The sequence below is a fragment of the Phocoena phocoena genome, chromosome 14 (genome assembly GCF_963924675.1).
Source record: "Phocoena phocoena chromosome 14, mPhoPho1.1, whole genome shotgun sequence".
In the NCBI taxonomy this organism is placed as follows: Eukaryota; Metazoa; Chordata; class Mammalia; order Artiodactyla; family Phocoenidae; genus Phocoena; species Phocoena phocoena.
In genome coordinates this window covers 59,225,649-59,297,737 of record NC_089232.1, presented here as the reverse complement: position 1 = coordinate 59,297,737, position 72,089 = coordinate 59,225,649, and the positions used below count along the sequence as shown (strand labels likewise).

Here is a 72,089-nt window from a genome sequence, read left to right as displayed (position 1 = left end):
CCAGCAGGACCAAGGTGAAGCCAGGAAAAGGAGATAGGGAGTGGCTGGCCTAGGGCTCTACTCTAGGCCAAGAGAAATAATGTGGTCGCTTTGCCAGGCCTTCTCACCAACCAAGTAAAAAGGTCAGATAAAGGGGGCCAAAGAGGTTTTTCACTTAGTTTGAGGGAAAAGGAGTGCTTGAAGCTCACCCAGCCGTGAGGGCTGGCCAAGACCCAGCCATCTCCGCCTCCTTTCAACAGAGGAATGGTGACAACCAGCAAAGAATAAGTATACTACAGTGAGATAGTTACATCCCTTGGCCCAGGTGCTGTGCTTGCTGTTAATGCAAACTTGGCATTTACCTTCTTAACCAGTTTCCCTGTTGGCTCATATCAGAACCATGGATGACAGGAAAAATGTTTTCCTAAATAAAACTAAACCTAGATCCTGCAAGGTTTAGCATCAGAAGGAGAAGTCAAAGAGGAAGGGATGGTTATCTAAGGAGCCCCGACTCCATCACTAACCTCTGGGTGCTCTCACTTCAGTTACCAAGTCAGTACTGCACTGGTACCCAGGGACTACAGGCTTCTGTCCCAGCTCTAGTCTAAGAGTAGAACCACACCTTCCCTCGTCTGTTGGTTTTCTCTTGACTCTGCTAAGAACAAGTGGTATTGCCAGTTTGGGGGTTGGTTCCAACATAGCTAATTTGTCCCCAGAATTCACAGCACTAAACCCCAATTCACTCAGTATCTGAGAGACCTACACATTTGCCCAAAGGGTCTGAAACAAGTCTTCACTAATCCCTCTTGGGTGCCTCATTTATACACCATTCTCCAGCCCTGCCCCCATTAGTCCCCTCATTGGCAATCTTGACATCCTCTATCTCTATACAAAGTGAGATCACTGGCTCTGCAGCCCACCCAAGTATGCCCTGCTCAGATCTCAGGATCAGATTTGAGAAATGTTCCTCCTCCTTAATAGAGTGACGTAATAAATGACTTCACCCTTCAGATAGGACCTTGCCTTTCATGGAGAGGGGTGCCCCTAAGCACAATAACACAGTATTCACAAAGTAAACTAGATGACCAGTCTAGTCTTGGGCCAGGAAAGGCTCCGTACACTTGGGCCTTCACTGAAGTATCTCTGGGCAGGTCTGGATGAGGGGCCACCTTGGAGGGGCTGCCTTCCCTCTGTGGCACCCAGGACCTGCTTCATGTAACAGGAGGTGCCGAGCAGCACGTGGCCTGTGGCCTGCAAGCTGAAGAGGACCCAAGAAAGAGCTTCCTTCAGGACGTGCGTAGCCCCAAGGCAGTGCAAACCATAGGAAAGGGAGCATGTGCCATAGAGGGTTGCCTTCAGGTTCAGGTAGCCAATGAAGTCCTGGGAATTCACCTTGTGCAGGTAGAAAGTTACACGGGTCTCACCGATCTTCTTGCCAGGCTAATGGAAGAGGGAGAATTGGTACCTAGGCCCCTGCTCTGATGGGGGCTGCACCTTCTGCACTGTGCCCTCTGCCAGGACCCTAAAGTACTCTTCTGCCTCTCCGGTTGTGTCATTTTTGTCCAGAGCCGGGGTGAAGGGCTGGTCTGCCAGTCAAGGAGGTGCTCAATTCTGCGGCCAGATGCCCTTCCACACACTCTGGTCGGCATTGCTTAGTCCATAGGTCAGGGCTCTGGGGGTCATCACACTTGCTCTTCACAAGCCTAAAATGACTGTTGTGAGGGGAAAAAATTGTAGGACATAATTCCAGCTTTAATACCCTTTCTGGAAAGAGGTGAGGATACAAATAAATGAGTATATGCCTATATGCAAAAATACATGAATTTTAAGTGCTTGGAAATGTTTAAGGGCTCATTTTCAGAGCCCTTAGGCAAAATCACCCCCTCTTAAATGAATTCCCACTTCTCGAAGGTGGAGCAGGTTCTGAGGGGAGCCCTGCCTCGGGCTGCGCAGGCGGCTTGGAGGGAGGGCTCACCCAGTTTCCCTGGCCGGGCCCAGCTGGCCCTCCGGAGGCCTGCTCCACTCAGACAGGAGTTGAAGGGCGGCCCATCTGCCCCGGGTTTGTAACCGCAAGGACACCCCTCAGCTTCGTCCCCCGGGAGGACCGCGCGCCCCGCCCCTCGCAGGCGCCGCTGCCGGGCTTCTGGCCACCAGGTGGCGCCACGCGGCGGCCCGCGCGCCGCTCCAGCAGCGGGGGCGGGTCCGGCAACGGAGGACCCGGGGTAACTGGCCTCCTGGGCCAACCCGCCCGACCGCACCTCGGGAGCTGGGTCCCGCCAAACCCGCGCTTGGGGCCAAGGGGCACAGGCGGCTTCAGCAGAATTGCTGAACAGTCTTGTAAAAAAAAATTTCCAGCCCATCCACCACTCCCAAATCAATTTAAAAATTAAAAATAAGTTGATACGGGAAGTTGCTGGCGAAAATGTACAGAACAGCTTGGATACAGGCAACAGCAGAGGTGCTGTTTAAGAAGGAGCGTGAGTTCTGGAGTCTTGACTGCGTTCAAATCTGCTTAACGACCTTGGGCACGTTATTTAACCTGCATATCACCTCACTGCCTCATCTGCAAATACCGGTAATTTACATAGAGCTTAACTCATGGGATTGTTGACAGGAAGTAAACGAATTGATACACTTACATACACGTGTGTGTATTTAATATATGTACAGATTAAATTATGTATACCAATTAAAATAACATGTATATCTATACATTACATAAAATACATAATTACATATGTACGTAATATAAAGTTATATGCCAAGCACACAGTGAGCACCGATAATGTTAGCTATATTCTATATTTCAGTAAGCAATTTCTATGAATTGTTTTTTTTTATTATTTTTAAAATTTATTTATTTTTGGCTGCGTTGGGTCTTCGTTGCTGCGTGTGGGCTTTTCTCTAGTTGCGGTGAGCGGGGCTACTCTTCGTGGCAGTGCGCGGGCTTCTCACTGTGGTGGCTTCTCTTGTTGCAGAGCACGGGCTCTAGAGCGCAGGCTCAGTACTTGTGGCGCAGGGGCTTAGTTGCTCCGCGGCATGTGGGATCTTCCCGGACCAGGGCTGGAACCCATGTCCCCTGCATTGGCAGGCGTATTCTTAACCACTGAGCCACCAGAGAAGTCCCAAATTATCTATTTTTAAAAACATCTTTCATTCAAACAAGACAAAGTCATACTTTCGGGGATTTTGTTAACTTTTTATATGGAAATTTTCAAATGTTTACAACAGTAGAGAAAATAGTATAATGAACCCCCATGGACCTATCACCTAGTTTCAATAATTATCAACACATGGCCAGTTCTGTTTCATCTGTACCCCACATCCTCTCCTCCAGTAAGTTGCAAATCCCAAATCTCATCTCATCACTTCATTTGTAAATACCTGACTATTCACAGCACTTTTAAAGCTCAACGTTTATTTAATATTGTCTCTGTGCACAGTCTGTTGTAGTCATCAGTCCAGAGCCTTCCCATAACACAAGAATCTTTTCCACACCAGCATTTGACACAGAAATTGGAACTGAATATTGAATCAGCAGCAGTTTCTTTGCTGGAAAAGTATTTCCACTTCTCAAGAGATGTGTTCTCTCTACGGAAGGAACATTGCTTTCAGGCCCTGGCTCCCTCCCAGTGAGAATCCAAAGACTGCTCTTTAATCCATGGTGACCCACCCCAGGCTGAATTATCGCAGTTGGGGAAGATTTCTCCTAATTAGTCAGATTCCTGCACTCAGAGCAGGATATGATCCATTTTAAGAAGGAAACCACTTTTCCAGATACTTGAAGATTTTAGGATATACACCCAATACTTCTGGGTGGCACGGGGTGGGGACCATTGGAACTACTGTCTCCTGGAGTGTTCTTTACACAATGCCAATGTCACTTTCACACTGAAAATTTAACCAAATTTTTCCCCTCAAGGCACCTTGGAAATGTGTTAACATTTTAAATTATTGACTTAAGACGCGCACACACACACACACACACACTCACACACACACACACTTTAATTTGTGGTTTAAACAGGCTAATTGGATTCCCTCACCGAATCAACAGTTATAAAAACCTTAGTGCTGGCAGGGGGCGGGGGGGTTGTTTTTGGTTTGGGGCATGCCACATGGCTTGTGGGATCTTGGGATCTTAGTTCCCCACCCAGGGATTGAACCTGGGCCCTCGGCAATGAAACCACGGAGTCCTAACCACTGGACCGCCAGGGAATTCCCTCTAGTGCTGTGTTTTTATATTTATAAAGTAGGCATCTGGGGCTTCCCTGGAGGCGCAGTGGTTGAGAGTCCGCCTGCCGATGCAGGGGACACGGGTTCGTGCCCCGGTCTGGGAAGATCCCACATGCCGCAGAGCGGCTGGGCCCGTGAGCCATGGCTGCTGAGCCTGCGCATCCGGAGCCTGTGCTCCGCAACAGGAGAGGCCACAACAGTGAGAGGCCCGCGTACCGCAAAAAAAAAATAATAAAAATAAAGTAGGCATCTGTCTTCCTCTCATTCTCAAAACAGGAAAAAATGTGACCATGTTAAATCAAGCAGGGAGACTGTCTAGGCGTAGGGGCATAATTCCCAATTCCTCCACTCTCTTTCAGCAAGCTGAATGAGTTATCATAATTACGCTTTTGACACTAGTGACCCCTTTTTCTGATTATTCTCCAGTCTCTGAGAGTCTCATAATGATCAGTTTCCAATTCCTACGGCCTCTGCACCTTGGGGATGAGACTCCTTAGGGATCAAGAGAGCTGAGCAGCAGTTGACTCTCTCCTGAGTCAGTCCTTCTATCAGGCTGCTGGCGCGCAAGGCAGAGACGTGGAGGGCCAGAGAGGATGTCTTAGGGACCAGGACCCTCACACGCTCCAGGAGAGGGGCAAGGAGGTGACCGTTATGTCCATGGCTGTTGGCCGATGAACTGAAGCCCAGATCAAGAACGCCTCACGATCATTTTCTGATTTTAAAATCCAAACTTGACAACCTCGATCCTTCCAGTAGATGTAATCATCCCCTTCTTCCCATTACCACGGTGATCTGTGTACATTTCCTATGCCTTTGCATTAGATTTTTTTTTGAATAGATTTATATTTATTTATTTATGTATTTATGGCTGCGCTGGGTCTTCGTTGCTGCGCGCGGGCTCTCTCCAGTTGTGGCGAGCGGGGGCCACTCCTCATTGCGGTGCGCGGGCGTCTCACCACAGTGGCCTCTCTTGTTGCGGAGCACGTGCTCCAGGCGCACGGGCTTCAGTAGTTGTGGCTTGCGGGCTCCAGAGAGCAGGCTCAGCAGCTGTGGCGCACGGTCCCAGCCGCTCCGCGGCATGTGGGATCTTCCCGGACCAGGGCACGAACCCGTGTCCCCTGCATCGGCAGGCGGACTCTCAACCACTGCGCCACCAGGGAAGCCCAGCTCAGTTATCTTTTAATTCCTCAGTGGCCAGCCTCGTAGAAAGTAGGTGCCCAATAAACATGAGTTAACTTGATGATTCAAATCACAGGGGCAACTTGCTATTGACTCGACTTTCCTCTCTTCAACACCATCTGCAGCATAGTACATGTTGGATTTTTTTTTTTTTTTTTTTTTTTTAATGCGTTACGCGGGCCTCTCACTGTCGTGGCCTCTCCCGTTGCGGAGGACAGGCTCCGGACGCGCAGGCTCAGCGGCCATGGCTCACGGGCCCAGCCGCTCCGCGGCATGTGGGATCTTCCCAGACCGGGGCACGAACCCGTGTCCCCTGCATCGGCAGGCGGACTCTCAACCACTGCGCCACCAGGGAAGCCCGGATTTTTTTTTTAATGTCATTCAAAATCACCCTGGGTTTTGTTGTTTTTAAATACAAATGCTCCAGATCCAAAAGTTCCTTGCTAAGGGAGGGATGTGCTAGCTTGAAGGTCTACTGGGGTACTATCAACTATAAAATCCAGGAACTACCAGAGGTAGCGCTGGTGAGAAAACACTGGTTGCAAAATGCAGCTCTTGACATCTGTCATCTATTTTCTCCTCCTTGGAGTCAGTTGCCCTCCGGCCAAAGTGGAATGGCCTGCCTTGGTCACTCAAGTACAGTAAAATGTGGAAGAAAGCCAGAACTGACCTTCAGAGCTCAGCAGCATCCTTCCAGTTAGAAGCAGCCCTTCTCTGTGTGATGGCAAAGCCCTGGCAACAATGCACAAGTGAAAGGTGTTATAGCCCATGGAGTTAAGGGTTAGAAGTAGGCATCCCTCCACTGATTGCTGCACTCTGAGGGGACCTGCTTCTCTTGCTGTCCCCACCAGCCCAGAGTTTGGCTGACTTTCTGGAAGTGTCCCTAACTATATCATTTCTTCTTCCACCCTAAGCCACTAAGGCTTGCTGCATGGGACACACTGCGTGGCATGCCCCCATCATTCATTTTCTCCAACTGCGACAATTGCACTTCTTTTGAGAAGACTGCATACCGTCAGTAAGACGGTGTTAAAAAAGGGCTTAGGATAGGGTTTGGGCTTGTGTTCAGTGATTCTGGGGAGGGTTCAAGGAGGCTCTGCTCTGGATTGGATGTTGTCAGGAAGCAGGGATGATCCTAGGATTAGTACCTTACTCATCTAGAAGGCAGGAGGAACAAGGCGAGCCCACAGCTGTAATTGCTAAAGAAGACAAAGTCACTCATGTTACCCAGGACAGAGGAATGTTTGGTGGCCATTTTTGTGGTCTGGACAATTTCTTGGCTTTGATTACGGTCAGACATGATTCCAGAGGGGTCCTGTTTTTGTCTCGATCCATCAGGGTCACAGAGTGGTCTTCTCTGATACAGATGTTCATTCAGTGAGACTGTTTGTGTTTAAGCAGAGTGCGCCCCAGACTGGCCAACAGTGGTGGGCCGGCTGCCTCTCCCTTTCTCACTCTCGCTCCACTCTCTCGCTACGGCCGGCGTTACGGTTCACAGTTTGATGTCTCCGATCTGCATCCCTCCTTCCAGCCCCAGCTGGACCCTGGGCCTTTCCCTTCACTGAATTTCTGCCTTCCCCACACAACTTAGCATTCATGGTGTGTGGGCCTGCCCCCGGAGGCGGATCCCACATAGAGGGCCCAGGCATTTCTGAAGAGTGGGACCAGCCTGGGAGGGCTGATGTGCTCGCGGAGCCCAGGCGGGCCCCCATGGTGACCACCCAGCAAAGGGTGATGGAGAAGGGGGAGGAAAGGCATTCCTCCTTCCCCAACAAAGGTGCTGCTGGGATTTCGGGAATCCGAGGGAACAGGGTGCCACCTTGCAGCTCTGGCAGAGGGCTGAGCATGGACAGCGCCCCCTCAGGGCAGGCATCTGCCTCGGAGCTGTGCTAAGGCCCCTTCCCAAATAGGAGACAGCTGGACTTGAAGTCACCCGGTGAGTTTTAGTGCAGAGCTGGGGTTACTGCAGAGTGAAAGATGGAGCCGTATGAGCCAACACACGTCCACACACTGGTGAGGCCTAAGGAAACAAAGGTTATGCTTTTTGTTTGTTTGTTTTACAAAAGCACTTTTAAAAATTATAATACACACTTATTGTAACAATTTAAACAAATTGAATTACAGAAAGATAAAAAAATAAAAGTAATTCCCTCTTCCACCTCTGTCCAACCCCACCCTCTTAAAGTAACTGGTGGCAGGGTGTATCTTTCCACACTTTTATTATACAAACACAGAATTGCCTATTTAGAGTCTCAGTTTTGCTTTTTAAAAAACATGATCATTCCCTTCATATTGTCCAACACTTGCTTATTTTCACTTGACAATATGTCTTCTACACCTTTCCAAGTCAATACATATAAATGTGATTCATTCTATTTGATGATTACATAGTTTTCCATAGAATGCATGCACCATGATTTACTAAATCAGCCCATTATCAATTCTGGCTCATGGTTATGTCTTATCAGCTTTGTTTGATGACTGTTTCCCCTGGGATAGTCTTATTTTAGTTGTAGTCTCCCAAATAACACAGAGCACATCTTAAATACAAATTTCCTTCCTAGAGCCTAACACATCACTGCCTACACCCATCTCACATTTGACGTGACATGAATATTTTATTAATTTTGGAAATGCTCGTAATGTCTTCTTCTCATTTGCTAAAAGAAAAACAGTTCTTAGGGTGAGAGGCTCATATTTGGCACATTTACTGAGCAGGAGGAGATAATTTTTAATTTCCTAATCCCATATGGTACAAATTTTCTCCATATGTCAACCTCCCTCCCGACACGTGCCTCCTATTTTCCCAGGGAAATATCCTTGTATCACTATAGAAAACATTTAACTTCTACTTGCATACCATAAAATTATTCAAGTTTCAGGATGAGGCTGCCTAATCCAACACCCTCATTTTAAAGATGAACAAAGTGAGGTTTGGAGGGATTCATAATTTGGCCAAAGTCACATACTTAGCAAAGCAGTTGGGGCTAGGAGTAGCCACTGGAGGGTTCTCTCCACTGCAGGAGACAACCCTTCCAGGGCTTGGGGTGGTTGAAGCACAGCACATAGGAAATGGTATTTTTATATGTGGAGGATTTAAAGGTAGATCACTAATTTTTCTCAAAGACTTTTAAACAAATAACTGATTAGTGCCACTTAACCACCCATCCCTCTGAAGAAAGAACCCTTTGCACCAGACCAGAGTCTATAACTTTTTTTTTCCTCAGGAGATATGCTCTTGCTTCAGCTTGCAGTTTTCTCTGCATTCCAGTAGCTAATTGAGTGATGAACACTCTTCTGTTCTTGCATTCCCCCTCCATCCTTGGCATTGCAGCATGTCCTGGCCTGCAACTGAAGCTGCTTACCATCTGGTTATGTAAAGGTGTGGCCAGAAAGGAAATCCTTGTCAGGAGTGGATCCAGATTCGTAGGGCCTAAAGCTTATAAAATTTCTGAGATCATCTTCAACAGAAAACAATACAAAATATCTTATTTTTGCTATTTATACACAAACATATGAACACATCACTAGGCCTCCTCCCAGGGCCTTAGAAAGAACAAGGCCCTGGCAAGTGAGGGGTGCAGAAGCTTAATTTCTTAAAGCTTAGGGGCAAAATTGCCTCTGGGCCTTATATGAAGTAAAGTAGGATATACCTGGGGCACCCTTTTTTTAAAAAAATTAATTAATTTATTTATTTTTGGCTGCATTGGGTCTTCACTGCTGTGCGCAGGCTTTCTCTACTTGCGGTAAGCAGGGGCTACTCTTTGTTACTGTGCGTGGGCTTCTCATTGCAGTGGCTTTTCTTGTTGCAGAGCACGGACTCTAGGAGCGCGGGCTCAGTAGTTGTGGCTCATGGGCTCTAGAGCGCAGGCTCAGTAGTTGTGGCGCACGGGCTTAGTTGCTCCGCGGCATGTGGGACCTTCGCAGACCAGGGCTCAAACCCGTGTCCCCTGCATTCGCAGGTGGATTCTTAACCACTGCGCCACCAGGGAAGCCCGGGGCACCCTTTCTAATCCCTCACATGGATCTGGACAGAGCTGCCCAGACCCCTCCAGGAGGAAGTACTCACAGCAACCAGAAGCCCCAGAGTTTTCAGGACAGTTCCAGTTTCAAATATTTTATCAGGCCATGTGTCAAAGGATGCATCTTGACTTTTCAAAAAATATAGGTGATAATGTTACAGGATGGAAGCGTAAAAGACAAAGAAAACAAAGCGAACCCCCCCTAAAAAAACCAGTGTCCCCACCCCCTCCCCCCCACCAGTAAGTACAAATAGGGACAGAACTACCAATTGTTTCCTCTGGATGTTTTGTTTCCTGTCTCAGAATGGAAAGAATGAGTCCAGGAAGGACAATAACAGCACACAGCCTCTGCAGCCACAGAAGTTTCCACCTGCTAAGAAAACAGCAGGAATCTTTCAGGAAATCATCTTCCCTTATTGGGTAGCAATCATTATGTTGCCACGAAAACCTTGCCTTCTTAGACTTACATTGGATAAGAAATAAAACATACCCAGAAAGGACAAGTTGAGTTCTAAAGGCTGGAGAATTTCCCTCTAGTTCCTGTGCTCAGCTTTTTATTCCACAGTAACCAGAACCGAGATTTCAGAACACAATATTGAAGCAGCTGTGCTGTGTAGGACTCCCATGCCAAAGACTCAGGAAACTGTTCCACAGACTTCTCAGAGGCTGTCAGGGAACAGATGTGCAGTGTAAAGCTGTTCACCAAGCATTCATGAATCATCTGTGCGGGTCAGGAAAGAGGAGTTCATTTTGTTTTCCAGGGGACACCCTACATTTGAGAGACAGTGACACACGTCATGCACTTCCAGGGTCAGCCTAGTGCAATGCCTGCCTGTTCAGTAATAGTAATAGTGATCATAATAACAGTCATAACTACTGTTTATTGAGACTTACTTTATGCTTTAAATGTATTATCTCATTTAATTCTCATAACTTTATCAATATTCCTATTTTACCTAAAAGAAAACAAACCTAGAGATGTTAAGAAACATACCCAGTGTCATACAGCTAACAAGTGCTAAAGCTGGTGCTCAAACCAGTTCTATCAGACTGCAGAGGCCATTCATTTAACCACTGTACTTGCCTGTCTCTTTTAATAGGCAACAGATGGATTGCTGAGTCATTAACTCAAGAAGGAAAAAAAAAGCAGAATTCAATTAAATATATCCACAAAGATTAGCCAATCCCTGCTTAGTGTTGACATCAGCAGAAAAACTGCTTTAGGCCAAGCTCCATTCTCTCACCGGTCCCAGCATGAGAATCACCTGGGCACTTGTGAAAAAGACCAATTCCTGGGCCACCCTGGAGCTACTGAGTCAGAATCTCTGGGAATGGGGCCTCAGAAACTTCATTTTACATACCCAACACCCACCCACACCCAGGCAACTCTACAGAACGATGAGGTTTGAGAACAGCTGCTTCTAGGATGGCCATCCTCCTGGCTCACCTGGAAGAACCAATTTATATCTGTTGTCCTGGCATATGTATCAATAGTGCCCCCCTTTATTCTCCTAAGTGTTTCAGTTTAGACAATCACTTTGCATATACAGTTGGCCCTCTGTATCCCTGGGTTCCACATTCATGGATTCAACCAACTGCAGATCGAAAATATTAGGGAAAAAAATTCCAGACAATTTCAAAAAGCAAAACTTGAATTTGCCATGCTGGCAACAATATATTAATACATAGCATTTACATTGTATTTGCAACTATTTACATAGCATTTACACTGAATTAGCCATTACAAGTAATCTAGAGACAATTTTTAAAATATTTACTTATTTTTGGCTGCGTTGGGTCTTCACTGCTGCGCGCGGACTTTCTCTAGTTGCAGCAAGTGGGGGCTACTGTTCGTTGCGATGCACTGGCTTCTCATTGCGGAGGCTTCTTTTGCTGCGGAGCACAGGCTCTAGGCACTTGGGCTTCAGTAGTTGTGGCACGTGGGCTCAGTAGTTGTGGGTCGCTCTAGAGTGCAGGCTCGGTAGTTGTGGCGCACGGGCTTAGTTGCTCCGCGGCATGTGGGATCTTCCCGTACCAGGGATCCAACCTGCATTGGCAGGCGGATTCTTAACCACTGCGCCACCAGGGAAGTCCCTAGAGACATTTTTTTCTTTTTTTCTTTGCGGTACCCGGGCCTCTCACTGCTGTGGCCTCTCCCGTTGCGGAACACAGGCTGCGGACGCGCAGGCTCAGCGGCCATGGCTCACGGGCCCAGCCACTCCGCAGCCTGTGGGATCTTCCCGGACTGGGGCACGAACCCGTGTCCCCTGCATCGGCAGGCGGACTCTCAACCACTGCGCCACCAGGGAAGCCCACCTAGAGACAATTTAAAGTATACAGAAGGAAGTGCATAGGTTACATGCAAACACTACATCACTTTATATGAGGGACTTGAGCATCCTTGGATTTTGGTATCCACAAGGGGTCCTGGAACCAATCCCTCTGGGATACCAAGAGACAACTATATATTTCTGTATTTTTTGTACCAAAGTCAGACCATATTATATATACTATTTTATAACCTGGATTTTTATTTAGTGATTACTACTGTTCCATATAAATAAAATTTAATCTTTTCTAATACCAATCCATATTCAGATTTCCTCAGTCATCCTAAAATGTCCTATATATCTGGCTTAAACAGTCCACACATTGCATCATAATAATTTTCTCTTCTGAAATAGTAACAGTTTCTCTCTTCATAACACTGATTTATTAAACAGACCAAGCCAGATGTGCTATGGTCTGTGCCATCTTTTGGATTTTTCTGGATACTTCTTTACAGTGTTGATTAGTTTCTCCTGTTTTCTGTATTGCTTATCAACTGGAGACTGAAGTTTGGTGGAGTCAAGTTTTGGCTGTACATCATAGGTAGTGTTGTTTACCTCATCTGTGTAGCACATCAGAAAACATGTAACATGTGGTTGACCTACCATTAGTGGTGCTAAGATCAACCACTGGATGAAGGTGATCCTATGATGGGACAGTTACATTTTTTCCCCTGCAACTGGGAAGTAATCTGTATGGTATCACTCTGGCTCTATATGAAAAGTTTCCCATCAACCTGATGCTTTCAACACCGTTGATAATTGTTGCTTGACTTTAAGGGTGTTATAGAATGTTGATTTGCTATCAACCCTACTACATTATTGGGAGATATTGTTTGGTAAAAAGAGATTTTTCCTTATCAACTGGGGCCATTTGGTTACCACAAAAAATTTTTTTTCAAATGAAGGAGCTAGTTTAATAGCTGCCTGGGTGAAATTTCTTTTTTTTTAATGTTTATTTATTTACTTATTTGGCTGTGTTGGGTCTTAGTTGCAGCATGTGGGATCTTCATTGCGGCATGCGGGATCTTTTTTTTTTAGTTGTGGCATGCGAACTCTTAGTTGCGGCACGTGGGATCTATTTCCTTGACCAGGGATCAAACCCCGGCCCCCTGCATTAGGAGGGAAGAGTCTTAACCACTGGGCCACCAGGGAAGTCCCTTGGGTCTAATTTCAAGAGAGTGAGCATCTTCTAGAAAAGTCTAGAGGTTGGAGAACTGAACAATGCCAAAAAGTTTGGCCACACCATGCACAGACATGATGGGCAACCAGAAATACTCCACTGAAAACAGCAGCCACGATAAGTGTTGACCTAAACTAATTACAATTTTCACATCTGACCCTCAAGCCACAATCCTGTACTGCATTTCTTTGAGCTCAGACAATTCTTGAAGAGCACTTAGTGTATGATAGGACACACCCTGTTGCCTCTCAGAAACAAGCTTTCATTAACCAGAGGCAGAGCTGTTCTGGTTAATGGGCTCTCGACAAACAGGGGCACTGTACTACGTTATGGGACAATGGCTCTTTTGTGTTCTGAGTTTGATATGTGATGAAGGGCTTTAAAAAGGGTTAGTATTTCGGGGACACTGTGGCATGTTCAACAATCTCTCTCATCCCACATGCTCTTCTTACACTGTGACTTTGACACTACTGCCAGTGAGAGGTGGAGTCTGTGTACCCTTCCCTTGAATCTGGCTGGTCTTGGGGCAGGGCAGAACTGACACTATATATGGACATACCACCATTTGTTTATTCATTCACTTGTGGATGGACATCTGGGGCTGTTTCCAATTTGGGGCTCTTATAAGTAAAGCTATTGATGCTATGAACATCTGTGTACAAGTCATTGTATGAACATATACTTTCTTTTCTCTAGGAGTGAATGGCTGGATCACATGACAGGTGCATGGTTTAACTTTTAGGAAACTGCTAAATTATTTTTGCAAAGTGTTGTACCATTTTACATTCCCACCAGAAATATATGATAGCTCCAGTTCCTCTACAAACCTCACCAACATTTAGTATGGTCAGACTTCTTAATTTTAGCCATTCTAATAGGTATGGAGTGGTATCTCACTAAAGTTTTAATTTCCATTACCCTATTGACTAATGATGTTAAGCATCTTTGTATGTGCTTATTGATCATTCACGTATCTTCTTTGATGAAACGTTTTAATAGGGTTGTTTTCTTATTGTTGATTTTTGAGAGTTCTTTATATTTTCCATATATAAGTCCTTTATCATATATACACATTACAAATATCTTCTCCTTGTCTTCTCATTCTCTAAGATCAGAGGTTTTAATTTGATGAAGTCCAATTTATGAGTTTGTTCTTTATAGACCATGCTTTTGGTGTCATAAGTAAGAAATATTTACCTAAATGAAGGTCGCAAAGATTTTTCTCCTGTTTTTGTCTACAAGATTTATGGTTTTAGTTCTTATATTTAGGTCTTTGACTTATCTTGAATTAATTTTGTATATGGTACAAGATATGAAGTTACGGGGTTTTTTGTTTGTTTTTGGGGGGGTTTGGCATATGTATATTTAATTGTTCCAGCAACATTTGTTGAAAAGACTATCATTTTGCCACTGAGTTATCTTTTCATCTTTGTCAGAAATCAGTCAGCAATGTGTGGATCTATTTCTACACTCTATTCTGTTCTACTGATCTACCTGTCTTACACCACCACCGTGTTGCTTACTATAGCTGTATCATAATATTTGAAACCAGGTCGTTTTAGTCCTCCAACTTCATACTTCTTCTTCCAAGTTGTTTTGACTATTCTGGGTCCTTCACAGTTCATGTGAATTTTTAGAATGAGGTTATTAAAAAAAAAAAAGGCTGCTGGGATTTTGATAGGGATTGCATTAAATCTATAGGTCAATTTTGGGAGAATTGACATTTAAAGTATTCAGTCTTCTAACCCATGAACAAAATACCCCTCTCTATTTATTTATCCTCTTCAATTTCTCTCAGCAACATTTCATAGTTTTCAGTGTACAGGTCTCGCACATCTTTTTTCAGGTTTATTCCCTAAACAGTTCATATTTTTTATGCTACTGTAAAGTGGTATTATAAATATTTTCAGTTTCTGATTATTCATTGCTAGTATTCATTGACTTTAATTTTGACTTTAATTTTTTAATTTCTTAGAGCTCTTTATGGTTTTGTTCTTCGGTGTTGTTTATAAGCATTCCATACTTGTTTCACTCATGCAAAACGTTCTCATTTCCCTAAGAATGTAAAAGATTTTGTTTTTAATTTTCTTCTGCTCCTTAGTAGTCTGTTTTCTCTGGACTTCTTTTTTTCTATTTGGGTCTCTGTCTTTCATGTTAAAGAACTATATTTTTGGCAGTCTATTCATGTTTAAGAGGGAGATACAAAAGAGCTGATTTTTAAAAAAATTTTAGGCATTTATTGAAAATTTGAACATGCCATATGGACTAGACTCCTTAAGCTGGTACAATGTTTCCACAAACTGCCTGCTATATAGAGAGGTCTGGCAGCCTCTGGACTGCCTGTAGCCTGACCACATTCTCTGCCATTGCCCATGAGGGATTGTTTAAGAGGGAGATACTAAAAAGCTCTGTATGCATGGGCAAGGATGGTTCAATAATAGCCATCTCTGTAGGGTAACTGCCCATTTCCCAAGAAACCCTAAATTGTCAGAAGCTGTGGTATTTTTGCCTTGGGCCAGACAGGTTCTCCAGAGAATTCTTCAATCTTTTGCCCAGAGAGCCTAGTTTGAAGAAGGAAAAGGAGTCAGGATGAGGACCAAGTGTAGGGAGTCGCATCCTTCCATGTGTAGATTTTCACTTAATTTTCATTTGCAGGATGGTGCCTCAACACTCATCTTCTCTGCCTTTGTTCCCAAGTCTGACGCTTCTCTATAGATCTTCCTCGACTTACTGAAAGGTTACATCCCAATAAACCCATTGTAAATTGAAAATACTATAAGTCAAAAATGCACTTAATACACCTAACCTACCAAACATTATAGCTTAGCCTAGCCTACCTTAAACGTGCTCAGAACACTTACATTAGCCTACAGTCAGGCAAAATCATCTAACACAAAGCCTATTTTATAATAAAGTGTTGAATATCTCATGTAATTTACTGAATACATTCAATAAATAACTGTATTCAATACAGTTACTGAAAGTGAAAAACAAAATGGCTGTATGGGAATAGAATCACTGCAAGTGTATCAGTTGTTTACCCTCTTGATGGAGTGGCTGACTGAGAGCTACTGCTCGCTGCCACTGCCCAGCATCAGGAGAAAGTATTGTAGGGTATATTGCTAGCCTGGAAAAAGACCAAAATTCAAAATTTGAAGTACAGTTTCTACTGAGTTTTGCTTTTGCACCACTGTAAAGTTGAAAAATTGTTAAGTCAAACCATCATAAGTGGGGCTTCTCTGGTGGCACAGTTGTTAAGAATCCGCCTGCCAATGCAGGGGACACAGGTTCGAACCCTGGTCCGGGAAGATCCCACATGTCGCGGAGCAACTAAGCTCGTGCGCCACAACTACTGAGCCTGTGCTCTAGAGCCAGCGAGCCACAACTACTGAACCCGCGTGCCACAACTACTGAAGCCCATGCACCTAGAGCCCATGCTCCACAACGAGAGAAGCCACTGCCATAAGAAGGCTGCACACCGCAGTGAAGAGTAGCCCCCTCTCACCACAACTAGAGAAAGCCCACGCGCAGCAACGAAGACCCAACGCAGCCAAAAATAAAGAAATTTTAAATAAATAAATAAAAGTATGAAAAATAAGATGAATGAGGGTAGCTTACTCTGCCAGGTACCTAAACAAAAGCACAGCACTGGCTCAGGAATAGATGACCAGTGGAACAGATTAGAGAATACAAAACCAGACACAAGCACTATGGGGATTTAGTATATGGTAAAGGTCACCACCTGGGTGGGATTATTCAGCAAATTCTGTTAAGACCATTAGTTATGCATACAGAAAAAATTTTAATTAGATCATTATATTACATAGTACACAAAAATAAATTCTCAAGTAGACCAAAAAATCTAAATTAAAAAAAAAAAGCCATTAAAGTGTAGGAAAATATTTGTAGAATCTTGGAAAAGGTTTTGTCTTTCAAGATTCATAATCTATAAACCTTGTGATGCTTTTTACTCAAAAATATAAACACATATATAGATAGGTTAATAGACATATAAATAAAAAGAGTAAGATCCTGCAAGGCTTTGAGAGTGGTGAGGAGTAGGGATTCGAGTGGACTTCTGTCACCTATTTTATATTTTGGAGATGTTTAAACTTTGTCTAATAATCTTTGAAATCAGAAAAAAAAACAGCAAAAAAATCTGTTATATACCTTGATGAAATACATCAATACTCCCAGAAGATACTGGAATAGGACAAAACTAGGTGTGTACAAAATGCATCCATTTCCAAAGTTTTAAAATTTTGTGACTCTTATGCTCATCACTCTTACGCTTGATTCACTTAAAATTTGCTGATGACTTTCAAAATATGGCTTTCAGAATTGACCCAATATTCCCGAAATAGTCTGGCCAATCTAGAAAATAGTAAGGCATGATCTGAAAACTAATGCTTCTCTATCCTTGTTAGTTTTGTTTTAGCCTCATCGTAGTGTGGTTTAATATTTAGACTGTGGTTTCTGTTGGGAAATGAATGCAACAGAATTAGTTTTCTATTCCTGCCATAACAAATTACCATTAACTTAACTGCCACAGCAGTTAAGTGTGTGTGCTTTAGAACTTCGTAGGTTGGAATCCTGGTTCTAACACTTAATGGCTGAGCTACCTTGGATAGGTTACATTAAATTTCCCCATCTTTATAATAATGATACCTACCTCATCTGACTGTCATAAGAATTACATAACACGTATATTTAAGAGGATGCCTAGCATACATAAATGCTCAATAAATATTAGCTATTATTATTAAATATTAAACTTAAATGAGGAACCTTTTCTTATCACAGTTTAATTTCACCTTGTTTCCAACCCAGGGCCACAGCCTGTCAAGACAGTTTTTAATCTTGACTCTGTGGTCTTCAGTATTATAACTTCCTTTTAGATTTCTGTTATCTTCCCCTTGATAAGCATGCTTGCTTTTTCCTCCCAGACACAAAGTTAGGCAAGGTCGAGCTGTGGCTTTGGCACCAATGGAGACAGTCCTCAACTGTGAAGATAATTTCACGTGGGAGACTGACTCTATGGGTGAGGTACTGATAGGAAGGGGAAAGAAAATACAAAGATTCCTGCCCTATGGAGTTCAAAGTCTAATGAACCCTTCACAAACAAAAGAAAAAAAAAATAGGGTCACTGTAACAGTACCCAACACCCACTCTATGACAATTTAATTTTAAATGGATAAATGAGACACACAGATGTTAACTTCTCGATTTTATAGATTAATAAACAACCGAGGCTCAGGACATTTTTAAAGGACTTTCTCAGGCTCATATAGCTAATAAATGACAGAGTGAGGCCATGAACCTAGGATGTCTGACTGCAAATCCTACACTCCTTCCGCCTCAGCACTCTTCCTTCTGAGGGTAAGGAAAACAAAATGGAAAACAGCCTCCTATGAACTGGAGTGATTACACAGCTGGTATAAAGTTCTGCTTGACGTATCTCAGAACCTGAGAAAAAGAACAACTAAATGATGGAAATTTGGGGACTTTGGTGAAAGCAGAGCTACTTCATTAGAATAAACTAAACTAGGGAAAGAGGAAGGAAGGAAGGAAGGAAGGAAGGAAGGAAGGAAGGAAGGGAGAGAGGGAGGGAGGGAGGGAGAAAGAAAGAAAAGTGACTCTTTAGCCTAGAAATATTAACAGCTGAGAAAAAAAAATCTATCAAATCCAGACAGACGGAACTAAAACCTACAGGTACTGTTTGCTATAATCTAGTTGGTACCTTTCAAAGTCCTGTAAAATTACTTCACAGAGTAGAAAAGAAATGTAACAACCTCTGTACTTTCATGAAGTAGCCAGAAATATTCAGGCAGGCAGTCTTCATACCACTGAGTTTCTGGAAAATATTATAAATTGGTCATTAGGAATTAAATTGTTTTTGCATTGTTTCCCATTTCCCAGAATGATGAAGGGTCTTGACCAAGGGAATATTTGTCAAATAAATCAGATATGGCCAACACAGTGTTAAAATCCAGCATTACGACTTCCAAACTTCCCATTCACTAAAAATAAAAGGGTCTATGTATACCACATCCTGGTTGTATAAGAGATCTCCATTTATTATAAGATAGGTATACAAATATACATAATTTGTATATATTCAATATTAAAGTAAAGTTCTATCACATACTTCTTTTAAACTAATAGTTAAATTTAACTTTGCCTGCCTCTAGAATTTAGGAGGACTTTTATTGATCTGGACATGGATTGTTCAACACAAGGGAGGGGACGGGGCGATGGAGAAGGCAGCTTCCACCTCTTGCTCTGGTGTCATGAGCAGGTCTCAGGAAAGATTTCCATGGGAGGCTTAGCTGTGTTTGAGGGTTCTCACCAGATTTCTGTCCCTCCTGTACTCTTTGTTAGTCAGTATATCATCAGGGCTGCCTGCACTTATGGGGAAAGTGCCCCATGATGCCCTTGGGTCTGTGCTAAACTCTTTCTCTCCCATTTAGAAGAGAAGCCAGATGTGAGCCAAGTCTTTTTTAAAACAAACACACAAAAAAACTGTCCAGATAGGTTGAAATAATTTGAATCATCAACTTGCTGGATCTTCTATTACCTGAGCTACACTACTTTTAATCTATAAAATTCATTTATATTGCTGAAAAATTCTCAAAGGAGCAGCTGAACACAGATTTAAAATGGCAGTGATTGAGTTGTGGCAGCCTATATTTCCTTCCCAAGTGTCAATCCCATGACAGTGTAGAGGCCCTCTCAAATGGAAGTGCCCCATCTCTCCTGAAGATTTATGAGCATCACCAAAAGTGCTTTTTTTTTTTTTTTTTTTTTTTTTTATGCGTTACGCGGGCCTCTCACTGCCGTGGCCTCTCCCGCTGCGGAGGACAGGCTCCGGACGCGCAGGCCCAGCGGCCACGGCCCACGGGCCCAGCCGCTCCGCGGCACGCGGGACCCTCCCAGACCGGGGCACGAACCCGCGTCCCCCGCATCGGCAGGCGGACTCCCAACCACTGCGCCACCAGGGAAGCCCCAAAAGTGCTTTTTTATATGTATTTTCTCATTGTCAGATAAGTAGGTCAGATATTATTGTTCTCATTTTACACAAAAGGAATCTAAGGTTTAAAAGTTCCTTTAAAAATGACTTGCTCAAGGTCACACAGCTTGTTAGTGGCACAGCTGGGATAAGTCAGTCCTTACAAGTTCTAACCCAGTGCTCTATTACACAATACTACCTTCAAAGTTATTAGGAATTATTTTTGACTCATCCAGAACCACCAGAATGTAATAAGAGTTCTGTTTCCGTCCCTTCTTAATTCCAATATATTATCTTGGCACGTGTGTAAACTGTGCCTTAATTGAAAAATACCACTTTTTCTTGCAGTTTATTCAGCCACCTGTCTGCCAGCACAGATATTTCTTTCAAGAAGCTTTGGGAGCTGGCAATATGTATACACAGTCAAAGCAGGATTTTTGGTTGATATGGTATGACTCTAGTCCAGACAGACTATAATCCAGGTTCTCCCAGTAAAGTCTCTCCCACTTAATGGAGATGTTTTTTAAATGCCTATGATCAATCCCTCTCACCTCTAGATAGCCAATGGCACAGTGAGATTTTCTTGTAACTACAAATGTCTAGATTTTTCTCAAAGCCACATAGAATTTTTTTTTTCCTTGAAGCTTAACTACCGTGCTTCTTTTCTCCAAGTCTCGAAAGTTAGGATCTGTGTACTCAAGATATTTCTTCAAGTTCAGACAGGCTCATCTTTGAAGAGCAGTTTTCAAGATATCCAAACCTAACACCTAGGTGTGCCAACACAGTCACTCCCTGCCCGCCATCATGGCAACCCTGGGCCCATCCACCTTACCCACAATCTAAGCAACAGGTGGTTGGCGGCATTTGGGAATCCCATGGAATGGAACCCCTATTGTTAGCAATCACCTCCTCAGCTAGCTTTATGTTGGGATGGGAAGTTCTTACCCTAATCCAAGCTATCTGACCTAAACCATTTTTAAGGTTCGTCACATGGGGGGCGAGGGAAGGGGAAATGGATTAAGGTAGTCAAAAGGTCAGGAAGGAAGTCAAACTTCCAACTATAAGATACATAAGTACTGGGGGTATAGGTACAACATGATAAATATAACACTGCTGTACATTATATATGGCGGTTAAGACAGTAAACCCTAAGAGTTCTCATCACAAGGAAAAAGGTTTTTTTTACATCTTATTTTCTATCTATATGAGATGACCAATGTTCATTCACTACACTTACTGTGGTAATCATTTCATGATGTATGTAAGTCAAATTATTATGCTGTACACCTTAAACTTATATAGTGCTGCATGTCAATTATATCTCAAAACTGGAAGAGAAAAAATGATAATTATGTGAAGTTACAGAGGTGTTAGCTAACACGATGGTGGTGATAATCATACTGCAATTTATAAATGTATCAAATCAACTCATTGTGTACCTTCTATATGTCAATTATAATTAAAAACTTTTAAAAAAGGATCATCACATGAGCATTCATGATGCAAGATACTGGGTAGCCTAATCCTTTCCTTTATTCACTAAGACTGCTACAAAAGCAAAATAACTAGAGAATAACTAACCTGATCAATTTAAGAAATCTGAATAATTCAGGCAAAAATAAAACTGTTACTCAATTAACAATTTTACCTATTGATCTTTTTTTTTTTTTTCTGAGGATGGGAATGGGGGGGTTTTGCCCTGAGAACATTGGATAGAACTGCTCGCTTCCCAAGTGAGGCTAAAGGATGGGCCTCACTGTTGTCTGGATTTTCTGGTCAGGCTTACTAGATGGTTGGGACTAGATACTATATTTGGTACTACATGGGGCTACGAATTAGCTTCCCTGTGCTGGCAGAGCAGCAGGATAGCAGCCAGGGCCTGCATGGCTTGTTGTTTGGGGACCTGAATCAGGCAAGCGTGCACTGAATTCCCTGGTCAGGTGAGGCCACAAGTTTTGCTCTGCAGATGGGGAAAGCCATGGGCTGTGCTCTCTGTTCAAGTCCCACAGTATGTAGAGCTACTGGATGGGCTACACAGCTTCCCATATCCTCTGGTTAGATTCCCTGGTCCGGCAGGTTGAAGGCTGTATTCGGCAATCAACAGGGCTATAAATTAGTTTCCCTGCCTGTGTGCAGTGGGAGAAGCAGCTCTAAAGCTAGTAAAGCTCTTTGTTATCTTTTTTTTTTTTAATTGAAGTATAGTTGATGTACAGTATTATGTCCCTACTGATTACAACAGCCCCTTTCCACAAGTGGTAACTGCTGGGTCAAAAAAGAATCAGAAAAAATATCACCGTTGAATAAAACTGTATTCTTTAGCAAACTATGTCATCTAGCCTAAACTCTACATTGTATCAATGTGGAATTAGACTAGGAACCATCACTGCAGTACAGGTCTCTCCTATCTCACAGTCTCTGCCCTTTCCCTTATACACAGTCACATGCTTACCTGCTCCTCACTGGAAGAGCATCATGGCCCATGATACAGCTCTAGGTTGCAGATCAATCCAGTATGTCACACCTGGTGGCGAGGAGGTTGAGGCTGAGGCTCCAAGATGTTATCCCTGTACATTCTCTAGAATTTATAAACCACGTGGTCCTCAGTCACACATGATGGAAATAACTCCCCAAAGCAGTCCCGCCTTCCTCAGAAACAAATAAACTAAGGAAAATAACAGGTTTTACTGACTCGGGGACTGGTGTTTTGAGCAGAAACTGTAGGGAGCAAAGATTACACAGCAGGAAGAAGTACAAGAGGTGGTAGAACTATTTTAGTCTCTCTGGTCAAGGGTGGAAATTTCAGCACAGATATCAGCACTTTGCTGATAGGTATCATGGCATATGAGGCCTTTGTAGGACAAGTCTGAATTTGTGCTAGCAACAGTACTGTGGATGTTACTTGTAACAGTCTAAATAAGAAAAGCTCTACCATGATTGCAGTCATTGACACTTGCATCAGTCCTATTATTTTGTATTAGGCAGAAAAGTTCAGGTTTTATCACGTATCACACAAGGGCCTAAAACAAACGCATTTGCATTCTCATTTTGTAACCAAGCAGGACCTTTCTAGAACAGAACCCCCAGCCCCCACCCCTCACCCCCGACCCGTCTTCTGCCTGCTTTTTTTTTTTTTGGCTGCATTGCTTGCCTCTTCGTTGCGGCGAGTGGGGCTACTCTCTGTTGCAGTGCGCTGGCTTCTCATTGCGGTGGCTTCTCTTTTTGCGGAGCACGGGCTCTAGGCACGCAGGCTTCAGTAGTTGTGGCTCACGGGCTCCACAGCGTAGGCTCAGTAGTTGTGGCGCACGGGCTTAGTTGCTCCACGGCATGTGGGATCTTCCCGGACCAGGGATCGAACCCATGCCCCCTTGCCTTGGCAGGTGGATTCTTAACCACTGCACCACTAGGGAAGTCCCCTGCCTGCCTTTGCAGAAAAACTTTAGCCTCCTAGGCCTTTCCCAAGTTCCAAAGAATAAATTTAATCAGAGAAGTGAGAAAACGTAGAAACAAAGGAAAACAGTCAAGCAAGACAAAATAATAATAGTTTAGCCATTAAACAAAGTCAAGGACCTTTAGTTCCTCCTCAAGGGCTATAGATAATATTCTGAGCCATAACCTTTGAGCTGTTTTGTGGATAATGAAAGCCTCACCAGGTGGAAAAAGTTAACTGTAGGCTGCCCACAAGCACGTAGACCCCAGATGGGTTGGAACCAGAAGGTTGATGATGTTGATGCCCGATTACCTAACCACCAACCAATCAGAAGAATGTCCATGAGCTGATCACACACACTGCAACCCTCTCCCTCACCTTGTCTTTAAAAACCTTTGCCTGAAAGCCATTGTGGAGTTTCGTTTTTTTGAGCATTAGCTGCCTGGACTCCTTGCTTGGCGTCCTGCAGTAAACACTGCACTTTCCTTCACCACAATCTGGCGTCAGCAGATTGGCTTTACAGTGTGCGGGCGAGTGGATCCAAATTTGGTCTGGTAACAATTTTAGATAAAAGGCTCCTAATGCCCTCTGAAGAACTTACATATATTATATAAGTGTTTTTGTTTCTATGTATTGTTTCCTATGTAAATCAATCTCTTACTGAATTCCTCTTCAAGACTTTGAAGCAGCTATACATGTTAGCACACAGGTGAAAGTCTAAATAAAACTGGGTAGAGTGGGTAAAATAGTTTCTTAATCTTCAAGGAAATTTTAGACATATTCACGAATATGTCTTCCTGCAGGCTGAGACTCATTAAGTCAGGGTAGCTCAAAACATAGTAGAGTCCCAGCAGAACCTGAACTGTGCAGCCAGTCCATTACTTTGGTTTAAGAACACAGAGAAATTCTAGTTTCTACTCATGGAATCATCCCCTCCCCATCTCAGATCCTTTCCTAACTGCTCACTGTGCACATGACCCCAGTCTCTCCTCTGGCCCCAGTTCCCCTGATAAACAGTCCAGGGTGACGAGCACAGAAGCTGTCAGCCACCACAGCAATATAACCACAAGCCAGACCTGGAATTATATCCCCACACCCCTCTCTCGATGTATCTAGCCAGCTTAAAGAGAAGCACTGTATTGGCCCTTGTTTGAATGGAAAGATTTCTAGGCCAGACTTTTTTTCATTGTAGTAAAATACACATAACATAAAATTACCATTTTAACAATTTTAAAGTGTACAATTCTGTGGCACTTAGTACATTTACAATGTGGTTAACAATTACCACTATCTAGTTCCAGAACAGTTTCATCACCCCAAAAGGAACTCCTACACCCATTAGCAGTCACTCCCTATTCTCCCCACTCCCAGCCTCTGGTAACCACTAACCATTTACCAGAGCAATTAGTTTGGGCTAATACAGCTAATACTGTATGATCAAAGTAACCTATGTTCACAGTGGTTTTCATATGCTGTCTAAATTACGGTGACTTTAGTTCTATCCTCCTCTGTGTATCATCTTTTCTCTTCCAGCTAGTTTCTCTCAAGAGAGCAAAATGGCTAGAGCAAAGCCAGGCTTACCTCACACATGCAAACCATGTCCCTTTGGGAGAGCATCTCCTCACTGACTCTACCACAAATCCTAGGCTTCACTGTTTTTGGATTAACCTAGATTCACTTCCTCAACCCAGAACAAGATTACTGTGGATTTTTTTTTTTTATGTGGACCATTTTTAAAGTCTTTATTGAACTTGTTACCATATTGCTTGTTTCCTGTTTTGGTTTTTTGGCCCCGAAGCATGTGGGATCTTCGCTCCCCAACCAGGGATCGAACCCGCACCCTGTGCATTGGAAGGCGAAGTCTTAACCACTGGACCACCAGGGAAGTCCCCAGATTACTCTGCTTAAAGCAACGGTTCCCAACCTAGACAATCTGACACCCTTTTATTATGCTGAAATAAAATTCTTGGATAATACCTACCTAACTACCTACACACGCACACACACACCATTTAATGACAAAACAAAACAAAACCCTAACTGTAATATAAGGGAGAAATAAAATTATAATAAAATGCATAGTGATACATAAATACTCAGGAATGGCTACAACAGAAGACAAAACGAGATGAATTTGACCACTACAGATGAAAACTGACCCTGATACGTTGCAATGTCAACTCAAATAGCACTTGGATGATGTAATTTTCCAAAGTGGTGAACAACTCTTGGAAATATTCCAAATAAAACAATCCTCTTTCCTTGATTTATTAGGTAGCTGCATTCCTAGAAAATTCAGTGTACTGTATACAAAAATATTTTGTGTTTACAAATATAAAAGAGAGTTACTTTCTAGGATAATATCTGACAGGATACTGGAAAATCATTGTAGGGCAAGGGACAATTTTTCCTGATCTCTGCCAATCAAATATTTATAGTATCCCCCATGCTGTGAAAAAGCACCCCTACAAACTGTCAAAATGTCCTCCAAGGGGCGGTACCTTTGTTATTAAGAACCACTGGGCTAGGGCTTCCCTGGTGGCGCAGTGGTTGAGAGCCCGCCTGCTGATGCAGGGGACACGGGTTCGTGCCCTGGTCCGGGAGGATCCCACGTGCCGCGGAGCGGCTGGATCCGTGAGCCATGGCCGCTGAGCCTGCACGTCCGGAGCCTGTGCTCCGCAGCAGGAGAGGCCACAACAGTGAGAGGCCCACGTACCACAAAAAAAAAAAAAAAAAGAACCACTGGGCTAGAGGGACAAGACTCAGTCAGGCTCACTCAAACCTTGATTACTCTATATAACAGGGAAGGGCCGAGGCACAGCAATACCTACCATTTCTAACTTCCTCATTCATAAATTAAACCCAAGAGAATTTCAAGTGTTCCCTCAGATAAGGGGCTTTATATTGAAGAAACTTTTACTAGTAAAGCAAAATCCACTGTATTTGTTCAAGTTCAAAGCATGTTAAAATTGAGGTGGCAAGGAAAATGATAAGCTTACTAAAATAAAATAGATCATTTTAATTAACACTTGAATCCATTTGGTGGAAATGCTAGGTTTTAGGAAAAAGCAATGACATCACAGATTAAACATTTAAAATCCCCAGCAACTTTTTTTTGGCTTAAACAAGAACCATGTCTGCACACTCACTTACTTTTTGGTTGATATTGGAAATCATTAGAGTAAAAAAAAAAAAACTCTGAATAAAACATGCTGAGAGACAGAACCTATGAACCTTACATTTTCATTTCATCAAATGGCATTGTTTTTTTAAGGCTTAACTCTATGAGCCCAACCAGCAGTACTATGAATAAGAAGGCTCTCTTTACATGGCCCCTCAAATGGACTGAAAGTCTCTTGAGCCAGACAGCCATATGGAGACAGGAAGGTTATTGTAAGTTACCTTTCATACAAGGACCTTTGTCACCTGAACTTTTTAAGTAAAGCAAATCTTGTGCTTTATATTCCTAACTATGGAAGAATGTTCTGCACTCAAAATTTCTTTATTCTAGAAAGAGAATATCACTGATTACTAAGAAGCATTTACCTAGCAACCTATCTATTCCTCCAGATAGCAATGTAAAGAAAACATGAAACATAACTGACCCCATTTAGTCATTCTTATCCTCATCTCTCAGTTCAGTCCTAGAAAACATACTGTTTAGATAAATCAAATCACTAAGGTGCTGTTAAGTCTCATGTCAGCTGCAACTGCAAATATTTTTTATTTGGTAGGGTAATACCCTCTGCAGGAAAGTAGGAATTTTAAAAGGCAGCTTATATTCCGTGAATCACTTCTGTAGATTTATTATCAAATATTTCATGGGATTTGGATATGGAATCGAATTGCAGTATTAAAAAAATAAATTCAAAACTACTATTTCTTTACAGCTATAAGACCTAATCTTTAATGTTCTCTTAAAAGCAGAAAGATAACAAAGGGAAAAATGTTGCTGGTGTTGTCAAAGCAAACTCCATTTAACAGTGGTGATACCCTTGGGCTTCCCTGGTGGCCCAGTGGTTAAGAATCTGCCTGCTACTGCAGGAGGGGACACAGGTTCGAGCTGTGGTACCGGAAGATCCCACGTGCCGCGGAGCAACTGAGCCCGTGCGCCACAACTACTGAGCCTACACTCTAGAGCCCACGAGCCACAACTACTGAGCCTGCGCTCTGGAGCCCACGAGCCACAACTATTGAAGCCCACACGCCTAGAGCCCGTGCTCCGCAAAAAGAGAAGCCACCACAATGAGAAGCCCGCACACTGCTCGCCATAACTAGAGAAAGCCCATGAGCAGCAACAGACACCCAATATGCAGCCAAAAAATAAAATTAATTTTTTTTAAAAAGTAAAAGATTAAAAACTGGTGATACCCAAGTAAACTGTCAAAGACATTACTGACAGCAACAGAGTAGGACTGACACACCAGTGCATAAATCAGCAAGGCCCAACCTACCAACTCAGTTACATCTGAAGAATTTACTTGTCACTTTGGTGGGGAGAAAGCATTAAGATAGAATTCATATCTAAAAGTCAATACTGGGCTTCCCTGGTGGCGCAGTGGTTGAGAGTCCGCCTGCCGATGCAGGGGACACGGGTTCGTGCCCCGGTCTGGGAAGATCCCACATGCCGCGGAGCGGCTGGGCCCGTGAGCCATGGCCGCTGAGCCTGCGCGTCCGGAGCCTGTCCTCCGCAACGGGAGAGGCCACAACAGTGAGAGGCCCGCGTAACGCATAAAAAAAAAAAAAAAAAAAAAAAAAAAAAAAAGTCAATACTACTTAAAGCAAATATAAATTAAATAAGCCCTGTCACCATCCACAGGTTTGTCTCCTAAAATTTTAGGCACAAAATAATCTATAACACTGACATCCATCTTCATTTTCAGAAGAGGGCAAGGGAAGGAGACAACTATTGCATAAACTCACAAGTTACCTTTTAAAATTAAGACATACCAATTTTGCAACAAATGTAGAAAAGTACTTATAGAAGAGGGAAAAAAGCTTCATTTATTGTAAAGTCAGGTAAACGTAGGTACACAGCCCAGTATCATACATTTATAGTTCATTCACAGGTTACCTTTGGCGTAACTTATTGGGTTCCATGATAAGGGTCTAAAATGCTTCTAGATTGAATTTAAGATTTTCTAGATCTAGAGGGCTAAAGGGACATTGATCCATTGCTGTCAAAATTCAATGAGAAATAAATGTTAACGTGTGTGTTTAATTTCCATCTAAACTTTCTATTCAATAGCTCTTAAAAAATTTTTAAACCCCTGCATCATTTCTAAAAGGATTAAGGCAAACTGCTTTTTTTTGAATTTTGTTAAAATTCAAAACAAAGCTTTTTCAAAAGATCTAAATGAAACTTCTGTACACAAATTTGTTTAAAACTCTCAGGATCACAAAACTGCTATTGCCAACTATAGACTTCAGTTACTCTAGGTAGATAAAACATATTCTCCCTTCTTTTAAAGACGAAAATAAAATGGCTAGATCAGTTTTCTATTATTAAAAAGCTGTGAACCTGGTAATGTGTGTTATAGTATAGTCTCTCAATACGATGATTAGTCCTTATATCTTACTTGCCTATGTATGCATTATGTTGTTTTCCCAAAAAAAGCAAAAAAAAAGAACAAAAAAAAAACAGATCCAGTGGGAGAAAGAATGTTTAATAAATGGTATTGAAAGAAATAGATATCTCTGTTTGGAATAAAAATAAAATTAGATCCTTATACCTTGTACCATGTAGAAAAATACATATATTACTGATGGATTTAAGAGTAAAAAATAAAAATGCAAGTACCCAAAATTCTACATACAATTTTAGGGAGTTCACAGACTCCCTAAAGCCCATCTGTGGATCTCAGATTACCTAGAAGAGGAACTGTTAATTATAACTTCTATTAAAATTTCAATGCCAAATACCAGGTGTGTTTTCAAGATCAAGTCACATGCAACAAATGAAGATGAACACATTAACTCATTGTTGTAACTTTATAAAATCTCCAAACTGGAACCAGAAACAGAGGCATGTCAATACAAATGGACAATGACTTAAAAAAAAAAAAAACCAGTTTAAATAAGTTTGAGTGCATATTGTACAAGTGTATCCATATGTCTGTTAGCCTTTCAGAAATATAAAATCAGCTAAATCTGTAGTACTTAAAATTTAATATATGCAATGTTATTCTCAAACTTGATTAAAATACTTAATAAATACAAGTTATGTTTAATACGAATAACTGCAACATACTTAAACATCTAAACATATAATAGGAATTCTATAATATTAAAATGCAATACTTTCACCTGCATTAATTTCATACACAATGGAAAAATACTTGCAGATAATTAGCATTAAGAATGCAAATATATTTTCACTGTGGAAGAAAAATAAGATTAGAAATGATATATTTATGTAATCTACAAGAAAGCTGTAGATAGTCTACATTATGATATTCTATTTAAAATGAAAGCAATTCAATATTTAAGTTTACAACAAATTTACTCAAGGCAAAATTTATTACAGGACAGGATATTGAATCAAAGTAAGCAAGGCAACATTAGATGAACCATTTTAGTTCTTTTTAAAAATGAAGTGTAGCTTTGAAGTTGTAATAAAGGTAAACATAAATTCTAACATGCTCTTCTCTTCTTATAAATGGGATGATGTAGAAAAGCAAAGCTTCAATGTATAGGGATTGGAACCATCTGTAAAAATTAAAAAACAAAGTTAATAGTTCCCTTAAACTTTCATGATTACCTTGAGTTAGCGGAATAAATTATTGGGTTGGCCAAAAAGTTCGTTCAGGTTTTTCCGTAACATCTTACAGAAAAACCCGAATGAACTTTTTAACCGACCCAATATTTCACCTTTTTATAGTACTGGAAGAAGGAAAATTTTTATGTAAGGTAAGGGCAAGATTTCTTTCGTTCATACCTACTAGCAGGTAAGCTCCATGAAGGCCGGAACTTTGTCCATTTTTACATTCCTATTGTTCTAAACATTATTTGACACATAGGAGGCTCCCACAATCTTTTTTTAGTGAATTAGACATTACAGATAAATAGTATCAGGATTAGGCTTATCTAAGTCCATCAGCAAAACTACTTTGCAGAAAATATTACCAATGGTAATTACTCTATAAAAGTTAATTCAAATATAGCTTGGGAAATGGGTTAAGACTGAAATGTTTAAGAAGATATCAATGAGCTGAAAAAGTTCCAGGAGAGGAAGCATTAAATCTCTGATCATCAACGGGGCATATGAATTTTAAAATTGCTAAAAAAAAAAAAAAAAAGGTATAATCCACAAAAGTACTTCCATTTTATACATTCCTCTTTAACTTTTCAGAACAGGCAGAAATAATTCTGGTATCTTAATGTACCAGAATTTTAGTTTTAAAAGTTATTGCTCCTGGGCTTCCCTGGTGGCGCAGTGGTTGAGAGTCCGCCTGCCGATGCAGGGGACCCAGGTTCGTGCCCTGGTCCGGGAAGATCCCACATGCCGTGGAGCGGCTGGGCCCATGAGCCATGGCCGCTGAGCCTGCACGTCTGGAGCCTGTGCTCCGCAACGGGAGAGGCCACAACAGTGAGAGGCCCGCGTACCGCAAAAAAAAAAGGTTATCACTCCTTAAGGAAAAAAATTCCTATAAAAGAAAAAGCATATACATCAAGAAATATTTGCAAGACACCGCAGAGGATAAAAAAGAAATAATTGTACCTGTCTCCAAGGAGTTTGCAAGTCATACACTGTTTTGAATATATCTCAAATATACATATAAAGTCTTTTAAAATTTTCCATCAAAAATTAAGCGTGACTCACTATTTAAAATTTACTTTTGTGACTAAAGGTAAAATGAAAAGAGGTATTCCTACTTATTTTTTAACTTTTTAGTAAGAAAATTTTCAAACATAAAAAAAATATATGGATCAGTATAATAAACATCCACATAGCTTCAATAATTGTCAACATTTGGCAGTCTTACTTCATCTACCTACTCTCCGCACACTCTTGGGGGGCTGGAATATTTTTTAATTTTTTTGTTGTTGTTGTTGTACGCGGGCCTCTCACTGTTGTGGCCTCTCCCGTTGCGGAGCACAGGCTCCAGATGTGCAGGCTCAGCAGCCATGGCTCACGGGCCCAGCCGCTCCGCGGCATGTGGGATCTTCCCGGACCGGGGCACAAACCTGTGTCGCCTGCATCGGCAGGTGGACTCCCAACCACTGCGCCACCAGGGAAGCCCGGGGCTAGAATATTTTAAAGCAAATCCTAGATATGTTATTCTACCCATAAATCCTTCAGTGTGTATTCATTTTTTTCCCCTTCCACAATCATTCATCATCACACCTAATAAAATTAATACTATTTTTTCTCCTATCATTTAGAAAAATAAAGTTTCAACACTCTTCAGATCCAAGATCGAAGTAAATTACACAGCACAAACTTCAAAAGTTAAATACTTGAGTGTTCTTTGCACTGTAAAAAAGAGGCCATTTACCATTATAGAGAGAATAAACAAAGAAAGTGACAGTTTCATTTGATACAAATTAAAATAATGTGGAATACCATTTTTCATCTATCATATTGCTAAAATTCAAAGTCTGACAACACTCGGTGTTGGTAAGAGTGTTGGGCAGTTGGCATTTTCATATACCACAGGTGGTAAAGTTGTGTAACCTTTGTAAAGGGCAATCTAGCAACATTTACCAAAATATAAACCTTTTTGCTCTCCACTATGAGGAAACTGCCCTACAAACACAAAACATGCAACTATAAGGATGTTTACTGCACTAATAGAAAAACACAATTGGGAACAACCAGTGTTCATCAGTGGGGAAGTGGATAAAATGAATAAACTGTGGTACATCTCTACTAAAAATAGCTACTCTGTGGGGGGAAAAAAAACAGGGTAGCTTTGCACCTGCTGATAGAGAAAACAGCTCCAAGATATATTAAGTGAAAACAGCAAGGCACACAATAGTATGTATAGAAGAACCATTTTGTATAAGTTTTTAAAATGTAGATATATACATTGGGGAGGAGGAATAAAAGGAAAAAGAAAGGTTAGAGGTTATAGAAAGCTTTAACTTTCATTTGTACCAGTATTTACTGTTTGAGTTTTTTAACCATATATATTTATCGCTTTCTTCTAAAAAGATCAACAGGAATTATGGAAGTCAGCCTCCAAGATGGCCCCAATGTTCCCTGCCTCCTACACCGGATCATGGTTGGTCAGTGGGACCACAAGATTACAGCATAAGTGATGGTATGTTACTTCCGGTATTAGGTTACGAAAGACACTGTGGCTTTTGTTTTTTTGGCCTTTTGCTCTCATCCTTCTTGAATCACTCATTCGGAAAGAAAAGAGCTACCATGAAATGGCCAATGTGGCTTACTGTCCCTACAAAGAGCCACATGAGTGAGCATGGAAGTGGATCTTCCAGCGCCAGTCATAAGACTTGAAATGACTGCAGATTATAGCTGACGGCAGGCAGCCTCATGAGAGGCTGAACTACCAGCCAGAACTACCCAGCAAAACTGTACACAGATTACTGATCCTCAGAAACAGTAAGATAATAAATGTTTTGCTGTTTTAAGCTGCTAAATACTGCAATAATTTGTTACACAGCAAGAGGTAACTAATATAAGAATTATGAGGGTTGTGGGATTTATATGCCTTTTTAAAATTCAAACTTCTCTGTATTAAAAAACAACCAATAAATATTACTTTTAAATTATCAACAATGTTTCTGATGGTAACTCCCACTGAATAATTATGACACGATTTTACTTACTTGGAACTCTTATCTGGTAGTGATTTAGTGCTGTGAGGGCTTCTACTGCATCAGTTTTGCATTCCCATTCTAACAGCCCAGAAAGTGTTTTGGCAGAAGCTAAAACAAAACAAAGAAACACAAATTCAGTTGTTATTTGCTTATCATCAAATTAACCAGGAAACTTAAAAAGAGAAAATGTGCACTTACGTTTTGCATCAAACACTTTATATTTGATGAATGTAAGAACTTCATGGTCATTACACAACTGTCAAAGAAATGTAAAACTCCATTAAAAATACAGCCAAAATAAAGATTCTTACCCTTTTCTCCCCCTAGAAAATAAACTTTATGGTAGCATTTTAGTTTTGAGTATGGCATGAATGAATTAAATCAAATATGTTTTTAGATTAACAAGGTGCATGAGAAAATCAATTAAAATAGTGATATCCTATAAGCTACGTATATAATTTTAGTGTTGTACAATAAAAACAAGATTTGTAACTGAAATATATATTCTCAAAGCTGACCAGGGTTTATCGAGTACCTAAGATAGGGAGTAGTGTTCCAGAAAAATCAATTCTTTTCTGAAGCATTTCCTATAGTTAGGGAAAAATGCAGGGATATATAAAATTTTGTTATGGGTGAGATCTAAGGACATGGTAAAAGAACTTTCTGAATGCAGGACTAAGGGTACCTCATTCTAATTCCAACTCTCAAAACGACTGAGCCACAAAACAACAAAGAGACCAGTGAAGGATGGAGGCCAGAAAAGTATAATGGTCAAAGGATGTACTATATTAAGTACCAAATAAGTAACAGAATACCAATAATATCAAAAGCAGAAGATGAACAGAGCAAGACTTTAAAATGAGGCTAAAACATGATATATTTTAAAATAGGAAATAGGAACATTCTACACAATTTGTATTCCAGTGCCTACCTTTGTGAAGGTCTCTTCTGTGACACACAATGGAACATTATAATAATGCAGTACACACGAGGGTGGCTGGATTATATTCTTAGATGCTTGGCCAGCACTTGTAAAGCGATTATTTTTGCTCATTGCAAAATCCTTGTAGCTACTTGTACCATCCTCCAGCTCAAATATTTGACTTGGAACAACTGAATGTTGTTTAGACACACTAAAGATCGGAAAGGTAAGAGGTACAGAACATACCTTTGTTAGATAAAAAGCAACAAGTAAGCAGTCTCAAAATGTTAACATAAAGGCCTGTATCAATCTTAACAAAAAAGGCATATGTAGCAATTTACAGTTTCAATATTTACTAATATTTAAATTTAGTTTGAGTTATAATCACTCTTACAGTTTCAACATCACTTAGAAAGAAAAATCTATTGAATATATTTTCATATTAGAAAACTTTAATTAAAAAAACTTGCTCATTTTAACATGCTATTTTATGACCATAAAACTAAAACTAGGTATAATATGGAAAATCTAAATTATACGACCCTAAGTGTCTAAAATGACATCACTATAGCTGCTAGTTTCAGATATTCTGAAATGGAAATTAATGTCTCTAATAAAAGGATACGTATTTTTTAAATTTACCACTTAAGATAAATAATTACCAAACGTTAAGTCTTTTCCCAAATAATTTGACATTGTTAAGATGTGTGACAGCTCTTTCTACAGCATACTCATCACCCATTTCTACCAGTGCTGTACCAGGAATGGTCTTCATAAATTTTACCTGTAAATACAAAATCCCAAAAAGGTGAACATTTAATTCCCTTTTACAGTAACAGAATTTCTAAAAGGTACTATAGGTGGTTGATATCAAATAAAGAAGATCACCTGGAATCTTAACTTTATTCTGCTCTGCTATTAGACATTCTTACCGAAATTCAATAAAGTTTAAAAGCAAGACTACAATTCTATTGTACAGCACACTAAAGAAGAGCATAGGCTTGCCTTGACTCTGCTATTTATTAATTGTGTGATTTGGGGCAATTTACTTCACTTCTCTGAGCCACAGACTTCCTTTTAAAATGGAGATAATAATAACATTTGGCAGGACTCATCAATATTTATTCATTCAGTAAGTATTTATTAAGTGCCTAACACGTTCTAATAAACATACTGTGCTAGGTACTGGGGATTTAATGGCAAACAGACACAGTCTTCTTAAAGTTTATATTCCAGTAGGTAGGTCAGAAATTTTAAAGTAAATAGTAATTACCAACTATTCAGAGTGCATTTATTGCTTTAAGCAATAAACAAGATACTATATAAGAAATAACACAAGATGGCCTTGAGACAGCACTGCCAGTAAGAAGGCTTAGGCAAGGAAGGGGCAGTTTAAAAAATAGGCAATACTTCACAAGTTTTCATGACATCTTTGACAGAGCCATACTTATCCTCTTATATTATTCCAATTTTAGTATATAATGCTGTAAGGCTTAGATGGAATAAAGTATGACTATCTTTCAGGATAGTGCCTACACCTTGGAAAGTCCCTAAACAGCTATTAAGTACCACTAACATTAATAACACATTGAACAGGACTTCCCTGGTGGCGCAGTGGTTAAGAATCCACCTGCCAATGCAGGGGACACGGGCTCGAGCCCTGGTCTAGGAAGATCCCACATGCCGCAGAGCAACTAAGCCCGTGTGCCACAACTACTGAGCCTGCGTTCTAGAGCCTGTGAGCCACAACTACTGAGCCCGTGTGCCACAACTACTGAAGCCCACACGCCTAGAGCCCGTGCTCTGCAACAAGAGAAGCCACCGCAATGAGAAGCCCACACACCACAGGAAGAGTAGATCCCACTCACTGCTACTAGAGAAGGCCCGTGTGCAGCAATGAAGACCCAACGCAGCCAAAAATAAATAAAGACCTCTTTGAAAAAAATAATGAATAAAAAAATAAACAAAACATCACAGATCTGGGGAAACCATAGAGTTATCTGGTGAAAATAAAGTTACAATTTTAAAGATCTTCAAAATGTGTGAAATTTAAATGTTTTGCTACGTTTTGAGTGTAAGCCTCCAGACAGAAAGTTTTGGACACATTCTATCAAAGTGGATCAACTTCAAATACTGACTGAGGTTAAAGTATGTTGTTCCTCAGAAGATACTAGAACTCTAATATCTGGGAGGCAAATATATGAATCAAAACTCTCCTAAAATTCATAGCTATGGTCAAACTCTGAGACATGTTTATATATACCTAGCTCCAAGAAAGTAACTGCTTTTTCAAAATTCCACAGTTCAACATGTTAAATGTTAGAATATCTTTGAAATGATTAAAAAATATATAGGCTTTATGCCTATAATATGCTAGTAATTGATTAAACTACTTGCTGTTTTGGACTTATATTAGTAATTTAAAAAATATTTTTAGTACCAACATCCTATTCTGATCACTTACCTACAAAAAATAATTTCTAGAATTCCTACCTAATGAATTTTTAGCTTATGTGGATCACTACTGAAAGAACTTGTGTGTGAGAAGACACACATATTTGCAGCCTTTTCAGATTTTCCTACTATATATCCTAGCAAAAGAAGCTCATATAAAATGAAACTTAAAATAAATAATAATTTTTTTAAATGAGAACTCACCTTTTCAATATTTCCATATAAGCAGAATAGGTTGAAGACTCTTGAACAATTCATTTTTAGTTGATGTAATCCACTAACCATTACAACTGAACCAGAGGGATTTCCTCCATGCATGTAAGAGGAAGATGCCTGCGGTAATGGATAGGCAACAAGCTCAGGTGTATCTCGAGAACCCATTCTGTAACGACTTGGTAAAGGTAATAATGGACCATGGGATCCTATTAAACAAAACAAAACAAAACAAAACACAACTTTACCAGACACACTTCACCGCACGCAAAAACAAATTCTTAATATTAGCTAGGTTGATGTATATCCAAGGAAAACTCAAACGTATGAATATTCAAATATAACCTGTGGGAATTAACAAAAATCTGTATTTACTGCACCGGATCCAATAAACGCTGACCTGCACACACCTGCATATACCAGGCTTTAAGTCCTTATTTTTAAAAAACAGTAGTTTAACAAAAAAGTATACAAGATCAGGCTACAGATAGAGGAGGAATCAGTGTAAAACTTTGGACCACTATATATAAATTATACTTCAAAATTAAAAAAAAAACTTCTGCCAACATCTTTTGGAGGAAAATATAATAAAATCTACAGTGAAATCTAGTAAACTATATACAGATATAACAAAAAGAACATCTTTAGTTCCACTGACAAGCTGTCCCCTTGAATATATTTTACTATTAATGTACTTGCAGGTTAGTATTTTATTCCCCTGATTATAATTTAGGAAACTAAAACCCTAGATTTAGTTAATAACCCCCCCCCACACACACATACTCAGAGGTGTCATTATTCAGCAACTTCTATTATTTGAAACAACATCAAGAATCCAGAAGAAAAAAATGCTTGAGTATCTGAAACTGCTGTCACAGAAACACAAACAAATCCAGCTCTTATACTAAGAATCTTTACTAAGAATCAACTTGCTAACTCTAGAGTAGTTCAAAACAACTTTAATTTATCCTGTTTTCCCATCCATAATAGATTAGAAGTAAGAGGAAAAACAAAGCTAGGGTGAATGGAAGAGACGGGAATGAGGGAGTCTGGAGAAACTGTGATACTAAAAGTCTGCACAGGGCACATTTACAGTAGCAAGAAGAGAGGTGTAAGAACTCAGAAGAAGCAACTAAGATGGAGATATGTAACCCAAAACTATAAACCAACATCTTAGACACTCCTGAGTCAGTGATTAGAGAAGCATGCTCTGGGGTGCATGCAACGATTCTCCTGGTGTGCAAGAAACCAATCCAAAAACCCAAGTTCTTTCCTCATTTCTCAAGAATAAAATGTAATGTTACTGGCTTTCATTTTTATGTTAGACTAAGGGACACTTGTCATCTACTAGGTGAGTTACTAAGAACTACTATATTTTGGTATCATAGCACATTATTACAGCTTATGTGGACTCCAATTCAGTATTCTAAATATAGCTGCCATTCATAACAACACAGCAACACTACCACCGAGCACACGCAAATATAGTGTAAATTCCTGCAAGTTTATGGAGGCATACTTTATCAATACATCATCATCAGTGTTGCCTTAAATTGGTCATGGTTTTCAACTGTTCTTATTGCTGGTAATCTAGTTTATCAAGACAATCAATATAGCTCATGATGAGTTACTTGTAATTATGTATTTTGGCCTCTAATTTAGACTATTATACATATACTGGGGTCAAATATCAATCATTCTTACCCTTATTGCAAAAATACTCATGCATATTATACTCCACCCAGCCCTACCCCCACTACTACCATTTGTTAGTACAGTAATGACACTACACTATTATCAGTAAATTTTTTCACAGTAAGTTGAAAAATGTACAGTAGATGGGCAGTGGAAACTTACACTCTGCTTAAGTTGACCAAGGTCCAAAAACTCTTGTAATCTACTGCCATAGGTAACAAATTCAGTGCAAAAGAATACCTGATGTTCGTAATTATGACATTGGGCCACAAGTATTAAATTATGTTACTTACACTATTTAAATTGTTACCTATATTAAGAAGATAAGAGAAAAAAAGTCTCTTAAAAGCTTCCTATACTAAATAGTTCATGCAAAATGTTTTGCTGCTTCAGGTTTTAAAAAATTCACTTATATGGAAAAATGCTACATAAACAGCATCTTGAACATTTTGAAGGCCTTTCCCATCTTTGATACTTAAAATATCTTTGGTCCAGGAACCATATCCAAAGATGCTAACAATTAATATAGAAATTTTTCTTGTGCTCAGAGCAAATAAATTTGTACATTATTTTTTGCCACTTTTCAAATGAGGGCTTCTAGCAGTTCATCTCACATGGCTGGGCTTCCCAAATTAAAAGACCTAAAGAATTCTGAAAGCACAAATTTATACTGCTATAATAAACTATGTGAATCAATTTAATCTATTAAATAAACCTTTTCTATTCCTTCTTTCTCACATACCATTATAAAGGAAAAGCTACCTATGATATGACACTAAAATGCAAATAAACCTGTTTTGTTGAACTGCTGATCTGAAGGGATACAGCTGTGATTTGAAGCATTTGTAAAAAGGCTAATATCACAAGCACCCACTGTCATCTTTGCTTTTTCCCCAATTTCCTCACCTTACTTCTCTCCTCAATCAATCTTTATTTGTCACTATCTCCTATATCCTGTTCTGCTTACTTCCCTAGGAAAGTAGAACAGATTTTCCTTAGTTAAATGTTTCAATGGACATAGCTCAGAATGGACGCCCCTACACAATCCCACTATAACCATTCCTCCTCAGCAGGACTCTCCAGAACCTGAATGATCCCTATTTAACAAACATCATTCCAAAGAATTTTGCACCTCTCTTTAAGTAAGCTTACATTTTAATATTTATACACACACGCACATGTGCACGCACGTGAACACACACACACTCTCTAAATAAATAAGGGCATGAAACTGACACAGAACTTCACAATAGGCTTTTAGAAAATATAAAGTTCTTCTAGGGCATATAACATATTCTTGTTTATGCAATTTTTCTTGTATTTTATTAAGTGAAGACAAAACTGAAAAGCCATACTGAGAAAACAGTCTGTGTCAACATTACTACAGTAGAGTTTTGTCCTTCATTTATATGCTCACAGATTTTTCTAACCCCCTTTAGCAGAACATTTAACCAATTTCTGGCCTTAAGCTAACTGCCATGACATATTTACATACTCTACAACTATACTACAAACTTTGATAAGCCATTCTTTTGAAATCCTCCATTATACAATGCACAGTAGATTCCTAATAAGTGTTTCTTCATTGCAGGATCAGAAAACTACTTGTATGACCATATTTAATATTTACTCTGTTAAAGAAACAACTAAGAAAAATGATCAAGGAACACATGAAAACGACTGCAGTAAGATTTTCCTTCTATACCACACTTACTGTTTTGACATAACATAGAGATTGTTTCATAATTTCTTCTGCAATATAGACTACCACAGAAACTTGAACAAATACACATACACACAAAAACACACACACACAGGGTTAATAAATTCCTGGAGTTCAAATAAAGACACTAGGGAATAAGCTAAAACTCACAGGTAAGAATGGTCATCAAACATGTACACAATTTGAAAATATTTCAGACAACAGGAAACACTGGTGGCTTTTCGATAATAACTCCCAAGAGTACAACATAGCAATTTCTATTTTCTACCACTTCTAACAGTACCTCTAATTGTACTTCAACTTTAAACCACAGAATAGGTGGGTCAATAACTACAGCTAAAAACTAAAAAAATATTTAAAAACACAGAACTTATAACCAGTTTAAACTTTTATCAATAACAATTCTCAACATCTACTTAACAAAGACAACAGTCTGATACCTAACTTCTTCCTGGGGAAGATTATTCTTCTAGCTTTCATAATCTTAACTTATCAACATAGCAAACATTAAAACTGAGAAGTTTTTAAAAAAGAATTAAATACAAATTTAACCAAAGCTGAAGTACCAACTGTAGAACTAAAAGAATTAAGGATCTAACCAAAAACATGTCTCATTTCAACAAATACCTCATTCTCTCTGCCTTTTATTACTCTAAATTCCTCTTTACTCATAACTGCTAGAATGGAAGAAAATACACTTACTGAGCTGTACTTCTTTCTGGTCCTCTGACAGACTAGAGCCCCTTACTAATCAAAGCCCAAACAAAACAAAACAAAATATAATGGTAAAAAAGCTTTCAATCCCAAACAATAGCTCTCATTTATATCAAAGATTATGTGATATAACAATAGCCTAAGAAAACAAAGGATTTGGGACAACTCCTTTGGAGTACATTTATAAGGGACTGATCCCATAAACCAAGTCAGGTGGGCAGGAAAAATAGAGACAAGAATTGTGCCATTCTTCATCAGAAATGCAAAAATTCTAATAGTTTGTCTATACTACCTTCCTTCTGCCTTGACAAACTTACCATAGCCATCATGTCTAAACGAAGAAGGGTGTTCTCCCAAAATGGCTTGTCTCTGGCGACCCTTTCCTCTATCTGACACAAAAGTAGAAACATGGTTTTAACAATTTTGACCCAAGTACTTAACAGAGTTCTCACATGGGAAACACCCATTCAAAACATCCATTACAATTCATAAGAGAAATGTGATTCCTGGTTAACGTTAAACATCCATTCATATCCAATTTAAATACAAACACCAAAAGTTTAAGAAAATAATTCTATCTAACAAATTCCACTTAACTTGAGAATATCTTTTTGGCAAATGCCAAATACAATCACACTTTCAAATTAAAGGAAAGAATGGATACTTTTCAGAAGGTGATGTATACAATGCTAGAGTTTGACACTGTACAGAAGTTTTTACCAATACATGTCTTTAAAACAAGCTTTAAGTGCAGTACTTTTGAAAGACAGTACCTGATGCATACTATTAGCTTCAACAGCAACACATTTTCAAAGTGGGCTTCTTTCAAGAAGTTCAGCATAAGCCAACAACAACCTGTATTACATGGTTTCACAATCAGTAAACACAGAGTATTTTGTATGTATATACACATATTTACAAACACCTACTGACTGGAGAGCTGGAAATTTTCACATCACTGGTCCATATTGTGTCATGGACTGGCCATTGTCTATAGACCTTAACACCAGGCAGAACTAGAAGCACTCCCCAAAGTTTAAATATGTCAAGTTAAAGCTAACCAAGGGGGCTACATTATTGGACGAGAGTACTACAATACTCCTAAAGGATAATTTTTATGCTAACTACATTTTTAGGGAAGGCATGTCAATTTTCCCAAATCTGAGACATCAATAAAAAAATTATTTCTAAGTTTCTAAAATAGCACATCCTATGTTAGTAAATTTTAAAAATCATTGTATAATACTTTGGGAAAGTTTGCTGATCAAATTATGGTGTTCAGTAAGATTTTTTTTTTAATGTATCTAAAGAGTCTGATCATTCTCATCTTTGAAAATTCAAAGAGAAAGGCTTTCTACATATCCTTAGTCACCTAAACAAATGAGGTTTATGGGAGATGAGAAATACTTTAATTTTCACTTCAGTCTACAGAAGTATTGTTTTAATTACCTATTCCAAGTTATCATAGCACTGAAAGGGACCTAGGAGGTCATCTAGTTCAACTTTTATTCAGGGTTAAATTCTCTTTACATCATCCCTGAGACCATCAATTGGGACCATCTAGCCTCTACTTACCCAACACTGGTAACAAGGTACTCACTACTTTCCCTTACATTTTCAGTTAGTTCTAAATCATGAGAAAATTAATTTCTATATTGTACAGAAATTTGTCCTCTATATATATTCTACTCCATTTAGGGCTTCACAGCCTTACTCATTACTTAGTCTTTCTCCAAGAACCCTTTCAGATGCTTAGAAGTTATTATGATCCTCCATTTCCCCAAAGTCATTTCTTCTCCAGTATAAACATTCACAGTTCCTTCTTTCCATTACACGGCTTCCAGCATCATCATTTAAGTCTCACTCCTCTTCAATCAATCCAGTCTGCTGTTCCATTCTACTAACATTCCTCCGCTTAAGCATGCCACCAAATGGTAAATGTAAGTCCTTATCTGATCTAAGAATCTTAAACCAAAACCACCATAAAGTCTTCATGGCTTAGTTTTACTGATATAGTTAACTGTGTGCTATAAAGGAAAGAGCACTGAATCAGGAATCATAAATTTTCAACTTAACCAGTAATTTGCTATATAATCATAGAAACAATCTTCATTCATAAAGTGAAGAAGTTAGAGTAGATGATCTCCAAGGTATCTTTCAGCCAAACATTGTCATTACTTCTCTTGAATAATTTCTCTTCATAATATATTTCCCATAGTAATTTCTCTTCAATAACTCTCTTTATTGGAAGCATTTACTACCTAATACAAGGTCACATAAAGAAGGGTGAGGAAGAGTCAAACACTGAATATATCGGTCTATAAATAGTGGTTTGTAACCTTTCATGGATTCAGTCTGAAATCTGTTGGAAGCTGTGGACCTTTTCTCCCCCAAAAGATGCACACATACACAAGTGTTGCTTAACATTTCTGGAGGGATTCTCTGGAGTCTAGGCTACGAATTCTTTGCACTAAAACATAATTTGAGCTGAAAAGAACTTTTTGAAATGAGGTTATATTTATAAAATCACTCTTTTTGGGTAGAAAAAGTTACAATTCAGTATCAACGCGAGTGGAAGCTAAAGTTACTACAAAAAAAACAAACTGCCATATGATATTTGCTATACAGACAAGTATCTACCTGTAAGGAATTAGAAAACAATAATTCTTTTCCCTTGAAAGCATAAATAACTAAAACTCTGTTTTACCTCCTTTAATTATATTTCCCTATTTAAATATCTACCTTACACATTTCTAAACTTTCTGACTGTAATTCCTTGTATAAAAATCTAAGCTGGCTTTTGTAAAATTCAGACCTTTTAAAAGAATAAACACTATTGGGTTTCCCTGGTGGCACAGTGGTTGAGAGTCCGCCTGCCGAGGCAGGGGGCGCGGGTTCGTGCCCCGGTCCGGGAGGATCCCACATGCCATGGAGCGGCTGGGCCCGTGAGCCATGGCCACTGAGACTGCGCGTCCGGAGCCTGTGCTCTGCAATGGGAGAGGCCACAAAAGCGAGAGGCCCGCATACCGCAAAAAAAAAAAAAAAAAAAAAAAAAAAAAAGAATAAACACTATTAAAATAAGAAGCATATCTATAAATGTTTTAAGAGACATTAAGAGAAATGTAATCAAAACTATTTCAAATGAGTTTAAAAAAAACTGAATATTCAGTAACTGTAACTTAACAGAAGTGAGAGATTTCTCATCAACCACTTGTTCTGTTGTTTGAGTACTAAGGCTTTTTCAATACTGTATTCAACTGTACCAAGCCTCTGCCAAGCAGATTTCTGTGATAGTGAAAAATGTGGGGTCCAGCCAAAGCTGCATTACCAAACAAACCTGTCTGCAACCCCATGCATAAGGCAAGATGATTTCCTGAGAACTAAGAATTAAAGGGGCCAATCATCCAAAAGTCCTAAATATTTAAACATGCAAAGGATCACCGCACTGTCTCATTTTTTTCTTTTGGCAAGAGTACATGCACTATGGAGTCCCTACTGCCCAAGATATTTTGGATGCCATAAAAATTTTTCCTACTTTACTGACTTCTACAGACATACTCATCTTGGTGAGTTTTTCCAACACATGGTTCAGACACTGATATTGTAGTTGAGATGTAGCCAATACTGCAGCCCCCTTGTTTTTACAAGATCCACATTTTGATTTGTATATTCCAGAATTGCCATACAGTTAGTTGAACAATTTTATCAGTCAAATCTATGCTCATGAAATCTAGCATTTATAAGTTATAGGTGAAAATGCATCTCAAATGAAATGCTCCTATTTTCAGATTTATCAAGTTTAAATATATTCTACCTTGAACACACATGGTACTTTCACCTACATTTGAAATGTCAAAATTTCTAGTTACACAAATTAACAAGAGTGATAACCTTAAATTGTTACAAAAAGTGACAACTTATAAACAGCCACTTTACAAAAATCAAACCACACAGAAAATCGTCTTTTACATATAATGCATCTTTTCATTATGTTATTCTATTCAATGTCCACAATTGAGGGAAAAAAAAAAAGTAAACTTAAAGTGCAGCAAGTATGCACCTTTCTAATCCTTTTATCTTTAATATCTGTGTGGATTGGTTGAGCATTATAATTCCCAAGACCTGTAGATAAATTGGCCCTGGTTATTTGTCAATTAACAATTTGAATCTAAGCTGCTAACAGTTACAGCAACGGGCATTAAGATTTACAACATTGTATATAAAATCTAGTATCCGTCAGTGAAAAGTTTTAAATTCTACAACTGAAACCTTAAGGGAAGTCAAACCAATATATACATACAACTTGAATAAGTGGGCACAGTCTATCATGGTATTCATCCCATGCAAGTCTGAAGTACTGTTAAGTGTCCTCCTTTAAAAACTTGGGGTGATGGTGCATGCAGTATGCAGTCAAGGTGAATTGCAAGTCTGAGTTTTTCAGAGGGCTTTTTGCTGATGCCGATGTTGTGCGTGATGAAGTGTAGAGTCAGCCTGCTGGAGTCCTCTATCCTTCTTAATGCCTCGTCCAGCTTGGGGGAAAAGTCCTTTCCATAGAGAAGCAGTGTGCAAGTTTGCAGTTTGTAAGTAATATTCTGAATCAGTTTCCTCTCCTCCAAAGAGAGAGAGCTGCTTGGAGAAATGCAAGTCCTTGAACTGCGGGCGTGCCTGTATGTGTGGGCTCCTTGTTGAACTAAATATAAATAACTCAGTACATACCAGTAAGGGGCACTAATGTTCAAGGTTCTTTTCCAGCATTACAAGGTCTTTTGCAACAAAAGCTTCACCAACAAGGTTTTCATCATTTGAATGAACTAGCTCATCTCAGGAAAAAGGACTCTAACTGCATGTAAAAATTTGACAGCAGATGTAAGTACATCTAAAATGCATAAAATACTTACCTCGTCTTCCCAAATATGGTTTAGTGTAGTCCCAACTGTCATTGTCATTCCTAATAACATTTAGACGAGTTGGCTGTTAAGATTAAAAAGAAAGTAAGTTCAAATTGTATATCCAAAGCATATATATTTCTTTGGTGAAGTGTTGAAAAAAAATATTTACCCTTGCATATTCAATTTTTAGTGTGCAACATCCAGCATATATATCTGCTCCATTGAGTGCTGCTTTAGCTTTCTGGGCACAAAGGACTGATTCAAACATAAGCTCTATTAAGGAAATTTGGTTTAAGGTGTCCAAAATTTACCATTATTCACTCCATAAGAAATGGACTGAAAAAAATGAGAAATAACTTTCTCACTTCTGAAAATGCTTTACCAAATAAAATTTCTATGAATTTTAGTAGGAGAATTTATTTTTAAGATCAAGGATACCAAAGAAAACGTAATACAACCAAAACTACTTATAATACATTAATCCTTCTAGGTCATCAGAAGTACTTTATAACCTGTGGTTTGGGGGTGTGTGGGAGGGAGCATGGAGCATGGTCCCATTCCCTAGCAAAGGCCAGCTTTCTATCTTGAAACAGGAAATATTTTACTCTTTAAGTAGGAAGAATAGGGCGGTCCAGTGGTTAGGACTCTACACGTTCACTGCCAAGGGCGCGGGGTTCAATCCCTGGTCAGGAAACTAAGATCCTGCAAGCTGTGCAAGCTGCATGGAATGGCCAAAAATAAATAAATAAATAAAGTAGGAGGAACATTACAAAGAATCAATATAATACAAAAGAAATACTTGATTTTTATATATTTCTGAGAAGGCTGAGTTTATAATCTTTATCTTTCATTTTACTAGTTTTTAAAAATTACTTAAGTTTCTAATTGTTAAAAAAAAAAAAAAATCAAACCACAAAAGTAGTAGGAAAAAAAAAAGCAAAAACAACTTGCCAGCGTAAGCACCATAAAGGGTTTGCTATAGGGCTTCCCTGGTGGCGCAGTGGTTAAGAACCTGCCTGTCCATGCAGGGTTCCAGCCCTGGTCCGGGAAGATCTCACATTGCCGCGGAGCAACTAAGCCCGTGCACCACAACTACTAAGCCTGAACTCTAGAGCCTGTGCTCCACAACAAAAGAAGCCACCGCAATGAGAAGCATGCACACCACAACGAAGAGTAGCCCCCCACTCGCCACAACTAGAGAGAGCCCATGTGCAGTAACGAAAACCCAATGCAGCCAAAAATAAATAAATAAATAAATAAAAATTTTTTAAAATTAAAAAAAAAGCATTTGTTGTATATCCCAACCTTTTTCTATGCATCACATAAGTTACATCTTTTTTAAATTATTATTTTTTAATGGGATTGTACTATATGTACTATTTTGCAACTTGCTCTTTTTACTCAGTGTATAACAAATTTAACATAGGGAAGCAGGTCTTACATAAACCATGACCATTTAAAAGATTCAATGAAGAAAGGCAAGAAATGGTCTATTAACTCCAACGTTTTGATACTTCCAAGCTGCCTGTTTTAAAGAGAGATTCAGAAAAGTCCATTTGGGAAAAATTTCAAAAAGGTACAAGTGAACATATTATCAAACAGTGTTATTTTTTCCTCATTAAAAAGGCAAAGCACACTGTAAGATGAAACAATGGACTATTTTATGGTAGCAAGTTATTTTATCAAAAATAGTAAAATTCTCTGTGGGTACTGCAGTTTCATTCTTTAAATCGAAGACAAACAGATAGGGGATGGTGGGGAGAATAAACATCACTTGTCTAGAAATGATTAAACAGGAAAAATTAAGATCTATATTACACAGTATTCATACACATCAATAAAAAATTTACAAATAAAGGATATTCAACCATTGCTTGTATCCCATTTCTCTTGAATATAACAATACGTTGCACTTTTCCAACAGGATTGCATACAGTATATAAAACATCCTATGAAGTAAAGAAAACAAGACTTCATCACATTTTATACTTAGAAAAATAATAAAGCTATACTCTTTTGTTTTACTAAAAAAAAAACTGTCAAGATGTCATTTCTGTTAAGTACTAATTAAACTTTTAAAAACTGCAACACTTTAATAAATCTAAAGTTATTTCTTCACCTACACAATATACCCACATTAGAGAACTTCCAATGAAACATCTGAAAAGCATTATTACTTATTTTTAATCTCCTAAATGAATCCTCAATTTTTATTTTCTTAAGAGGTACCTAAAAGAATCTCTGACAATACACAATTAATAAACTAAAGCTGTAATCACTTTGTTTTTTTCCAAATGTGACTCTGAAATGTTTAATACTATAATCACTTAAATTATAATAATAAATATTTATTAAAGAGTAGTAGTAAAACAACTCAGTATTTATTTTCAAGGACAATGGCTATAGATAAAAGACCCAGGGAAGATCATTTATATTGAGTTAAATTTCACCAAACAAGATGCCTGAATCATCTAAGAGAGAACCCTAAATACCCACTTAGGAACAATTCTTCAACTTTCAAAATTCTGAGTACCTACAATTACACAGCCACACCATTAGGTACTAAGGATACAGTAAATAAATCGGAGTACTTGTACTAGTTATATTCTTTCTCCTAAAACACCAAGTATTGTAAATATATTAATATTGTTTATTAATAAGTCTATACATATTACAAAAGTAAATAGATACATAATGTCTAAATTTAAATAGTTTCTTATGCTTTAAGTTTATGTCAAAATATCATATACCCTAGAAATCATACTGAATGAAGCTCTTCTTATTGTGATATTTTATTCATTACAAAAATCCAGTGTCCTTATCACTAGTTTATTATTAAACAGCATGTGATTATCATGAAGTAGAAAACTGAACTGGTTCAAGAACACGAATCCTTTTAAATTTTAATATCACTTTTCTAAAGAGTGAAGAAGGGAATTTTTAGGTAAATCAGAGAAGTTTTTAACAAGCTATCTCTAAACAGCTTATAACGATAAATGTATCTTATTGTACTATGGAATTCTGTCACTACCTAGTAGATGCTCTTAATACATGTGCTGGCATATTAGAGAGAGATTTCTTGGATCATTTCCACCAAGTCCGTCTAACGCTTTATTAACAGAAAGAGAGTTAACACTGATGTTAATAAAAAAATTTAATGTGCTTATTTAATTATGACAACTGTGCTTCTGACTTTTTATAGCTTTAGTGCTCACCATGTCTTTGTTCATTAAACTTGATAGTCAAAATTAAAATTAATTTTAATAATTCTTTTTTAAAAATCCACTATTTTCAAATATCTATATGGCAGTGAAGAAAACTACAGATTAGTCACTCAAGACAAATTCCAAAATCACTTTTAATTTAGTTTGTCTTACTAAAATACATACCACCGTAATTGGATAAAGAGGATTCTGAATTGACAGCAGAAGAACTTTGTTGCCTCCTGATGGATCATCAGTATTTCCTGGCCGAGTGATCCTTTTGCTTGTAGAATAGTTGAAAAAAGCCTGCTGACCAGCTATGTACACGGGTTCATCTGCAGCAAACGTCACACATTCTTTGGCACTATCTATGTTCTCAAATTCCACTAGAGCCTGCCGTTTAAAAGGCATCATCATCACATAGCTGAAAGGGAGATTGGGAAAGAATAATATAGCAAGTTCAATTAACATTATTTTTCTCAATCAAGTAAAAGCAGACTTTAATAAAAATGTCTCAAATCATACAGATTAGTAGTCTTCACTACCTGTATCCAATATTAGTCAACTCTTAAATTATCCAAATAAATTGTGGTATACCAGGTAGATGGTACATATTTGAAACCTCCTCCTCCGGTGACTGAAAGCTTTTAACTACCTCATGCCCTCCTCAAGCACAATTCTGTTACCAGTTGTTAATAATGCCATCCAGTTTATTCCTCAGGCTGCCACTTCCAAGCAGCATTAGAAAATACCTAGATACAGAAATCAGTAGAGAAACAAGAAGATCCTACTGTGTAGCACAGGGAACTATATTCAACATACTGTGAAAAACCATAATGGAAAATAATATATATGTATAACTGAGCCACTTTGCTGAACAGCAGAAATTAACACAACACTGTAAAGCAACTATACCTCAATAAAAAAAATTAAAAAAAAAGAAATCAATAGAGATAAAACTCAAGAGAAGGTTAGCAGATGGATCGCCTCGACAACAGAAACTACCATCTCTATTGAATTTTGCAAACAAGTAACCGCCACGCTAAGAAATGACTACACTTCCATTTGTCTTACTAAAAACAGAGAACCAAAAGACAAAAAGAAGCAACTACAAACAGACCAAATTTCATAAAATAATCTCCTCTAAAATTCTTAAATATTTTTAAATATTAAAGAATCCATAAAAAGATATTCACTAGAATATGGTAATCATGGATGCTATGGCCAAGACAATGAAGTATTTACTCTTCATTTTATACTCTTTGGGAAGGGGAATATATTTTAATACATGAAATGAAAAGTAAAGAAATGAAGGAAGGGAGGTTAGCGAGAAATCAGAACACATGGATCAGAACAGGGAAACACGTCCTTTATTCACAGGAACAAGGACCTTAAAAATATTTTAAAATACAATCAATGTGCTTTTTATAATAGCAGAAGGCCAGAGAAATAACATCAGGTCAGGTACTCAGTGACAGCACTGCTTCTCAATCAGACATCCAGGACCAACCACTAAACTTCAAAACCTAGCAAGTGTTTCTTAGTAAGAAACAGACCACTTTGTAGCCTGGCAAATTATGTAATTTCTTATGAATTTCAGCTTCCTAATTTATACAACTGGGAGGATTATCATCAAGATTACAGTTCCTGCATACATATTGCTTGCCTTGCCTCAATCATCTTTACACCCTCAGAATCTAGAAACGGAGCCTGGCACATGACAGGTATTCAATATTTGTTGGTCTATGAGGCTTATTAGTTCTCTCAACCCACATCATTCACAATTAAAGAATAAAACACAGAAAACATAACACCTGGGATTAGTTTATAAATGCAAGATATAAAGTCCCAGAGAGAAACATTCGTTTTAGAAATGCAAACTCCTAGCTAAAGTTCTAAAGTCTTGCATACAAAAAGATAGGAAACCCTGGAATCAGGTCTAAGCTAAAGAAATTAAGGAATAATAAATATTCTCCTCTCACAAATATAAGTTGTTTTATAGCTAAATGATATCACCAAGTAAATATGTTAATAATGCCCTTTGGCTCTTTGGAAACACAGAAAAATTATAAAGGCCCAAAAATATTTAAATTCTTTATTGGCCTATTAAAATAGACTCACCTGTTTGTAGTAAAAAGTACTGTCATTAACTACTACAAGCAGTAAGCTAGAAGCACAGAGCTAAAGGTTAAACAGGTTACCCAAGAAAAGTGGCATCATATGAAGATAGGGAAGGGAAAATTAGAATGTCACAAAGACATTTTAGAATTCACTTAAAGTGTTTGGCACATTTTTTTTGTTTTGTTTTGTTTTTTGTTTTTGTTTTTTTTGTGTGTGTTACGCAGCCCTCTCTCTGTTGTGGCCTCTCCCGTTGCAGAGCACAGGCTCCAGACGCGCAGGCTCAGCGGCCATGGCTCACAGGCCCAGCCGCTCCGCGGCATGTGGGATCCTCCCAGACCAGGGCCTGAACCTGCGTACCCTGCATCGGCAGGTGGACTCTCAACCACTGCGCCACCAGGGAAGTCCCTAGCACATAATTTTTTTTTTTTTTTTTTTTTTTTTTTTTTTTATTTTATATGAGAAACTTTTTATTGCGGTATGCAGGCCTCTCACTGCTGTGGCCTCTCCCGTTGCAGAGCACAGGCTCCGGACGCGCAGGCCCAGCGGCCATGGCTCCTGGGCCCAGCCGTTGCGCGGCATGTGGGATCTTCCCGGACCGGGGCACAAACCTGGGTTCCCTGCATCGGCAGGCGGACTCTCAACCACTGCGCCACCAGGGAAGCCCCTTTTTTTTTTTTTTTTGTCAGTACTTGGGCCTCTCACTGTTGTGGCTTCTCCCGTTGCGGAGCACAGGCTCTGGACGCGCAGGCTCAGCGGCCATGGTTCACAGGCCCAGGCGCTCCGCGGCATGTGGGATCCTCCCAGACCGGGGCATGAACCTGCGTACCCTGCATCGGCAGGTGGACTCTCAACCACTGCGCCACCAGGGAAGCCCTGGCATATAATTTTTTTTTTTTAAGAGGAAGCAGCCATTTATTTAGCTTTGCTCCTTCCCAGGGCACATAATTTAAAAAAAAAAATTTTTTTTTAAAGTATTAGTATGAGAAAGACTGGAAGACCAAAGAGAGAAAAAATAAAAAGTCTAAGGAACATGGTAGGTAGGGTGCTTTCAACTTATAGCTTAAAACATGTTTACTAATTTTTTTTTTTTTCGCGGTACGCAGGCCTCTCACTGCTGTGGCCTTCTCCCGTTGTGGAGCACAGGCTCCGGACGCACAGACCCAGCGGCCATGGCCCACGGGCCTAGCTGCTCCGCGGCATGTGGGATCCTCCCGGACCGGGGCACGAACCCGTGTCCCCTGCATCGGCAGGCGGACTCTCAACCACTGTGCCACCAGGGAAGCCCTGGCATATAATTAAAAAAAAATTTTTTTTAAAGCATTAGTATGAGAAAGACTGGAAGACCAAAGAGAGAAAAAGTAAAAAGTCTAAGGAACATGGTAGGTAGGGTGGGTGCTTTCAACTTAATAGCTTAAAACATGTTTACTAACTTTTAAATAAAAACAGGAGGAAGCAAGAGATTTACTACACAAACTAGGTCCCAAAAGTTTTGTTTTAAAATTTAAACTGGTATAGCTAATCACTACCTAGCATCCTCTCCTTTAATGAGAGGGGATAAGGGAGGAAAAGCAACTCAGTATATATTTCTAAATATTCTTTTGATTAAATAAAGACAAAAAAATAGCAATTTTATTATCCTGACACAACCATTCTCAAGATCTTGTTATAGTTTCTCCTGAACTTCTTTCCTATACATCTAGTTTTTAAGTATCAACTTACTATATATTGAACTTGGTGACTCACCTATTTAAGACGAGCAGTTTCTTTATAATCTTTATAATTCCCTCCCCCCCCACACCACTAAATAAATCAACAAATAAATAAAAAAATAGGGAAAGGTTCTATAAATGCAACATTTTGAAGCAAAACACCTACTCCTCATAGGAGGCTCTTCAAGGTTCTTTTAAGCTTTAGTAGCAGCCACCTCTTATTCAAGATCATTCCACACAACTGAAACTTCTATTATACATATTTATGCCAATTAAGCTCGTAATTATACACTAATTTGTTCCGATTATTTCATGACTTTTCTATCCACATAACTACCAATCTCGAGGACAGAACGATGTAATATGCAAATTAACTAAATAAAATTCATATATGGAACACATTACCATGGACTAAGTATCAAACAGTATAGAGTCTAAAACTGGGACTTCCCTGGTGGCATGGTGGATAAGACTCCAAGCTCCCAATGCAGGGGGCCCGGGTTCCATCCCTGATCAGGGAACTAGATGCCACATGTGTGCTGCAACTAAGAGTCCACGAGCTGCAACTAAGGAGCCTGCCTGCCACAACTAAGACCCAGCACAACCAAATAAGTAATTTTTTAAAAGTATATAAGTAAAATAATAAAAATGGACAGGCCACTCAGAAGTAATTCAAATTACTTACAAACTTAAACAAATAGTTGCATTTCTTTAATCCCCAACATTCAGGTCATGGTCATAATTAACATCAAAATATCAATATAGTTATTATTTCCCTGAAGTTTCCAACTGTATTTGCTCATCAACTTGTTTTCTAACATTGCTTTGGTATTTCTTGGCTCTAAGAAAATAACTTTAAAAACCCTAAATATGGGGCTTCCCTGGTGGTGCAGTGGTTGAGAATCCGCCTGCCAATGCAGGGGACATGGGTTCATGCCCCGGTCCGGGAGGATCCTACCTGCCACGGAGCAGCTGGGCCCGTGAGCCATGGCCGCTGAGCCTGAGCGTCTGGAGCCTGTGCTCCGCAACAGGAGAGGCCACAACAGTGAGAGGCCTGCATACAGCAGAAAAAAAAAAGAAAAAGAAAAACAAACAAACAAAGAAACCCCTAAATATATAAGAACAGAAGAAAGTAATAATTCAGAGATAACCATCTTTTTATAACTCCATGAAACAGTGCACCACCTAGAAGGTCCTTATAGTGACTGGGTTAGACTAGTACCAACATGCAAGTCTAAATAAATATAGCCTAAGGAGTCTGCTTCAATACTATGTAACTGTCCAGACAAACTTAACTACCAATATCCACTCCAAATTACTAAGAAGTGATATAGTTATCTTAGTGATATTTCAAGAAATGGGCTTTTTTAATGCCTGGGTGGATTTCCAATTTGTACCTCCAAGGATCAACAATATGTTAACAGTGGTTTCTGAGGTACATAAGTTAAGGGTAACAAGTTTGCTAAGTCATCCATCTCTCGATGAGGTCACCAAGGAAATTAATTAAAAAGATCCCATGATGGAAGGTAACACAACCCCTACTCCTTTGAAGCAATGATTCCTCTGTTGAAACCTCTGATCACTCCCTCCCCATCTATTTATTCACCATCCTTTCAATACTCAAAACTCCACATAAATTTTTATAAAATTGAAGCAATCAAGTGATCTCAGCAAGTATATTGAAATTTCTCTACTTACATATTATGACTTAGTCTGTGTCTGATGCCTATAACAAAAACCCCAAATGTACTCATCAATGGAAAAAATAATAATAAAATAAACTCTAGATTATCCATACTAAGAAGAGAACAGCCAGGCATATTCCAAAAATAATCTACAAAATGTTTTAGAGTGTCTATTTTTGTAGCAGATTCACTTTTCTAATTATATATTTCATTTAAGTCAATATTCTTAAGTACACACCAGCTGTGGAAAAAGGAGGAGCCTGAGTGAATATAAAACACAAAAGGAAGACAAGCTAGGATAAAACACTGACGCTCATGATCTGCATAAGAACTCACAGCAACACGCACCTAAGCAAATAATGCCTACCCTTAATCTACACACTTTTCATTGCCAACTAATTCTTAAATAGTTCAAACAAAACAAAACAAAACAAAATCAGTATTTAAGTACCACTATTTGAAATTCTGAAGATGAAGGGCATAATTAACTCAATGGTTTAAAAGCAGCGTTTAAGAAGGAATCATGGATTCATTTGAAAATCAGATGAAAGATGCAATAATCAATTTTACACACAACCTGGTTGAGGAGTGAGAGGGGATCATGGATACACAAAAATTCATCCATGCATAATCCCAGAAAGCCTCAGAAGGCTTCAAAGATATACAATCATAGGCAAACAATATATATTATGGTTAAACATCAAGGCTTATAGCAAGCAAGCAAAGTTTGTTCTACCATACTGTTTTCACAATCTGTATGAAGTCCCTATTGGCCTTACCATATTGTCCCAAATTTTTCCAGAGCCTCCACAAGGTCTGCTTCCACCACAGATTCACAGAGTCCTCGAACATGGACAACGGGTGAAACAGAAACTTTATGATGACTTCCACCTGCCTCCTAGCAAGATAAAATAATTTCTAGTTAAAAACTTTAAAAGTCTAAATAAATTGCTCTTTTAGTAAACCCATCTCTGCATTAAAAAGCAAACATTAAAAAAAAAAAAATCCCAATCCAAACTGCAATTCATAAGTTAGCGAAAGGACCCGAGAGTAAAATCACTAATTAAATGTTTGCCATGAAAATTCTGATTTCTTAAAAGGGAGCATTCTCTCTCAATAAGAACTACAGATAAGTTATTTAATGACTCATTTCAACTTCAACTTACATAATATTGTACATCAACTATACTTCAATAAAAAAATAACTTTCAACTTCAAGAAAATCTCAGAAAAAAAGTCAGCAGATACACAGAGCATGCTACATGCTACAATTGGAAACATACTTTATATTCATAATTTCACTTCCATAAAAATCAAAATCTCAAGTAGACCAAATGAACAAAAAGTCCCAATTAAAATTTCTTCTTTAATATAAAGATTATATACTTTATTTTTCCTGCAATATAGATTAATATCATTTGTCCTTGTTTAATTGGTTACCTAGTCCCACAATAATTTGAAGTTACTCAGTACACCTGACAACTTAAATTTATACAAGATACCATCTTTGCTGATGAACAAGGAGTACTCAAAAATACAAGCCCTGGGAAATTTCCTGGCGGTCCAGTGGTTAGGACTTGGTGCTTTCACTGCCAGGGCCTGGGTTCAATCCCTGATTGGGGAACTAAGATCCCACAAGCCGTGTGGCACAGCCAAAAAAAAAAAAAACAAACCTTCCTGGGCTTCTGTGAAGTACTGTGTATCTTTGAGTATGCCCAGCAAGAAGTTTTAAAACATATGGTCTTAAACTTTATTTTAAAAGGGACTATGTAGGAGAATTAGCTTGAAAATGAAAATAGCTCTCATTTACTTATTCAAGTTCTATTCAGACAAAGATCTGTATTTACAACTAGCCATTGGGTACTACCTCTCTTGCATCACTTCAGAAATGACCTCCATAAAAAATGAAATCTTGCCATTTGTGACAACATGGTTGGATCTAAAGGGTATTATGCAGAATCTAAAAAACAAAATAAAGCAACAAGCAAAACAAAACCAAAACAGACTCATAGATACAGAGAACAAATGGGTGGTTGCGGGGGAGGGATGTGAAACAGGTGAAGGGGATTAAGAGGTACAAACCTGCAGTTACAAAATAAATAAGCCATGGGATGTAATATACAGCATAACGAATATGGTCAATAATATTATAATAACTTTGTATGGGACTGATGGTTACTAGACTTATCATGGTGATCATTTCATAATGTATGCAAAGTCAAATCACTATGCAGTACACCTGAAGCTAACATAATATTATATATCAACTATATTCCAATTAAAAAGTAATTTCTAAAAGGAAAGAAATGAATTCCAAGTACAATTCACACATATACCAAAAAAATCTATTAAAGGAAAGGTTTTTTTCTTCTATAAACAGGAAAAAAGGGTTTTTCCTCCTAATCTAAAAACACAAATGTTTTACCATTAAAACTTAAGAATAATTTTAGGAACATTAAATCCCTTTTGGGCTATTTTTAAAGACTCACCAACTTTGCTTTATTATCATAAAGACTGTTAGAAAATACTATAACAGTCTTGCGCCATGCCAATAAAAAAATGTCAGAATTTTTAAAAAAGAACTAATTTAAGTATATAAAGTAACCATGAGACTATTCTTACACTCTTGTCAAATCCAACAAATAAATTAAATCCTTTGCAAATACTATTTCAGTCCTTGGAATTTTATTTGAATTGCTTATGCTGAGTCTTTTCTATGGTTCAACAGATATTCATTACATGCCACTAAGTCTGAAATGAACCATTCTGATTGTACCCTATGTATACCAACACTTTATTACCAACTTTAACAAATGCGACCGCCTCAGTGAAACTCAACAACCAAATGTACATTATCCTCATTAAGCTCTTAATTACTGGATGACAATAACACAGGAAGAAAGCTCTAAGTAATACCTAAAAACCTAACTTAGAGAAAACATTTAAAGTATAAATAATAAGTTTTACTCTAAAAATAATTAGACAATAATAAACTACAAGAAATAAGACAGTCATCTCCTTTGGTCCTTAGAAATCAGCTAGCAAAGGTAAAAATGCAAAAGAAAATTGGCCTGGGCTCCTCCAAAAGTAAAAAAAAGTGGAAGGAAAATTTCAGACTGAGAGTAAACACAACAACCAAATGCAGTATGTGAGCCTTCATTTTACAATTGATTAAAAACTGCTACAAAAGACATCTTAGGGAAAATTGGAGAAATTGAATTATAAACAGGATATTACTGAGTTAGCCAAAAAGTTCATTTGGGTTTTTCTGTAAGATGTTTTTGATTGTCTTAGGTACCATTATGATGGCAATAGCTATATGAAAAGAATATCCTTATTCTTAGGAAAACTGTGATATTTAGGAATGAACTGACATGATGTCTCAACTTACTTTCAAATAGTATAGAGAAAAAAAGTATGTATATAAATATATACACATATAGAGATAAAATCCCAAATGGCAAAATGTTAAAAACTGCTGAATCTAGGTGAAGGGTATATGTAATTAAATATTTTACATAATAAAAAAATTGGGAAATTATTGTATAATATATTTAAGACCTACGAAAAGGTATGAAGAACAATATAAGAATATTCATTAACTCACCACCCAGTTTAATAAATAAAACACTAGGAAGAGGGAGCTGAACACATCTCCTCTTCCTACCTCCCTTCCCAACACAGAGAACCACTATCTTGAATACAGTGCTAAAAAATGAGTACTTTTCAAACTGGTCTTCTTACAAAAAAATGGATTATAGGATCAATTTTAAAAATCTCTCAAAAGATCTGATTTTAATATATTACTACTTAATTATATTTCTTAACTGAAACAGATCAAGATTTAAGTTATTCTTTAAAAGCTGAAAGATGTTAAATGCAATCAATATGGTACTCAGGGGAAGATATGATTATCTCAACCTCAAGGCTGAGAATATATCCCATACCCTCTGTATTTCCCTTATTCCCACTCAATAACTCTGCCTTTCGTGAGTTTATCTACCTTGATATTTCTCTATCTTTAAATTATGTCCCCTTTTCTTTCTTTTTTTTTTTTTTTTTTGCGGTACGCGGACCTCTCACTGTTGTGACCTCTCCAGTTGCGGAGCAACAGGCTCCAGACGCGCAGGCTCAGCGGCCATGGCTCACGGGCGCAGCTGCTCGGTGGCATGTGGGATCTTCCCGGACCAGGGCACAAACCCGTGTCCCCTGCATCAGCAGGCGGACTCTCAACCACTGTGCCACCAGGGAAGCCCTGTCCCCTTTTCTTGAACTTAAAATTTTCTCATCCTTTCTGTAGTTTATTTAAAAAATTTAAAAACCCTATTGTTTCCAAATATAAAACTGATATATTAAAGGTATCTTTTCAAACTATATTTTCACCACCCCTCTTTTTCCCCACAAATACTAACATGTTCCTTTTTTTATAAATGTATTTATTTTGAATTTTATTTATTTTTTTATACAGCAGGGTCTTATTAGTTACCCATTTTATACATATTACTGTATATATGTCAATCCCAATCTCCCATATACAGCAGGGTCTTATTAGTTACCCATTTTATACATATTACTGTATATATGTCAATCCCAATCTCCCAATTCATCACAACAATAAATTTATTTATTTTATTTACATTTATTTTTGGCTGTGTTGGGGTCTTCGTTGCTGCCTGCGGGCGAGCAGGGGCCACTCTTCACTGAGGTGTGCAGGCTTCTCATTGCGGTGGCTTCTCTTGTTGCTGAGCATGGGCTCTAGGCGCACGGGCTTCAGTAGTTGTGGCTCGCAGGCTCTGGAGCACAGGCTCTGTAGTTGTGGCGCATGGGCTTAGTTGCTCCATGGCATGTGGGATCTTTCCCGACCAGGGCTCGAACCCGTGTCCCCTGCATTGGCAGGCGGATACTTAACCACTGCGTCACCAGGGAAGCCCCTAACATGTTTCTTAAATCAACATTTTATCTCTACCTATATTATATGGTGGTGATAAGAAATCTGAAATCATCTTCAGAGCTTCTTTTACTACCCTAAAATTACCTCCTGTGAGCATCATACTATGCATCTGAATCTTAAATTGGTGAATAGTCAGTATTGTTTACTCCATCCATATATTAATACTTTGACCACGTCTTCTAAAGCTTAAGGAGTATTTTTTTTTAAGGAGTATTTTTTAATCCTTTCTCATACAGAAGCTCAAATTCTTTCCATTTCAAATGTTTAGCTATCTAGGCTCTCTCCTGGTCTATTTATATCTATTATTTATCAGACTAGAAACAATATTCCAAATAAGTACCCAGCAAGTGGAGGCATACCTGCAATTTCCGTATACTTTTTTCTTTTTTAATTACTCAATCCCTTCTTTAAGTAAACTGGGTCAACTATAATGAAGACATTATTTGGTCCTCACTGCAAGCTACACACCAGTTACAAACCCCCAGCCCCTCTTCAAAGGCTACCTCAAAGACAAACTCCAAAAAAAAAAAAAGACAAACTCCAATAACATCCATCTTGAATGCTAATTTTGACGACTGCAGACTGAAAACCAGGCTTAACTAAAGAGAAGGAAAGCTCAGAATAGAATAGAATAGAAATGAAGCTTCCATATGAGAGGAATGAGAAGGGCCCATTAAAGCTCTCCATATAGTAAAACTGTAAACTCACAAAGGCAATGCACAATGTCCTTAGGCTTTTTGTTTTCCCAACATCTCCACGCATAACACGTGCTCAACAGCCACTGAATAGCCTTTTCTACCCTCCTATAAATATAATATATAAAGAAGACCAACCTCAAATTCAATAATTCATCCCCCAAAACCAAACGTGCACAGATCCACTGCAAGTGATTATCAGCCTCTCCTTAATCACCTCCAATGACAGGAAAACACACTACCTTGTGAGACAATCTACTATATTTTTAGAAAGTTCTTCATAATATGCATCCAAATCTGTCTTCCTGTAACTTCCTACACAAAATGGCCTTTGAAGCCAGACCAGCGTTTGAATATTTGGACATTTACTGGCTCTGCGATCTTACGCTACGCTACTTACTTAACCTTTCTGAACCTCAGTTTCACTTAAAAAAAATAAAACAGGGCTGCCCTGGTGGCGCAGTGGTTAAGAATCGCCTGCCAACGCAGGGAACACGGGTTCAAGCCCTGATCTGGGAAGATCCCACATGCAGCGGAGCAACTAAGCCCGCACACCACAACTACTGAGCCTGCGCTCTAGAGCCCACGAGCCACAACTACTGAGCCCCCGTGCTACGACTACTGAAGCCCGCGTGCCTAGAGCCCGTGCTCCACAACAAGAGAAGCCACCGCAATGAGACGCCCGCACACTGCAATGAAGAGTAGCCCCCGCTCGCTGCAACCAGAGAAAGCCCGCACACAGCAATGAAGCCTCAACGCAGCCAAAAATAAAAAAAATTTAAAAATAAAATAAAATTTTAAAAATAAATAAAAATTAAAACAAAATCTTCATCACTTAAAATTACAACAAATAGGACAAATATGAAATGTCTAGCACAGTGCTAGATGTTGTTATTAACAGGGCTCGGTAAACATTAATTGCCACCTCCTATCCTTACCTTCATTTCCCTCTGCTACATAACCTTCCTATAATTTGAAATGATTTCTTAAATCACACCTAAGTTTACCCTTCAGGCTAAATGTCCCCCAGAGTCTTCTGTCATTCCTCTTATGATATGATCTTGAGTGCCTTCTCTATTCTGGTAATCATTTTCTGGATACATTAGAATTTATCAAAGTACTACCAAGAAATGAGTACAGATTTCCAGATACTTAAGATTATCCCCCCTTTTACTTTGGATACTTCACATAGATCAAGGACAAACTAGTTTTAAGGGACAGCTGCAAATAGCTTTTAACTCACACTATACTTAGAGTTAACTAGTACATGGTTTTTCTTTTTTTTGTTTTAATATTTTTATTTATTCAGGCTGTACCGGGTCTTAGTTGCAGCATGCATGTGGGATCTAGTTCCCGGACCAGGGATCAAACCCAGGCCCACTGCACTGGGAGCGCAGAGTCTTACCCACTGGACCACCAAGGAAGTCCCGGTTTTTCTTAAAATTAAACAATCACATCTCTTTACTTGATCTTTTTCTTAATAGAGCAGATCCAAAACACAGGAAACCCTTTAATTTTCCTATCCTAAAATGTTTTAAGGAACACTTGATCACATAACAAAGATTAAAAATAACTTTGATTCAAATAACTTCTTAAAAAGTAATCTTTATTTTTTTTGCTCATGTGGTAGAAATCCTTTGGTTTTGCCTACCCAAAACTCCTTCCCCCTTCTTGTGGCTGAACACAAAAACAAGCAAATGAACAAACAAAAACTCCTCAACCCCATATTATTCCACTGGTATTCTCAGTCACACAGTCGTAACTCCCCAACTTCAGAGGTAGTCCAGTGACTAGTTGGGGTTAGGGAGATATAAAAAATGGCTGATCAGAGGGGATAGCTATGGACTCTGAGGGAGAGACTGTTCTTCTTTATTTACTAGCTATAAAAATGTAAGCCTAGCTTTATCACTACATAGAGGAAATAGAGCTGAAACAATCTAGTCCCTATGACATCATCTAAAACCTTCGATCCTGCCATGCCTAAAACTAATGCTACAACTTGGCATTCATAGTTATTCGGGCCAATAAATTCCCTACCCCTGCCCCCTTTTTGTTGTTTAAGCTCATCTTGAGTTGGTGCTGTGGCTGCAACTGCAAGCTTTGAAAGTTGTATTCAATTTCATACAGGGAAAATATATATTTTCACTCCTTTATAAAATAAAGCACTAAATGATGTAGAATCACAGATTTTTAGATATGGAATTTTTAAAAAATTATATCCCATCACCAAGAACAGCACCTAGCACATGACAGGGCTCAAGTATTATTTTTTTAATGAGCTAAGAGATCACAGTGATCATCTAATCCAGCCATCTCATGTGATAGGTAGCAAGTTGAGTTCCAAAGAGGTTAAGTCACAAAGCATGTTGGTAGCAGAGCCAAGACACCTGCTCTGGTTGGGCTTAGGGCTCTATTAACAGCACTTTTCACTATATGTACTAACATGAAGAAACTGTCACTTGTTAAAACCAAAAGATAGTAAAACCTACTACTTTTCATTTACTTCCCAAAACTAAGCCTAAAATTCTCACTCTACTGCAGCAGCTTAGCTAAATAAGACACAGGACATTACCGTTACAGAAGCCTCAAGGCTCTGGCACTTACCTCTGAGGTACACACCACAGTGTAGTTACTATGCTCACTGTCACAGTCTCTAAACTTTTCCTGTGGGAGCTAAGCTAACAAAGTGCCTTCATCCCATCTCCCATTCTATATTCATCCCAATAAGCCATCATAATAGTCCTATCATCTCTGTAATTCAGATCATTAAAGTTTAACTATATCTTAAATTCAAACTAGATTCTCTATATAATGCATATTCCTTTGTTTGGAAATCCTAGGATCCATATTTTTTATCTTGGCATTTTGCCATCTTACAAGTCTATTTATTAAAAGTTGAGAAACTTAAATTTTCACTTCATCAGCAATCACTTTAACAATCTTTGATTTGCCTGTTTAGTCACTAGCAGAATAGAGTAAAAGAAAAACTTAAGGCCCTAAAATGCATTAGTACTCCATAAATTTTTATTGATACCAATCTCTATAAAAGCAGACTTTTTTTTGTAAGTAAACTCCCAATTCAGTTCCTCAATCGGTTTTGCCAAGTGAAGTGCTAATATTCAGAAGTCAAGCTGCTTTCATAAAAGTTAGCAGATACAGAAGTTTACTATTATGATCTTGAAGATCATGCCTGTTAAATTTAAGAACACAATTTACTCCACAAGAGTAAAGTAATTGTATAATACATAGCATGAACCTCCATAATTAAGCTTTGTTCAAAATGCAGCCCAAAGAATTTGAAATACTCTGTGAGTTTTTGCTCTTCAAAGTTAATACCAGAAGACACAAATTTGAAGAGTGTCTTACTTCTCATATCCAAACTACAAACTCATTTCTCTTTACACCTTAAAACATCATTCACAATTCATCCTTACATCAGGAGCATTTGTAGAAACAGTTTTTCTTAAATACTCACATTCCTCTTTAAATCTAGTTATTATTAAATAACTCAAGGAAAATGAAAAGCCAAAGAATGTAAATCATTGAAGTCTTACTGTACACTTTTACAAACTTCCAACTAGCATTGAAAGGATTACCTATCATTGTACCTGATCTGCATTTACTTAAACACTTTGTACAAAGGGGCTGGGCTGAAGTTGAGCCAAATCCTTTTCCGTTAGATGAATTACCATATTTCTCGATGATGACGCACTGGACAGTAAACTTCTATTCAGGGCATTCCTGTCCTAGTAAAATTTATTATGCACAGGTTTCCATAGTTGCAATGATTTCAAACTAGTACCCAAAATTACACGAAGAAAAATGTTTAAAAACAGGAAAAATAATCCTTCATTAGATTTCACAGTACAATATTGGTTCTACTGTTAAATAAAAGCAGTTCACCCGCTCCTAAGAAAAAACAGCAATAAGATAAACAAAATGTGAATTTATAACTCAATCTGCATACATTAGTTCCTGCCTGGGTAATTTAAAAGCTGCATGACATTAATCACTGAACTACAACTTCAGGTATGGAAAACATGAAGTTCAACTTTCACATTTTACATTGTAAGAGAACTCAGAACAGTAGTTAACTGACTTTCCCAAGGTCACACAGACTGTATGCTAGCTAAGACTCCTGACTCTCCCCAAGACCTGTCCAGTGCTATTTCCACTGCTAGATACAATTCACTTTGGATGTATTAATTATACATTATTTTCTTCCCAACATCCAAAATAATACTATTGGCTTAATATTTAATGTTTTCAAAAACAACTTTTGTAAACTGGTTAAAGTATCTTTCCAAGACACTTAATGTAAGACATTTCATGCTACTGCATAAAAACTCGAGCAAATTTTTGGCAAAAGAAATACAATGATCCAATGCATCTAAATATCAGTTATAAGAGTCCGATATTCCAATTGTGTTTTCAATTTCCACAATGCAGTTAGCTTTGAACTGAAACTTCCTAAGAAAAAAATGCACTTTCTTTATTCACACTTTCAAGTTGCATTTTGAATACTCCAAATATTCAGGAACAGAAGTAGAAAGCAATATCTAGCCATAATAAAACTATTTTGGGAATTCCCTGGGTCCAGTGGTTAGGACTCTGTGCTTCCACTGCAGGGGGACACGGGTTCGATCCCTCGTCAGGGAACTGAGATCCCACATGCAGAGCAGTGCAGCCAAAAAAATAAATATTATAAATAAAAATAAATTTCACTTAAAAAATTATTCTATTTAGAGGAAGAAGAAGCTCCTTTTTAAAATGTGTTGCAACATTATCATATTTGTAAACTCTAACACCGGGGATTACTGACCAGAATTTTTTACATTAAAATGCAAACAAGAGCTAAAAGACTTCTAATTTCCCTCTTATTAAAGGTGAAAAACATTTTAATCTAATATTAGGATATATGTGCACTATTTCGTAAATTTCGGGTTAAGTTTGCTTTAAAAAAAAATCACAATTAGAATGTGTTAAATGTTTAAAGAACATCCAGTCATTAAGACAGCTTAAGCGCACCAAAAAGGGCAAAAACGTTTCCTTTGCTTTGTTTCCTTAGTTTCCATCCAGCTGAAGCTGAGTTGCCACTTGCTGTGGATAAAACGATTTTCACATTCCTTCTGCCTCCATCTAAGCTTTCTGATGAGAGAAACAAGAATCTAGGAACGTGTGTTTGATGCAGTCCTGAGTTCAGTTCTTTTTGTGGAACGAATTGGGAACACACTGCCCATGAAGAACTGAGGTGATTTTAAGATTTCGTTTTACTTGTAAGTAGGCGTGTGCGAACACCTGCCAACGCATTTTATTTTTAACCGAAGAGCTAAACACTATACTAAGCAATCATCAGGAAACTGGGGAGCAAAGCGTGCGCGACAGGCCTGCCAAGAGTAAAAAATTTTTAATTAAACCTTCAGGGGAACTGGGCGGTGAGCCCCAGAGCTTAATTTGTCACTTAGCGGCGGCTCTCCTCAGGACCCAGGCGAAGAGAGCCCTGGGCGGAACCAATGCCACCATCCTGTGATTGTGACCAGCGCGCGGATGCTACGGGCAGGGGGCTGAAGGGAGCGGGTAGTCAGACGCCGGCCAGCCGCCCGAGGAGTGAAAACTAACAAAGGGCTAATCGCGCACCAGAGCCCCCCGGAGCGGAAGCAACGCCTCCCCGCCGCCCCCGCCCCGCGACCCTCCCCAAGTTCGGGCCGGCAGAGGACTCGCTGCGGGGCCTGCGGCCAGACCGGGACCGGATCCGCGGTCGGGTTGCTGGAAACAGGTAGGGCGAAGAATAAAAGCCCCAAAGAGAAGAGCCGGCGCTTCCCGACCCGATCAGCGCAGCGAAAAGGGAAAACGAGAAGGGCGGGAGGCCCTGAGGCCGAGTCCCTGCCGCTGGGCCCTGCTTCCCGGGGAGCCGCCAGGCACGGCGGTCGGGGCGCCGCGCTTTGTTACCGGCTGTGAGAAGCTCCGGCCGCCGCCACCGCCGCCGCTATCGCCCCCGCCCCGGGGCGTCGTTTCCCGGCGGTTCTCGCCTTCCTCGGCCGAGTAGTCGATCTCCCCCTCCTCAGTCTTGAGGCGCTTGGCCTGGCTCTCGTACTCCCGATCCTCCTCGTACGTCTCCCTGGGGGAGGATGAGGAAGAGGACATGGCGGCGGCCGGAGGGACCGGCCGGCTAGCGGGTGGGGGTGGCGGCGGGGCGCGGGCCTCGGACGCCGCCGGCCAGTCCCCGTCGCGGGCAGCGCCTGTTCAGCGAAGGTCTGCGCGGCCCGGCTGTCCGCGTGGGCCGCGCGCCCAGAAGCCGGGTGGGTGCGGAAAGTGCGCGGGATGAGAAGGGCGCCCCGGGAGGAGGCTCCGGAGCGGCCGCTCCCCTTTATCACGGAGCCAACATTCAGCCTCTCCCTCCTCCTCCGTCTCCGCTCCCAGTCCCGGGGAGCAAATCTAAGGATGGGGACGCGACCGTGGCTTCCGGTCTTCCCTCCTCCCCTAATCCACTCCTCGCCGCCCAGGCCGAGCCTCCACCCCCACCTTCGCGGCCGCCGTGCAGGATCGAATCCAGCCTCAGCCCGCGGGAAGCGCCCCCCCTCCCCCAAGCCCGGGCCTCGCTCCCTATTGGCAGAGAGAAAAGTCGACCAGGCTTCCAATTGGCTGCAAGGGCTGTTCGTCAAAAGCCGCCCACGGCCCGGCCTCGCCCCTCTCCCTGCACCTTCCGAACTCTCAGCTGGTTTGCTAGTCCTGACCGTTCAATGCCCGCAGCGTGCGGATCTGGAGTCGTGGCTACCCGACGGCCATTAGCGCTGTTGGGCCAACTGGAGGTGAGGCGCGGAGTGAACCCCGGCGGACTAGGAGGCGTGCGGTGGGTCCAGGACTGCGGTGTTAACCGCCCTCCCGTTAATTTAAATGCTTTTATTACTTCTCTTCAAAAGAGAAAATCCCTGCAGAGACATCTCGCAGCCCTGAAACTACAGGCTGTGAGGGGAGAAAAGGGATTAGAATCGTGGATTAGAATCGTGAAAGTAGCCTTCTCCCTATGTTGTGTGCAAAATCTGATACAAGTGGATGGACTCTCTCCCCACCCCTAAGTAGATATTACAGAACACTCAACATTTACTGAGGTGCAAGTGTGAAGAAGCCGCTCGTTTGATCGGTTAGCACTCATGGGTCTTCTGGACCCTTCTTTCCTGACAATTACGGGAGACTTGTATCAAGTCCCAGCTCCCATTAAATGTGTTTTACACCTTCCACATAAAGTTTCATCCTGCATGCCAACCCCTTCCTTTCTAGGCGATCTATTTATTTAACATCATTTATTTTTGAAAGATAGGAAAGCCTATCAAAAGTGTTTGTCCTTTGGACCACACACAGCTCATTTCCTCTGTGGAGCCCTGAGGCCTCCGCGAGCTTCTAGTTACTGCCCTCTCTTCTTGCAACAGGGCCCTTTATACCCACCTACTAGGCTGTTCTGTTTTCAAGACTAGAAGCGCTTGGAGACAGGAACTGTGTGTGCTCTTTTCATCTTTGCAAACCCAGTTCCTGTACACTCCCGGGCACAAGTTCCCTGCTCAACAAGGCTGAACGAGTGGGCCTTGGGAAATAAAGGTGCAGTGTCAGAAGAGGAACTAGCAGATCTCATGCAACCTAACTGCCCTCTGTGACTCTAACCCTTGGAGGATTGCCGAGGATCAAGAGTCACTTAAGTGTTCCTAATGTCCTTGTCCCTCAGATGCGTCCCTAAGTGTGGCTCTTCCTTTCCTAATGGTGTGGATTTTTCCCTCCCCCAGCCTATTCTCGCTTCTTTCCAAAGCTATTTCCTCCCCCCCAAAAAGCCATTTGTATTTATTGCTGACAGTGCTTTAACCTACGTTTGTTTTGTTACTTTTATAATTTACACTGCCTGTCGTTTCGGAATCCATTTGCAAGCTTCTTTACAACACCGTACAGCTATAATCAAATTCGTGTGCGCCTGCAGGTGTACACTGACAAAATAGAACTAAAAAACAATTCGAATTTTATTTTTCTAAATTATGATAAAATGGAAGTAGAAGTATCAAAGAGGGAGCTGCAGAGCTGGGTGCAGATGAGGAAATGTTGCCAGAGCACTGGCAGCAGTGAGCAGAGCTGAACGGCCTTGTACAAACTTCCCAAATATTTTGTGTGATAGTGAAAATATTTAAAATTCTCAAAGCCTGCATCCAACCTATGGATTATACCAGGTTAAAATGCAGCTCTCACACCAATCAATTGGTAAGGAAGCCCAGCCTTGCTGAACCTTGCTACTATATTCAGCATTTACTTCACTAAAAGTAGGTTAGAGTCAATACGTACTAGTATTAAACTTAATTCTTTTTTCGGACAGCTCAAATCAAATTGTTAATTTAAAAGACTAAGAAGTAAAACTCAGGAAGCTTGTTTAAAACTCATCCGTTAGTACATTGACTGTGAGTGACCTTTGAGCTTATTGCAGATGAATTGTTCAGTGACAGTTAGTTCTTAGATATGGAAAAGGCTAACTAGCTCATCACTAAAACATGAGAAGAGCTAAATAAGGAGGGCATAAATTATATTCTGCACGATTTAACTTAGGTGAGATCAAGAAATTACACACTTCCCAGTTAGCCAGAAATGCCTTTAAAACTCAGAAACAGCTCCTATATGCGTGCAAATAATCAGTTACTTAGCTCAACCTGGAATCTCTTTTTTGCACTACTGTACATACAGCCCCAGGCCTTTGGTAAATTGTCTGAATGCTTGATTGGGTTGGCTGCTGTTGATTGGGGTAGGCAATCAGCCATGAATTCCCATTGGCCAGCAGCTCGAAGGGGACTTAGGGGTTGTACTAGGGTGAGAGAGAGCTCCAGGGAAGGTCTAGGGAAACTGACAGTCAAGGTCCTTTATAATCTAGCCCCAAATTGCCCTTCAGTTTTAAACCTCATTGCTGACCTATGTAAAGTAATTTATAAGACATTGTGCTGGGCGATGAAGAGACTAGAAAACTATATGAGCTGGTTTCTGTCTTCTTTTTTTCTTTTTTTAAATTAATTAATTTATTTTTATTCTCGGCTGCGTTGGGTCTTGGTTGCTGCGCGCGGGCTTTCTCTAGTTTCGGCAAGCGGGGCTACTTAGTTGCTCCGCGGCATGTGGGATCTTCCCCGACCATGGCTCGAACCCGTGTCCCCTGCATTGACACGCGGATTCTTAACCACTGCACCACCAGGGAAGTCCCTGGTATCTGTCTTCTCAAAGCTTGCCATCAGGTTGAGGAAACAGGGCACATACCCAAGAGAGGCTACAAGGCACATCTAACATACATGTAATAACAGCAGCCACTTACAATGTGCCAGGCACTGTGCTAACCACTGCAAGGGTCATGTCAATAAATTCTGACAAAAGCCCCCAACAGAGGCATCATTATTACTATGGCCGTTGTACAATTAAAGAAAGTCTAGGAGAAGTTAAGAGACCTGCCCTAGAGCCACAGTTAGTAAACTAGAGAGCCAGGACTGAAACCCAAGCATCCGATTCCAGAGCCAGTACTCTTTGTAGAGAAGAATGATGATTTAAGTATTGCATTGTTTACTGCCACGGACATACAGATCAAATTTAGAATCATTTATCATGATACTTATTCATTCATAATTTCTACTAGGGCTTATACAGCTGTAACTCCTGGAAGGCATAAATAGGTTATAATTATCAGTTTTTTCGTTGGTATAATGAAATTCAATTAGCTTCCATAGGAAATTTTAACTATAATACACTGTTTTAGTGTTCATTTAAAAATGTAATTTCTATAGACAAGGCCCAGAAATCAAAAGGAAATTCTCACCATTTTCTGATGGATGCATCGTTTGAACAACTAGAGATGCAAATTATAAGATATTCATACCCAAACTCAATTTCCAATATTGCTATTTCACTTAATATACAAAACTTTTGTTTCCTGCCTCACCTTATGCAAAAATCAAATAAAACCTTTACCTTACTTGTGAGCAGTGTTTCCAAAGGATTGGAACCCTAGAGATGTATTTTAATTAAGACATGTTTAACATGAAATCCAGCTTAGAACAAAGTCCATTCAGAAACGAATCAATTAGTTCCTACGAAAGTTTGTCAAATCCAGAGTATACTATTTGTGATGATACCACTTTCCTTGTTAGAGATCACCAAGAACAAGCACTATGGTGCTTTTACCCAAACTAGCCCCTTTAATTCAGTCCACATTTGGTTAGTTATGGTGATAAGACACCAGCGTTCCAGGAGGATGCACCCTGCAGGAAGTGCCTCAAGCACTATTAGCTCACTGTGTAGTCAAGTGTAACCACAATGGTATTCTCTTTCAGATGCTGTTATCAGGCACATCTGCTTTGGGGCTGGAGCTGCCACTGTGTTTTGCCTCTTCAAAAACATAGTAATTTGTGACAGATCTGCAAAAATAAATATATTGACCCTAGAAGGATATCTGGTATATGACCAGACAATGACAGGTAAAATTCATATTCTTGTTATCAGTTATAACCACTTACCTTTAGTCTTAGAAATAATGTTTATTTTCACCTTTCTCTTTGTCTCATATAAATTGATAGTGTTTAGACATCTTTAAAAATAATTGTAATAAATAAAAAGAGTAAAATCATAGCATCCACTGTTTAGAGTAAATAGAATTTATCGAAGTAAATTCATCTTGCATATGAAAATATAGGTAAAATTAACCGGTAGCTGCTCAAATGTTTAACAAAAACGTATTAAGTGCTACAGACCACTCCCAATTATAAGTGGTCAGTAGCATGTAATAACTTTTTGTTAATTATGAGCTCTCAGTCCTCCTTTTCTTTTTAAATTTGAGTAAAAAAATATCTTGGATATGGCCCACCCCACCCCATTAAGGAAGTTTCCATGGTAAGCAAGTCACTAATAACCTCATCCTTGCCTGATCGTTGATGTTGAGACCAGTATAAAAATGACAAGGAATGCTAACAATAACACATAAACTAGGGGTTTTATTTTTTATTTTTAAAATTAAAAAATTTTTTTTGGCCATGCCATGTGGCATGTGGGACCTTATTTCCTGGACTAGGGATCGAACCCTTGCCCCCTGCAGTGGAACCTCAGAGTCTTAACCACTGGACCTCCAGGGAACTCCCTAAACTAGGTTGTTTAGACCTCAGTTGTTTTTTTTTTTTCACAATTATTATTTTTAACATCTTTATTGGAGTATAATTGCTTTACATTGTTGTATTAGTTTCTGCTGTATAACGAAGTGAATCAGCTGTACGTATACATATATCCCTATATCCCCTCCCTCTTGCGTCTCCCTCCCACCCTCCCTATTCCACCCCTCTAGGTGGTCACAAAGTACAAAGCTGATCTCCCTGTGCCATGCGGCTGCTTCCCACTAGCTATTTTACATTTGGTAGTGTATATATATCAATGCCACTCTCACTTCTTCCCAGCTTACCCTTCCCCCTTCCCAGGTCCTCAGGTCCATTCTCTACGTTTGTGTCTTTATTCCTGTCCTGCCCCTAGGTTCTACAGAACTGTTTTTTTTTTTAGATCCCGTATATATGTGTTAGCATACGATATATGTTTTCCTCTTTCTGACTTACTTCACTCTGTATGTCAGACTCTAGGTCCATCCACCTCACTACAAATAACTCAATTTCATTTCTTTTTATGACTGAGTAATATCCCATTGTATATATGTACCACATCTTCTTTATCCATTCATCTGTCGATGGACACTTAGGTTGCTTCCATGTCCTGGTTACAGTAAATAGTGCTACAGTGAACATTGTGGTACATGACTCTTTTTGAATTATGGTTTTCTCAGGGGATATGCCCAGAAGTGGGATTACTGGGTCGTATGTTAGTTCTATTTTTAGTTTTTTAAGGACCCTCCATACTGTTCTCCATAGTGGCTGTACCAATTCACATTCCCACCAGCAGTGCAAGAGGGTTCCCTTTTCTGTACACCCT

At 39.4% G+C, this 72,089-nt stretch overlaps 1 protein-coding gene and 1 pseudogene across 1 annotated transcript; both read right to left on the bottom strand.

Annotated features, from left to right (window-relative positions):
- Positions 1-30,014: 30,014 nt before the first annotated feature.
- Positions 30,015-66,266, bottom strand: HNRNPLL (heterogeneous nuclear ribonucleoprotein L like). Its single transcript, XM_065891205.1, has 13 exons — positions 66,072-66,266; positions 55,256-55,374; positions 49,148-49,385; positions 47,627-47,707; positions 45,928-46,029; positions 45,768-45,840; positions 41,187-41,258; positions 36,729-36,946; positions 34,733-34,854; positions 34,080-34,281; positions 33,347-33,404; positions 33,158-33,256; positions 30,015-30,070 (listed from the first exon to the last, which is right to left on the bottom strand). Exons 1-13 carry the CDS (start codon positions 66,264-66,266, stop codon positions 30,015-30,017), a joined length of 1,635 nt encoding a protein of 544 aa, XP_065747277.1.
- On the bottom strand, positions 35,466-35,566 carry LOC136134298 (U6 spliceosomal RNA; annotated as a pseudogene).
- Positions 66,267-72,089: the final 5,823 nt, after the last annotated feature.

What these genes read in the sequence shown, in the direction of transcription:
- HNRNPLL (XM_065891205.1), bottom strand. Translation starts at nt 66,266, where the DNA reads ATGTCCTCTTCCTCATCCTCCCCCAGGGAGACGTACGAGGAGGATCGG. An exon ending in CAGAAGAGACCTTCACAAAG is followed by an intron (nt 33,405 to 34,079) that starts GTAGGCACTGGA and finishes TTTCTTTGACAG; the next exon opens with TTGTGTAATGACCATGAAGT. An exon ending in TAAAGTGTTTGATGCAAAAC is followed by an intron (nt 33,257 to 33,346) that starts GTAAGTGCACAT and finishes GTTTTGTTTTAG; the next exon opens with CTTCTGCCAAAACACTTTCT.